Source organism: Zea mays, chromosome 6 (assembly GCF_902167145.1).
Source record: "Zea mays cultivar B73 chromosome 6, Zm-B73-REFERENCE-NAM-5.0, whole genome shotgun sequence".
In the NCBI taxonomy this organism is placed as follows: Eukaryota; Viridiplantae; Streptophyta; class Magnoliopsida; order Poales; family Poaceae; genus Zea; species Zea mays.
In genome coordinates, this window is record NC_050101.1 from 168,587,994 (window position 1) to 168,660,082 (window position 72,089).

The following is a 72,089-nucleotide window of genomic DNA, read 5'->3' on the forward strand; positions in this document are numbered from 1 at the left end:
ATTGTTAATATTCACCTGGGCTCAAAATGTCGTAGTAAAATATATAAGACGAGTTACTCTACTCTTAATATATTAGGACATTGCATAGTGATTGTCCTTATGGGATTGGACTCTTGAGTGCATTTATGTACTTCTCACTCATTCTATTTTAAAACACTTGCATCAAACTCCTACTAATAAAGGTAAAAATGTCAGGTCTCCATTTCAATCTTTTCCAAACAGGTAAGCTTTATAAGCTCCATATCCATTAACTAATATTTTTACTACAGTATTTGAGATTATATATATCATCATATCTTGTATTTGTTCATATAAAAAAGAACCATCAATATTATATTATACCAGTACCTTTAAATATATAATATCTCTTCTTTTTATATATACATACAAACGCGCGCGCAGGACGCGCATCGAGACACTAGTTATGAAAACATTATAGTCAATTACTATTTAATTCTAGACTAATTTAACACTAGAAAAAATATTCACATATCACATCAATTTAACACCAAATTAACAAAGTTCATCACTCATTAGTTCATCCAACACAGGTGTGAGCATTGTTTTTCTAACAAAGGGTTGCCCATTCATGCTAACGAGCTAGCTCGTTAACAAACCGAGTTGAGATGCTACCTCAGCTCGTGATAAATTCGAAACAAGCTGAACTGACTACGAGTCGAGCGATCTCACGAGCCACGAGTATTTTGTCTAGCCCTACTTGGGTCCCCGAACTCTCAAAACCAGCAAATCGGTGCTGGAACTTGGCGTCCATCCAAAACCATCTAAAACCGAGTTTGCTCAATCTGGATAGTGACATGACATGTCACTTTGGAGTCACTTGGTCTCCGAACTTGGCATGTATCATTTGGATCCTCGAACTTTTAGCATGCTCAATTTGAGTAAACCTGACTTTGGATGGTTTTGCATGGACCGACTAACTACATGACTCGTTTTCTTAGTTTTCTGAATTCAGGAATCCAAATGACATATCGTGCGAAGTTCGAGGACCGCTACTTCATTTTAAATTAACATGGTCTATTATTATGCATCTTTGATTGTTTATGCACTTGTACACGTTTAATAACCCTAATAAACTTGTGACTTTAATTGGTTTCATCCCAACGCTCACCACATACCTTTATCATACAACCGTACAAACATCCAAGGCACCATATGAATAAAATTAATAATAGATTGATTCCCATTAAATATGGCTGGTACTTGATGACATGATAAATAGATTGCCTACCCACTAGTAAAACACTGAAATGTTAGTACTTCAGTTCTTCATTCATGGCATTCACATACTCGCGTATATATATGAACACATGAATGTGGTTGAATAATCTTCTTAGTCATTGTGTCCATTGTATCTTTTTTATTTGCTACATATGAGGGAACCTGTTAAGGTGACAAATGACAGTGGAAGTCTAGTGGCTCAAGTTGGCATGAGATGGGATCTGTTGCGAGTATGAGGCATCATGAATGAGAGTAAGCGAAGCCAATATGGAAGGCTTGTTTGGTGCGATCTACGAGCCTCCTACTCTTGTTCATACTCAAGGAGTTGATGAAGCCCGTATAAGTGAATCCCATAGAACCACTAGTGGCACTAAAATTGAGTAAGATGTGAAGCCGACTCCAGTTCTCTCTTGTATTTGAAGTTACCGGATTTCTTCTTTCTCCCTTTTCTTTTAAAAAATTTATTTAGAGGTCAATACCAAGATCTATACCACTTTTATTTGCTACTTATGCATTAGGGTGACAACTGAGCTTTGTCTAGCATGATAAGACAACTGTGTAAGACAACTATCCATCATCGTTACTAGTCATTATCACTATTCACTGACACTATTCATCATCGTTACTATTCATCGATGATATCTATAATTACTTTTTCGTCGTCACTATTCATCGTTACTATTCATCGATCATCCGATCACTCCAAATTTCAACTACTCATCCATCATGCTGTCCAGTCCACCTAAGATCAGCCAGACTCATATTCCAGTCATACGAACTCCGGTGACTGTGATTTTCCTTCCAGTAGGGAACTTCCCATCTGGTCACCCATCCTAGGTTTCTCCAAGTTGAGCACGCTTAACTTTAAGGTTCCTTTGAACCAGGCTTCCAAACTCAGATTCCAATAATTCTTGTTTCTAAATTCTTATCAAACTATTCCCTATCCAACCATGTCATCCCTTAAGCATGGTTCATATTCCAGAAAACTCCCAAAAATACTCTTGTCCCATATTCTACCTATAACTCTCTTGTTCATACTAAGTCTGACGATTCATTCGTCACTATTCCCACCAACAGTGAACTTCAATGTGCTACACCACATACACCCAGCTATAAATACACCCAGCTACCCTCTCCCTCTCCACACACACTCCACACCCTCAGCCAAGGCAAACACCCCACCCACTCAGTTACTCCGCTCTGTCGGCTACACGCATAGTGTCACTTCGCCTCCAGTCCATCCTCCTGGTAAGCACCTCCGCTCCACCACTAGTAGTATCTCAACACCACATGACACAGATTCTACTCAAGACTCTACCCATCCATATATCGCTATTTTGACCACTATACTAAATATCTGTTAATATACTTGCTAGTTTGTATGTTTGCTTATTCATGTTGCATAGTTATCGGAGCGTTCGTGCCGTCTCGTGGAGGCCAGATCTGCAAGTCTACGCCAGGTAGTGGAGCTAGAAGCCAGTTCCGCGAGCTCCCCTTCCCCTTCGCCGGATAAGCACGACAAGCTCACTGGATCCCTTTGATGCATAAATTACCTATGCTTTTTCAACCACAACCCTTAGCCTGTTATTTTATGCATGATATGATTTTGAGACAAGTTATTATGGCCACCCAACCGCTTGCCACAATCAATCCTTGATATACTTGTTACAAATGATTTGAGAAAAGGTGTGAGTTTTCAAAAGAAAATGCTTTTCAAAATGTGTATGATGAAGGGACTCCCTGGTTTAGGGGAGGGCCTAAGGTGATGGCTCAGCCGGGTTAGGTGTGAGCAGAAGGATTGTCCTTTCGTATAAGGACTGGTTTGTCATCCTTCACTACCTGTACTCATGATAAGTACAACCACTCGAGACTGTATGGGCAGTCACTCAATCTGAACTCGTACGGTCCAAACCCCAGGGTTATGAAGGCTGGGGAGCACCAGGAGGATAAGGAGGGGGAATGTTTTGTCCGGTTTGTACATGGCGGTGGCCTGACTCCTTCCGGTATAACCGTTAAGGTAAGGACGTGCGATGAAAGAAAGAGATTCGGTTTCGGGTCTCATTGGCCATGAGATCGCAGAGCCGGACTAGTGGGTAAAGTGTACCCCTCTGCGCAGAGTTTGAAAACCTATTCGAATAGTCCGTGTCCACTAGTATGGACGAGTCTGGTGTGGTATGACAATTAGTGTTTTGTTTTCAAAAAAAGGGTGCGTTTGAGAAAAGTGGTTTTTAAAAGGTCCGACGGTTGAGCCGTGAGCTATGGTGGACGGGAACTCCAGTAGCTGTTTTTGAAAATGAAAACCAGTGGGAAACTGTTGAGATACCTGGATGGTTTAGTCCAGGGGATTTTGTTCTAATATTGAAAAAAACTTCCTGCTCCTTTGGGAGAGGATGCACTTTGAAAAATACAAAATGTTTTTTCAAAACAACCCTGCATAAAATATTGCTGTTTCTGCAAAATATCCTAAGCTCCACATATTCCATGCATTATATCTGATTTCCCCATTCCACGGGTGAAGGTGGGCTGCTGAGTACGTTTGTACTCAACCTTGCTTATTTTGTTATAAATAAATGTGACACAAATAGGATCAATCACAGGGAAGACACGAATTTAATGTGGAAAACCCCTCCAAAGTGAAGGGGAAAAAACCACGGGCGCCGGCCGGCAACTTCTCACTATTTTTGGGTGGTTACAGATCGCAGGAGATTTACAATAGAGATAGATATCTCATGCGGCTTACAAAGATATTTATAGAGGTGAAACCCTAAAACGATCCGTACCGCTAAGGGCAAGCCTCCCGGCGACGGGCCTCCGCTTCGCTCGCCAACTTGGCCGCCTTCTTCAGAATTTGGATCACAAACTCAACAAACTCCACCTTGAGACAAATTCCTTGTAGCATCATAATAGCAACCTCCACCTTAAACAAATGCATCATCATCTTGCCGGCGCCAACAGCCACTAAGGGCTAATTTATAATACCAACTAAGTTTGAGCATAGCTCAAACTTAGCAACAGAAACATGCTTCGTCATCATATCAGCTGGATTATTATCAGTACTGATCTTGCATACCTTCACCAACCCTTTATCAATGATATCACGAATGAAGTGATAACGAATATCAATATGTTTGGATTTCTCAGTAATCATCTGATCTTTGGTGAGATGAATGGCACTCTGGCTATCACAATAGATGGTAATGCAAGACTTAATTCCACATAGCTCTGAATATATACCTTTCAACCATAAGGCTTCCTTAGTAACTTCTGCAATTGCCATATACTCAGCTTCTGTGGTAGACAAAGCAACAGTATCCTGTAAACGAGCTTTCCAACTCACAGCACAATCTCCAATAGTAAAGACATAACCTGAAAGAGATCTCCTCCTGTCTAAATCACCACCATAATCTGAATCAACATAGCCAATCAGACCATCTCCAGATTTACCAAAACATAAACAAGCACTAGAAGAACCACGTAGATATTTGAAAATCCACTGAACAGCTTTCCAATGCTCTTTACCAGGATTAGACATGTATCTAGCAACAACGCTCATAGCATGAGACAAATCAGGACGAGAACAAACCATAGCATACATGAGTGACCCAACAGCACTAGAGTATGGAACTTTTGACATATATTCAAGCTCAGCATCAGTTTCAGCACACTGTTTAGCAGACAGTTTAAAATGAGGAGCCAACGGAGTACTCACAGGTTTAGTATTTTGCATGTTGAAACGACGAAGGACCTTCTCAATATAATTCTTCTGGCTCAAGTACAGCAGTCCAGACTTCCTATCCCTGACTATCTCTATGCCAAGGATTTTCTTTGCAGCACCCAGATCCTTCATATCAAATTCGCTACTAAGCTGTGCCTTTAAAGCAGTGATTTCCTTCATGCTCTTGGCAGCAATCAACATATCATCAACATATAGCAGCAAATATGTAGGTGATCCATTAACAAATTTTAGATAAACACAACTATCATATTGAGACCTCTGAAAGCCCTTAGAAAGCATAAATGAATCAAACCTCTTATACCATTGTCTGGGAGATTGTTTCAGACCATATAAGGACTTCTTCAACCTGCACACATAGTCTTCTTTTCCAGGAACAATGAACCCCTCTGGCTGGTCCATATAAATGTCCTCCTCCAAATCACCATGTAAGAAAGCAGTTTTCACATCTAACTGTTCAAGCTCATAGTCATGTACAGCAACAAGACTAAGAAAGGTACGAATTGAACTATGCTTGACAACAGGAGAATAGACATCAGAGTAATCAATTCCTGGAATCTGACTAAAACCTTTTGCAACTAGCCTTGCTTTAAAGCGCGGAGGCTCTTTTGGAGTCATACCTTCTTTTCTTTTGAAGATCCATTTGCACTTAATTGCCTTTTTACCAGAAGGCAGCCGAGCTAGTTCCCAAGTGCCATTCTTATCAAGAGACTCCATTTCTTCATGCATAGCACCCATCCACTTTTCACTATCAGTACACAATATAGCTTCTGAATAATTCAATGGTTCCTGAACATTATCAACTTCTTCAGCAACAGCTAAAGCAAAAGCAACATTGCACTCTTGAATCAGTCTTTGGGGCCGAACTATCTGCCTCCTAGTTCGGCCTTCAGCAAGAGACTGGGGATGAGACTCCACAACAGGTGATGAAATTTCAGAAACAGAATTTTCAGCAGGTTCAGCAGATGGTGGAGCATGATCATCAACATCCCCCCCGTGCTCCACCTGCACACTGATAGACTCAGAATTCTGGTTAGTAGCACTGGTAGATACAACCGAAGGAAACATAGCAGATTCATTGAACACAACGTTTCTACTAAAAAATGCCTTCTGTGTATCAGGATTCCACAATTTATATGCTTTAACACCAGATCCATAACCCAAGAAAACACACTTAATTGCTCTAGGCTCAAGTTTACCATTATCAACATGTGCATATGCAGTACAACCAAACACTCTCAACTGAGAATAATCATAGGGGGAACCAGACCAAACCTCAATTGGAGTTTTCTTATCGATAGCAGTGGATGGTGAACAATTGATCAAATGACAAGCAGTGGAAGCGGCCTCAGCCCAAAACTTGCGGCTCAAACCTGAGTTGGACAGCATACACCGAGCCTTGGAGATTATTGTTCTATTCATACGCTCTGCCACACCGTTCTGCTGAGGTGTATATGGTATAGTGTGGTGCCTCACAATGCCCTCCTTCCTGCAGAAAGAGTTAAAATCACCAGAACAAAACTCCATACCATTGTCAGTTCTCAGAACCTTCAGTTTCCTCTCAGTCTGCTTCTCAACCATAGTCTTCCAAACCTTGAAAGACTCAAAGGCATCTGATTTTTGCTTAAGAAAATAAGGCCAAACTCTGCGTGAATTATCATCAATGATAGTCAACATGTAACGAGCACCACCATGTGAAGGTATACGTGACGGCCCCCACAAATCAGCATGAACATAATCAAGAATATTTTCGGTATTGTGAACAGCAGAACTGAATTTTACCCTTTTATGCTTACCGAAAACACAGTGCTCACAGAAATCAAGAGTATCAGCATGGCAACCATCAAGAAGGCCTCTCTTGCTCAATTCTGCCAAACCAGGTGCACTCATATGGCCAAGGCGCATATGCCAAATTTTAGTAGTCTCAGAATCAGATGCAACAACAGCATTAGCAGAGCCAGAACTACCTCGAAGCACATATAAGTTTTCAGCTTTCAAATCACCTTTAATAACCACAAGAGAGCCTTTTGTTACCTTCATGACACCGTCACCGGCGGTATACTTGTAGCCCTTTGTGTCCAGAGTACTCAGAGAGATGAGGTTCCTGGACATGGATGGAACATGTCGTACTTCAGTCAATGTGCGTACAATCCCATCGAACATCTTGATCTGCACGGTGCCCATGCCAACAACAGTGCAAGGGGAATTATCACCCATCCGAAGAGTACCTCCGTTCTGCACAGCTTCATAGGTACTAAACAGAGATTTTTTTAGTGCAAACATGATATGAGCAAGCAGAATCGAGGATCCATTGGGCATCATCAGCAGCACAACCAGCAAAGGCAATAAGAACATCACCATTATCAGAATTATTTTCGGATGCAACAGAGACAGTACCTCCAGTCTTACCCTTCTCCTTGTTCCTCTTCTCCTTGTTCTGCAGTTTGTAACAGTTCTCAATTACATGGTTCGTCTTCTTGCAGTATTTGCAAAATAATTCATCGGATGGCCCCCTTGACTTGGAGCGACCCCTCTGGTTCTTCCCCTTTCCTTTGCCACCTGAGTTGGACTTTTTCTGATCAGTGCGGCCACGGACATACAAAGCTTCTCCACTCGAGCCAGCAGCATCTTCCGAGTTAACCATCTGTCTCATTTTTTCTTTCGCAGTCAAAGCTTCATACACTTCAGCCACGGTTAGAGTATCACGACTGTATAGGATGGTATCTCGAAAATTGCTAAACGATGCAGGGAGGGAACACAAGAGAAGAAGAGCTAGGTCTTCATCATCAAACTTTACCTCCATAGACGTCAGATCGGCCACGATCTCCTTAAACACCGATATGTGCGTCAGAACGGATCCTCCTTCCTGCAACTTGTGGGAGAACAACTTCATTTTGACATGCATCTTGCTGGTCAGATCCTTTGACATACAGATCGACTCCAGCTTCAACCAGAGAGCAGCGACAGTTTTCTCTGCCAGAACCTCCTGCAGAATATTGTTAGACAGATGAAGGTGAATATGTGCGAGCGCCTTACGATCCTTGCGCCTCTCCTCATCAGTCCACGTCCTGGCATCCTTGTTGCCAAATCCATCTAGGGCATCATCCAGGTCGCGATCAGATTGCGAGAGAATTGCCCGCATCTTCACCTGCCACAGCGAGAAACGCGTGTCGAGATCCAGCAGCGGAAGATCGTACTTCATTGTCGTCGACATCCGTGCGCCGGCAGGAAACCCTAGCACACCGATCACCAAACAACCAAAGCTCCGATACCACTTGTTATAAATAAATGTGACACAAATAGGATCAATCACAGGGAAGACACGAATTTAACGTGGAAAACCCCTCCAAAGTGAAGGGGAAAAAACCACGGGTGCCGGCCGGCAACTTCTCACTATTTTTGGGTGGTTACAGATCGCAGGAGATTTACAATAGAGATAGATATCTCCTGCGGCTTACAAAGATATTTATAGAGGTGAAACCCTAAAACGATCCGTACCGCTAAGGGCAAGCCTCCCGGCGACGGGCCTCCGCTTCGCTCGCCAACTTGGCCGCCTTCTTCAGAATTTGGATCACAAACTCAACATATTTGTTGTTTTTCAGAAAAGGAGATCAGGTAAGAGTTACGCCTGTTCCCAACCTTGCGTGTGGATGTTGGACTGTTGATTTGCTTCGCTGCGTATATCGAGCTGCTTCAGCCCCACTCTGATGATATGTCTCGAGTTGTGGACCAACTCTTAAAGTTGATCGCCACCTTTATAGGTTTGTCTCATTTAAGCAGATCTGAAATCATCTGATGTGTAAATGTGTTTACTAGCCTCCTGGGACTAGTAATTGTATCACATTTGAGTCCCAGAGGATTGGGGCGCTTCAGAAGGCCACTGGGGATAGCCGCATTTAATGCGCATACCTACCCCACGTAGGGCTGCAGGCGTATAATGACGGCGAGACCGCGGTCTTGTCGAAAGATTCACCATCATGATTACGCATGCGCACGTCGCCTGACAACCCCTTATGGAACACATAATACGACAGGAGCATAGACCGGCCCTCGGGCGCAAACTTCGTCTCGCCCAACGCTGAGCTCGTCCTAGGGTACAAACTCCGTCTCTCACGGCCTCGGCTACCTTCTCCCCCGTGAATCCCGCAGGAAGCCACTTCGTGGACTGTGGCGCACGTCAGGGAAGGCTCGGTCATGACCTCGGGCAGACTTCCGCCTCGCCCGAGCTCGGATTGGCCCTCGATGTCCGTAACGGAGGATGTCCCCAACTTCATCAGACACAGTGGGGCTGATGCACCTCTTAAGCAGCTTTTCCCCATACCTAACCTTGTGTCAACCACTACGATATGGGCGACCCCTCGCGAGGGGGCTTTGGAAAGTGACCTAGCCTTCGGCTTTGACCTCGGCTCTCAGTGAAAAACAAGCAGGCACAAGTCAACAACACAGTACAAGACCATACCGTCTACAGGATACGCAAGACACCCTCTCATAGTATACAGCCAACTCCCGTCCTCCAGGAAACACCCATTGAATCTATAAATAGGACAATCTACGGCCTCTCAGGGCGGCAGTCGAATACTTCACAAGTCTTCTCCTCCACTCGGTATTGGCACTTGCCTCAATCATCCCCTAGGACTTGAGATCTTTCCCTCTCACGTTGTGCTTGTAAACCCTACTGCGAGCACTTCAGTGCGAGTAATATAAGTCTCATTCCCGTCTGCTGGAAGTAAGACCTTTCCTAGCCCGAACCACGATAGACGACTTGTGTCAACTCGCATCACCATCTGGGTCTGGTGCACGCGACACTATTTCACTAGTTGGTTATGTCCATGGATCCAAACACGGGTAGTTGAGTAGCTAAAATTCGGCTTAACGAGCCATTTAGCTAATCTCTTAGAAATGCTCTTAGCTACTTTTAGCTAATAGTTAGCTAGCTAATTTCACTAGTATTTTTTAGTCAACTAAATATTAGCTCTAGTGCATTAAAACACCCCATGTATCTACTACTGTCATATTGTTCCAAATCATCGGTGGGTTGATTAAACGAATGTACATTTGTTCTTTGGGTATCGATTTCTAGGCCTTGTCATAGATAAAATAGAAGTGGAGGAGAAGAACGAAGCGAAGAAAAAGAGACATGATAGTTTCAAACTGCCGGTTGTGAATCCGAAGACTACCGAGGAATCAGAGCATGTTAGGCTGTAGTTCAAACTTCAAACTACGAGAATTTCAATGGAAGTCACAAAGCTGAAAATGCCCCACATTCCGGGCTCGTAGTAATATAGAAAATTGTTTGGATCATGTAGGATTCTTGTCTTTGTTAGGCCATTCATAGTGGAAGTTTTATTGTACGGTTTCCAAAAGTGACACATCAATATGTGAAACCGTGTATCCTCACTCTTCCAATAAAACTCTCTTCATCTCTCTCATAAATACCGTGTCATATCATCAAATAAGGTGATGTGTCATCTCATTTAATAAGAATGAAAACACGAAGAAAACTTCCACTAGGAATGGCATTAGCAAACTAGTGCAGAATCATTTTAATGTTATAGAGAAATTTTACATAACATTTTTATGTAGCTGATATTTTCTGAAAATATATATTTCATAACAGTGTATTGAAGTCGAAACATTTTACCACCTTTTTTTTGAACAAAATAGGGGGCAGGCGCTCTGTTATTTCATTATAGGATAAAGCACATAAAGTATTTACAGGATTCAGCGATAGCACTGAACAATAAAAAGAAAACAAAAAGAACACGACTAAAATAACAACAGCTATTTTTTTTGTCTTCGCTACTAGGTCCCATCCCGCGCTTTTGCTGGAACAACTAAATATTTACTTCGTACTAAAATATTAGTAGTTGTAGCTCTTAATTTTTATGTCTATAGCTCTTGATTTTTATATTTATATTTAAATGGATAATGATGGATTTAAATACATATATGAAACATATACATTAAGTATTGTATGAATGCAAAGTTAAAACAACTTTTAGTTTAAGACAAGGGAGTATCTTTGTGCGATAACTGTAGCATCAGTTCTGGTTGGTTGTGTGCTTTATTTGTTGTCGAAGACTTGGCGACGATGGTGTTCCTTCCATTTCCATATGTGTTCCATTCCATGCCGCATATTTGAAGAAATTAAGAAGTCACCAATATCCTTAATGCTGCACATTGAGTGGTTGAGGGCTAATAAGTATCGTTGATTAGACCATGCTCGGTCCTCCTCTTTGCATAATGTGGCCGGCAGTTAATTAAGTCAGAAGCTTCCGCTGTAACAACAACCAAATGAAGAATCCACGCCACATTTGCTTTCTATCTTACGTTTGCAAACTTTTGCCCAGTCGTGATCTGCGTGGGAGCCAATGAATTGTGCTCTAGAAGCTGATCTCACGGGGTACTGGCTAGACGTTTTCATTCGCGCCATTTGGTCTCGCCCTCTCTTGATCATTGAGCTGAACATTCTGTGCTGTACCTAGCTAGTTGCAGTTTGGGTCTTTTTTCACTGTTGAAAAATGCTAATTGAATTAAGAGTACTCTTAGGTCAAAGTCCTATAAGTTTTTTTTACTAATCTCCTCTCTTTATGTCAAAGCCAATTATGAGTGTCTACATCCTATTCCTCATGCAATTGCCAGCAGCGCGTATATCACTAGTTGTTGGCAATTGGCATTGGCAAAAAACGCCTAGACTCTTTGTTATTAGTCAATGCCAGCTTAGCAGCTGCCCAGCCTGCTATGCATATTTGTCTCTTTGGTTGGTGTGGTTTACACATCTGTGTACATGTTTAATTTCTTTTATTGAAACTATCAAAATATCAGCCTAATCAATTGGATCGTCCTTAGAATCCCGTGACTTTATTAGTTTGTCTGGACTAAAAATTAACTTTCACAAAAGTGAGATTTATTGCTTCGGTAAGGCCAAGGAAGAGGAGGGTGCGTACTCTGGGCTTTTTGGTTGCAAAGCTGGGGGATTTCCTTTTAAGTATTTAGGAATTCCTATGAATGTTAGAAAGCTCTCGAATGCGGACTGGGGGGTTATTGAAGAAAGGTTTGAGAAGAAACTGAGTAATTGGAAAAGTAAGCACTTGTCGGTTGGTGGTAGATTGATTTTGATTGAGTCCGTTCTTACTAGTATTGCTCTTTTTATGCTTTCATTCTTTGAAGCTCCAAGAGGGGTGCTAGAGAAGCTCAATTACTTCCGCTCTCGGTTCTTTTGGCAGGCTGATAACCACAAGAAAAAATACCGGTTGGTCAAGTGGAATATTATCTGTCAGCCTAAGGACCAAGGGGGGCTTGGGGTGAAAAATCTGGGTGTTCAGAATCAATGCCTTCTGAGCAAATGGCTTTTTAAGCTCATCAATGAGGAAGGGATGTGGCAAACTTTGTTACATCGTAAGTACTTAAAGGGCCTACCCATTGGGGCGGTGGACAGAAAACCGGGCGATTCCCAATTTTGGTCAGGTCTAATGAAAGTCAAACATAAGTTCTTGGACTTCATTAGGTTCAGGATCAATAATGGAACCAATACCAGATTTTGGGAGGACCGTTGGGTGGGCAATTTCAAGCTTAAAGATCGTTTCCCTTCCTTGTATAATTTGACTAGGAAAAAAGGGAGTTCGGTGGCTGACGTTTTCAGGTCAGTTCCGTTGAACGTTTCTTTTAGGCGCGGTTTGACGGGGGTCAACCTTGAGGCTTGGTTTAGATTGGTGTCGCTGGTGGTGACAGTTCAGGTTAATAATGCGAAGGATGTGGGTGAGTGGGATTTACACCAGAATAAGAAGTTCTCGGTTAATTCCATGTATCTGGCGCTTATGTCCAATGGTCTTATACGACAAAATAATCCTCTCTGGAAATTGAAGGTACCGCTTAAAATTAAGGTTTTTCTGTGGTATCTGGGTAGGGGGGTCATCCTTACTAAAGATAACTTGACGCGTAGGAACTGGAAGGGGAATAAGCGTTGTGTGTTTTGCTCTATGGACGAAACGATTAGACACTTGTTCTTTGAGTGTCACTTCGCTCGTTTCATTTGGAGGGCGCTGTTAGCCGCTTTCGGTTTGCCGATCCCTCGGGATATGGAGCATGTTGCTGGGAATTGGTTGATGGGTTTCAGTATACATGACAAATCCCTAATTATGACGGGGGTGGCGGCAATGGTTTGGGCTCTATGGCTTAGCAGGAATGAGGTGGTCTTTGATCACGATAACCCGAAAACTTATATGCAGGTAATCTACAGGGGAACCTACTGGTGCCGTTCCTGGGCGCCGCTTCAAAGGCATGAAGCTGCAAAGGAGAAGCTAGTCCAGGCCTGCAGACATCTGGAGACAGTGGTGATGATGGTGTTTGCGCATAATGGATGGCGTTTCTCCAATCGCATTAATCTGTAGCTTTTTGATGTATTTGAAGTCCTGCGGGGTTTCCCCTTGTTTCAGTTTCATGTGTGCTTAGCTGTGGTGTTCGTGTGGATGCTATTTATGTAGCTGTTGGCTCGGACCCTCTACGGAGGAGAAGGCCGGAACTATTTTTCCATTATCTAAAAAATCACAAAGGTTCACCACAGACCACACATATCATTTGATCCTGCAAGCACCCTCACGATATCATGTACATACAACATCAATAGTCGATCGATTCCTATTGAATACAGCTGGTACTAGATGACATGATTGTAAAATAAATTTCATGCACATTAATAAGAGTATGACATTCATGTCATTCACATACTTCGATCATATATGTGTGTGTACACATGACTGGCCGCCGAATAGGCTTCTTATTCGTCATGTTCATTGAAGTTCACTTTTATTTGCTATCTATGGGCCAAGCAGGGTGACAAGTGATGACAAAGAGCTGAAGCGTGATGAGATATGTTGTGACTTGTGAGTGCGAGGCATCCGAAATTAGAGTTAATAAAGCAAACGTTTAAGTCTTTTTTGTTAGGTTTAAGAGGGTTCTCTTTTAGGTTGTTCATGGAGCGTGAAATATGACTTCACGGACTCCACCTGCTGCAATTCAATATTGTCCTTCACAGTGAAATTGCATGTGAAACCATAACAAAAAAAAAAAAACTCCGGTCCGGCCAAAGAGGCCCTTAGCTGTAAAACTTTATCTAGGGAATAGTATATGGAAGTCAAAATTATTGAGGAAGAACATATATGATGTATCTTTGCAGTGGTTAAATTTGTAAGTGTTACCGCTCAATCCTTTCTTTTTTAAATAAAATGAATGTAGATATCAATCTTAATATCTATACCATTTGAATTTATTTGGAAATAAAATTACATGTAAAGCCAGTTTTCCTGAACTTGTGGTGCGTATCATACCATGCATGGGCCACAACAAGCAGATTATAACTCGCGTTTTTTCATACATTCACTCGCCAGGCGCAGTGCAAAAACATAGAGATAATTTAGCCTGATACCTGTTCAATCGCTCCTTATATATGTCTTGTGTTTGACATGATAGTTATATTCTTTTAAATCAACGGTGATGAGTCCATCAAACGAATCAACATTTGTTATTCAGGTATTGACTTCCTAGACATTGTCACAAACAATAAATTAACGATGTGTTCGGTTGCAGGACAGACAGGACAGAAACGTCCCATGACGTCCTCTCTTGTCCCTCCAATTTTAAGGGATAACTGAAGACAACACTGGAATAGTCCTGTACCAACTTTTAACCCTGAACCAAACAACATTATTTAAGAGATCGTTCCATCCCGTCTTGACCTATCATTGCAACCAAACACACTCTAAGAAGGCCGCGGAGGAGATCGGAGACACATATGCAAAGAAAGGAAATGAGACACGCTCTGGCTTTCGGCAACAGGCCGGCTATATGATTCACAATGTAGGAAATTGTTTGGATCACCATCACGTAGGGTTCCTTTCCTTTTCTTATTGAAAATACCTTCAAGTTGCAGTAGGGCTATAATTATTCTAACATTATTTACATTAGTATATGTCATTCTCTCACGATGCTGACATTTTTTTCTACAAAATAATTCGGCTACCGTTTCATGCCGTCCCACTGTCCTATTAACCATAAATCCATCTCCAGGGCCAGACGTCTTGACGCATGTTGAATAGACAAATTTCAGATTAAATTCTAAATATAAATCATGACCAAATCAGAAGAACTAAAGTAAAAAGTCAAATCAGATGATGCGTACTAATCAGACATATTGGTTGATGGCGCGGGCCGGAATCAGCAGGGTCGACGACGTCGAAGCAGCGAAATCAGCAGTGTCGACGAGGTCAGAAGATCACGAGCAGTGGCGTGTGGACGCTTCCCAAAAACCTTATCCACCCTCTCCCAGTGCAGGATCTCGAGGGCGAAGTGTTCCGGAGACCTGCTCTCCTGATCGTAGATGCACGTCTGCGGTCGGGATGAAGAGAACTGAAGGCAGCTCAGCTGTGAAGAGAGGCGAAAGCGGAAACTGGGATGATATGGATGCTGACTGCCAGACGCCTTTTATAGGGCCGAGACAGATAGCTATCTTCGATCTTATCCACCCGCGAAAATCTCGCGTTCAGTTTAGATTTTGTAGCGATCGGTTAGGATTATAAACTTAACAGCCAAGCAACCAAAAAATTCAAACGACAAAAGAAGTCGCGCCCCCGCAAGGCGAGGGGCTGCATTTCGGCGGACCATTCACGCGCATGTCATGCGCCCGCGCCCTTCGCCCCGACCCGGCCAAGCGAGGCGAGCGAGCGCGCGCGCGTGTGGCTCTCCACACACTCTCCTCTCATCCATGACTTGGTAAGTGAGTGTGGCTTTCATATTTAAGCTAGCCTCACTCCACTAGGACTAGCAATATGGTGCTATTGGTTCCACCATTCCCTACCCATACTCATATATGGGCTTTTGAGATTTTCCTGAGATTTAATTGAATTTCTCAATTAGGCCTAGCCCATAAATCCTAACAGCGCCGTCACTGCTACACAACCTCCTATGCTGAGGCGTCGTCACAACACCTCCTATGATGTCTTTGTGTCGTCGATGCGACCGTATGGTCTTACATCGACAACTTTGACCTCCCAAAACATCAGGGGATGTTATTGATACCGATTTCTGACGTTAGTTCAATTAAAAATAGAAAGCATGCTCACTTATAATTAGCAACCAACAAATAGATAGTTGTTGGAGCACACATGTTTTTTCTAATTGTTAGTGTTTTAGCAACTTTTCAAATCTACAATTTAGGACAAGTGCTAAATTTATATAATTATTGGAGATGCTCTTACCTATATATAGAGACCGGGAGTACGTAGTCTTGGACCACTACTAGGGATGACAGTGTGTAAGATACCAATGTGTACATAAAGCCATATCAATACCCACTAGAGAATAAATATCACATACACATACTCACTACCCATCATGGGTAAAAAATTACGCCATACTCATACCCACCATGGGTAGCGGGTACCTATACCCGCAAACATTATAGTAGACATGATCATTTGAAATACAAAAGTAAGTACCAAATAAAAAATATGATACTCCATACCTCATCAATATTAAAAGATGCTAAAATAACATACTATCTTTGTGTCAGCATGACAACCCAACATAATTTTATCACAAAGTTAACAACATTCAAAATTAAATGTCAACATAATACAAGCCCATGCACGAGCTAGACCCACATGTCATATGTTAGCGGTTTCCCATCGGGTAACGGGTATCGGGCAAGAGAGAACATATCCATACCTACCATTACTCATGGATATATTAAATGACCCAATAAAATACCTATGTGTATCAAAATTTGTCATACACTTGTCTTAATTGGGTTTTTACTCATCATATATCGGATCTAGAGTACCCATTGCCATCCATGCCACTACCATAGATCACCTTGATGTATACTATTATGTAAGGTTAATAAGGCTTCCTTTTATAACAAATTGGTGGCAATTACTGGTTTCTAAATTAAATTTGTACTCTCCTATAACCACGCTAAGTCAAATCATCTTTAATTAAGTTTCACCGATTTTATAGAAAAAGGCAACTATATCTATGACACTAAATAAACGTATTATAAAACATAATACTTCATTACGTATCTAGTGAAATGGTACTAATTTAGTGTCGTAAATATTAATGTTTTATATAAAAATTAAAGTAGGTCAAAATCAAAACATTACGAGTTAAAGGCAATATAATTCATAAAGGTTGTTTTAATTTGCGACAGAGGATGCATGCAAAATCCGGTGAATGATCAATTATTAAAGCATCTTTAAAAGACTACAAGCTAAATTTTAGCTTCTTAACAATAAAATCTCTTCAACAGACCGTACGTCTATAAAAAGCCGGCCTCTACCATTCCATTGCCCCTTCACCAGTCAACACAGCCACCTCCGCACGCAGCTTGTCCAGTTGGCGATCCACCCAAGAGAGCTAGAGGTAGCTAGCCATGGCGGACGCTACCCTAACCCTGATGCTCCAGACCATCGTCGCTATCCTGGTGTCAGGTACCAGCGAACACGATCGTAGTTCTGACAGACTCTCACCCTCTTCCTCATCCTGTGGTTCCTTTTTCTTTGCTTGATCGAGAGTCGCATGCATGCAGGTGGCGCAACGGCAGAGCTCCGGCCAGGCCAATGTACGCGAATCAACATGAGCCACAGCGGCATGCGGTGCACCCCTGGCGACGCCTGCCCGGCGATATGCGCCAGAATCAAGGGCAAAGACGGCAAGTGCAAGAACGGAGCCTGCATGTGCACCATGTGCGCGCCTTCGTCGTACCATCCAATTAAGAGCAGCAAGTGATTAATCGATCGTGTATGGCCTGGTCATGCATGTACAATAATAAGAAAGAGCAACGAGACCCATCAACATCTTTAACTCGGTTTGGCGAGGAGTCGCAGCTTCTTTCTTGGCTTGTCTGCTGAGGACTCTCCAGCTTCCATCAAAGATGACAAATCCTCAGGTCAAACAACATGTCCAGTATCAGGGAATGAATAGAGCAACTGGCTAAAATCGTATATAGGGGTGCATCGGATCCGGTATCAAACAGTGTTATCAACAGTGTTATCTATAGTATCATGTCCTCTATTTTATACGATACACCAAATATAGTCTAACTGCAAATGTGCAATAATGTCATCTACAATGTCACGTCACGCCCCCTATTTTACACGATGCACCGAATACAGCCTAAGTGCAATGGAACGATGCATGCACGGAGGACCTCAATTGTTTTGTTTGTAACAAGAAAGACGACGCACACACCCTTGCATCCAAATGTCCGCTTACTAACATGTCCAATATCTCTATATATTAGAATTTGGCTAATCTGAACATGGGTTTTCTATAAGTACTGGATTTTGAATTCGAGCTGGAAACTCCAGAGCCGGGTCCCTACTGCCCTTGACAATGTTACAGGAGGGAAATAAGCTCAATCGCTTTGCTGGTTTAGACTGGAATTAGGAAGCACTCCCTCTCATCTGACCACTCAGCAATGCACTTTGGGAATTGGGGGGCCTTATAAAAAAATAGCACTTTGGGCTAGTGTCACGACCAAGTAATTTATTGGGACTTCTGAATTTCGAGTGGGGGAAATGACAGACTATTGTTGGCACACGCGTGCTATAAATAGCGAGATATGTATAGTTGTTGTACAAGCTTGCAAGCCTCCTTCCGCTGCCCTGAGGCCTGACTCCTGAGTCCTGAGGGCGTTTAGATCGGCTTGACTGAGATTAAGAGTGAGAAGCATTAGGATCATTATTTATTAATAGCTTGCTGTATAGATTGAGGTGCTATTTGGTTGGGGCTTTTCAGCCTGTAATCAATTTACAATGCAAACTGATCTCACTGCTTTCTGTTTGGTTGCGTCTGATTGTCAAGGATCACATAGTTGGCATAGTACAATGCCCATACCGCTCGCCGTCTAGCGCATCCACTTGCACAGTCAGAAGAAAAATTCCCTATACAAACAATCACAGGCTTCGGTTACAATTTTTCAGATCACGGCGGTAACTATTCCATTGTCGCTTACTGTTGGAAGTCAAATTGAGCAGCGCGGACAGTCCGGCGCTGAGGCAGGACGGTCCGCGGTCCGGACAGTCCGCGGTGGTGGCGCGGACGGTCCGCGCGCGTGCAGAATCAGTTAGGGTTCCTAGTTTCTCGCGGGATTTGTTACCTAAAACCGCGGGATTAACTCGGGAAACAGTTGGAAACGGATCCAGACCTCCTCTTTATATAGATGAAGGGATACGGCCGATTGAACCCCCATCAATCGAACAAATTAAGTCTATTTCTCGTTTTTACCTTACGCATTAGGAATAGTTCTAGTTTAGCCTTTCAATCTCCAAATTCTCCGCCTCTCTTCGACTCTACGTCGATTAGAGGAGTCTAGGTCGGCCTGCCGAGCCTAGACAACACCTAGGATCTCTCCTCCCCGACGGGGTCCCTCCCGGGAGCGAGATCCAGGCGCCGCCGGCGACCTTCGCCACCCCCTGCGCACGCGCGGACCGTCCGGCCTGTAGGCGCGGACCGTCCGGCCGTCAGGCAGGGAACCTTTGCCCCTGCTCCAGGTCGCGGACCGTCCGCGCCAGTGCAGAGAGCACCGCCGCCGGTTCTTGTTGAGTGTTTGGCACCCGAAAAAGGTGTCAACATACTTTTTGGCGACTCCGCTGGGGAAGGTGTTTAGATCTACTAATAATCAGGCCCTCAAATTTCCGGTTCTAAAGATCACACCGATATCTCCCCGGACAATATCCTGAAGCCGGCTGTTGAAAGTCTGACGGCCGATGAGCAACAGCAATACGAAGACTACATGCGTCAAGCGAGGGAGAAATTCTTATCACAATACACGGTGGATCGCCACCAGAAAGTTGTCAAACATGGAGAGACCGACGTCGCATCTCTTCTATCTTCGCTTCAAGTCCCCAACGTAAGTAAACCCGACGACATCCAATTTATTAAACAGTATGTAGATCAGCAGCAGGATCAAATGAAACAACAGATTGTAGGGTTAGAAGAGTCAATTAGAAAATTAACGCGTACGTTGGAGAAGTCTGTTGCTCCTAGTTTTCCATCATATGAGACTAGTAACAGGATATCTATGTCTAATACATCAGCAACAAATGGGGATTTGCAGCCCCAGCCATTATATGGTATGCCGATGAACTCATATACAGGACAAGTACCACCACCGCCATCCCTGTTTGGTAGATCGGCACCCATGAACACGGTCGGACCGTCCGGCCCATATGCAGACCGTCCGGCTTGCTCTGTCGGACAATCTGGGGCCGCCCTAGGACCACCGTCGTCCCTGCTTGGTAGACCGGTGACCCTGGACGCGGTCGGACCGTCCGAGCTTCTGCCCGGACCGTCCGGCCCTTACGCGGACCGTTCGGCTTTCCCTGCCGGACAGTCTGGGCCCGCACCAGGACTACCACATGGCGTCCCGATAATGGCAAACGCAACCGGTCAGTTCGGATTTACCACCGGACAAGCTGGATACGCATACGCAAAACCTGTTGTTGCACACCATGCACCAAATTATTACACACCACAGCAGCAGTATGTTTCGCCATCTACATATTTAAACCATAATGCACCATACAATCACAGACCGATCAACATTATCGATCGGTCACGGCAAGAAGGTCGGTATACTAATGCCCGACCAAATGATCCTTACAGCCCAGGATCCGGTGGTCTGCCACCGGGTGCAATGGAAAAAATTAGGGAAGAGATGACTGAACTATTTCGAGATAAGTTCGGAGTTAGTGTAGCCAGAGTAGGGCAATCATACCAAAAGCCGTATAATCACCGGTTTGACACTGTCCCATATCCACAAGGGGCAAGGATACCAGAATTTTCTAAGTTTTCTGGTGAGAATGGGAGAAGCACACATGAACACATAGGCCAGTTCCTAGCACACCTAGGCGAATTGGCCGATGGAGAAGCATTTCGTGTTCGGTTATTTTCTTTATCCCTTACTAGTACCGCTGTTGCATGGTACGCCGCCCTGCCTCCTAATTCCATTAATTCCTGGAATGAGTTAGAAAGTAAATTTCATGAACATTTCTTTACCGGGGAATATGAATTAGGGCTAGCTGACTTAGCTTCAGTTCGACAAGGACGCGAAGAATCGGTTAATGATTATATCCGGAGGTTCCGGGACACTAGAAACCGATGCTTTCGGATCCATGTCGCAGACAAAGAGCTAGCAGGGTTAGCTTTTAATGGGTTGCTATCCTACTTAAGAGACAAATTAGATGGGACCCAGTTCTTTTCGATAGCCCAGCTACATCAGCGGGCTTTAGCCTGTGAAAGCCGATTTAAAGAGACATCAAAATCGGCCGCCCGTACTATACATCTAATAGAGCGTGATAGTTCAGATGATGAATCCGCAGATGTATATACCGCTGAGTTTATTTGGCCAACAAAGGCCAAATCTTCAGCATGTTCTTCCTTACAGCCGGTTCAAAAGAATCGGCAAGAAGAGATTAAATTTACCTTTAATGTTGCCAAATGCGATAATATATTTGATGAGCTACTTAAAAATGGCAACATTAAATTAACTCATACTATCCCTCCTATAGATGAATTAAAGAGACGTGCTTATTGTAAGTGGCATAATTCTTTTTCTCATGCCACCAATGACTGTAATGTTTTTCGTCGACAGGTACAATCGGCCATAAATGAGGGCCGATTGGCTTTTCAGGAAATGCAAGTGGACACACAACCATTTCCTGTTAATACAATAGATATCGCATGCAAAAAGATCTTAGTTCGGCCCGAAATGGCCGATAAAAGCAAAAGCAAAGACATCATCATTGACGATCCTCGCACGTCAAATATATCGCAAAAGGAGATTGCTCGAAAGGCTCCGGACGATAAGGCTAAAAAGTCTGGAGGCACCGGGGGGCAGGCACAATTAATGAGCCAAGCACGACAGCCTGGCCTGAGCATCACAGACGGTGTGACACCTACGTGCGGACAGTCCGGTGCACAGACAGACGGTTCGGCTAACTCTGCCGGACAATCCGCCTATGGCCAAAGGCGTCAGCCTCCACACAAAGCCTTAAAAGGGAAAGAGACGCAACGGCAAAGCACATATGGTCGGTTGATCAAAACTGACTCTACCTTTGATCAGTTACTCCCCAAGAATACTAGCAAGAAGACCGTTCTACATGATCGATCAACGAAGAAACATCGGTCACCTGCTAAAACAAAACGGGTAAACAAAACGGCTCGAAAGGCGACACAACAAGCATCGCCTATTCATCCTATGAGACCAAGGTACTTTCCACCCGTTTGCTCATCGTCGGTATATTATCCTGTTCAAACATGGAATGGTACGATGATGAATCCATGGTATATGTATAATCCCTTTGTCTATCCAGGCTGGGGGGCACCTCCATTCTATTCCTATTGATCCATTGATCAAACGGTCATGGCCGAGAAAGATACAATCTGAAACGGCCTTTATACATTGGTGCTTTATTGAATGAGCTCCATATTGAAAAGCCGGTGACTTACATCAGGCTTAGTTCATATGCTTTTGGTTCGTCAACCTTCACCAAAAGGCAGGGGGGCATATGTTGGAAGTCAAATTGAGCAGCGCGGACAGTCCGGCGCTGAGGCCGGACGGTCCGCGGTCCGGACAGTCCGCGGTGGTGGCGCGGACGGTCCGCGCGCGCGCAGAGTCAGTTAGGGTTCCTAGTTTCTCGCGGGATTTGTTACCTAAAACCGCGGGATTAACTCGGGAAACAGTTGGAAACGGATCCAGACCTCCCCCTTTATATAGATGAAGGGCTACGGCCGATTGAACCCCCATCAATCAAACAAATCAAGTCTATTTCTCGTTTTTACCTTACGCATTAGGAATAGTTCTAATCTAGTTCTAGTTTAGCCTTTCAATCTCCAAATTCTCCGCCTCTCTTCGACTCTACGTCGATTAGAGGAGTCTAGGTCGGCCTGCCGAGCCTAGACAACACCTAGGATCTCTCCTCCCCGACGGGGTCCCTCCCGGGAGCGAGATCCAGGCGCCGCCGGCGACCTTCGCCACCCCCTGCGCACGCGCGGGCCGTCCGGCCTGTAGGCGCGGACCGTCCGGCCGTCAGGCAGGGAACCTTTGCCCCTGCTCCAGATCGCGGACCGTCCGGTCCCTGGTCGCGGACCGTCCGCGCCAGTGCAGAGAGCACCGCCGCCGGTTCTTGTTGAGTATTTGGCACCCGAAAAAGGTGTCAACACTTACATTCGCAGAGTACTAACCAAACAACACCTGAGGGCTTGTTTGGGACAAAGGGTAATGGAGGGGATTGAGGGGGCTATAATCCCTCACTATTCAAAATTAAGTAGTAGGGGATTGTAGCCCCCTCAATCCACTCCATTACCTTTGATCCCAAACAAGCCCTGAGTGTTTACATGAGCACTATTGTTCCATTAGAACGAGATCCTTTGTGGCTCATTCCCCTATAGTTGTCACCTATAGGTATTTCTACAAGTTGAACTAATGTTCATTAGGTCTATCTAACAATGACAAAAGCAACCTGAAGTGGACTATATATAGTGGAATCGAACTAATTGTATGTTACATTTGACCAAATTTATAAGTGCAGACATCTACCTTTTATGTTATTCGAGTTAAACATGTGTGTCGAGTATGTGAGTATAAAGGTAGACGTAGGGTTGCTAATAGATCACGATCTAAATGTTTTTTTACAATAAGTTAGGACCCACCATAAGAGAGTTACCATAAAGGGACTGATACGACGTGAACCACCGCCTCCCTAGTTTCCTCAGGGAAGCGACGACGGAAGGGAGGAGGTCCCTCCGCGCTGCTAGCACGCTTCGAGCCATCTCCTTCGTCCCCGACACGGCGGTGCCCTACAGCTGCAATTCTCTCCGCAAGAGCCTGCCACTTCTGCATCTCAAGGCGTCTGGCCAGGAGGAGGAGATGCGGGAGTGCTTCGTGCACACGCTGGAAGAGGAGTTGCAGAGCTCTACGTGGATCTACCGCGCGTGAGACAGGAGGTACTTTGGTGATTATGTTCTTCGTCAGCACCATCGTGTTGTCACTTAATTTTGAGATTTTGGGAACTTGCCACCGGGGCGCGAAGCCAGGGGGTGGGCGGGCCTTGCCCCCTAACCCTCCACATATAATATGAAATATAAAATTTCTTTGGTCAAAATAAATTTCTATATCTAAGTAATTTTTTTTTTGCATGTTTGAAGCATCAAATTCATTGCTAATAATAAATTTGATAAATTTTAGTCTAAAGTTGTCACAGGATATAGTTATTGTCGTGTGACGAATTTACTGTTTCACCTTGAGTATACAATCATTTAGAGTCAAATAAAATGGAGGTGCTTAAAACAAATGTCTTGGAATCAGATATAACCCTCTTGAGGGAGCTCGAATCGGCTCAGTCTCCTCTTTATCGAAACACTAATGGAGTGTTTGGTTTGAGGAATGATATACTCCATCATCTTCTCACTCATCATTTTTTTGTTTGGTTTGTGTAATGGAGTGAGTTAATCCATCATCACCTCATTCCTCATAGTTAGTTGTTTAGTACTAATATGTGGAATGGAGTCATCCCACCAAATTTGAGGAATAGACCCATGATGCACCACTTCATTTTGGATAGAGTGATTCATCAAACCAAACACCTCATAAGACTCTGTCTCAATCTTTCTCCTCCCAAAACCCTATACCTCCAAATAGATCTCACACCAGTAAGATTGTTGGTCATCTTATCTTAGGGGAAAACCTCATAGATCTTTCGCGAGCATGGTTAAACCCAATCGACTCCTGTTATCTATGTGAAGAAGCAACAGCGGGGCATGCACTACACGACGGTTCACTTGCAGCGACCTATGGTTGGTTGCTAAAGCGGCTTTTAGCGACCTACAGTTGGTCGCTAAAAACTTTTAGCGACCCATAAGGATGGTCGCTGTAGGTGCCGTCGCTAAAGGCTTTAGCGACCGACATCTTTTTAGCGACCGACCGTCCGTTGCTAATATTATATATTTAGCGACTAACCGTGGGTTGCTGTACTACAGATTTAGCAACCAACCGTAAGTCGTCATACTATATATTTAGCAACCAACAGAAAGTCGCCCTTGTTACAGTTGTTATTAATAATAATATACATTTAATTAAGCACCACAAATCACAAAGACATACACAGTTAATCAGTATATCACAGTCATAGATCCATCACATAAACACAAAAGCACCACAATTATATGTTCACAAAAGCATCACAATTATAATATCATTCACAATTAGATCATTTACAGATAGCTAGATCATTCACAAAAGCTCCAGAGATGATCAGTCACAAAAGCACCACAGCGACATCACTCCAGCTTGAAGCAGTTCAAAAGCCCACAACTACATCACTAATGTTTCATATCACTCCAGCTATTGTTCAAAAGCCCACAACTACATCACTCTAGCTGCTCCAGAGCTGATCAGTCACAAAAGCACCAAAGCTACACTAATGCTTCAAGCAGTTCAAAAGCCTTCAGACAACCACTCCAGCTTCTTGTATCCTCCTGTTTTAAGGTACAAGCTTTCTTTGTACAGAACACCCTAGAAAAAAGTACATCAAATTAGTATATTGTTGCTACATTTGCAAATAAAAATACAGTTTTGATGCCTTTACCTCCACTAGACGGTGTTGCAGCCTTATGCACCAACTTCAGCTGGTGCAATCAAGGTTAATCATCATTAAGTTGATGGCTCATATAAATCTAAATATAAACAAGATAAGATATAGAATATTACTTTCTTGTACGGCCATGCAACTGACATCATGTAAGCATCAGCCATAGTTTCCACATTGGCACAAGGGCGAGGCAAAACTGTATCTCGTTTTAGCACACAAGTTACAATAACTTCACAATATTGCCTTCCAAGGATCTGGCCTCCAACTGTGGTGCTTGGTTTAGTTGAAACAATTGTCCCTTTAGCCACAGGCAAATCAGATCTCAACATAGCATACAATATGGCATCTTTTCCAACCTGGTGCAAATGATTAAGAATAATTTACTTCAATGTTTTTGAGGGTTTATGAAAATAAAGGTTAGAAAATGTATGAAATGAATGAGAGCATTACAAGATCATCATGTTTAGAGTGTGAAGCTTCAGCAAAGTGCCTTGTAGATCTTGGTGAGTTTGCACCTTGCATCTGATGAAATATTTGATCATCCTCATCATCTAATTCCTCATCTTCAGAAGCACAATATTCTTCATTGTCTTCCTCATCCTCAGCAGCAAACTTGTTCCTCAGCACCTTAAGAAACACAATTTCATAGCATAGTACAAGGAATATAGAAAATTAGGATAAAGCATCATGAATGAAAATATTGAATACCTTATGTTCAAATGAAGTAGAGCCGCGATGTGACATGGGCTCTTCACTTGCCCGGTCTGGTTGAGCCCTTTGCTCAATTTGAGTCTGTAGCTCAAGTACACGCTCTTCTAAAGCAGCCTTCTCACTTTGAACCTTTGTACGAGCAAGAATCTCCATTTGTAGTCTTGTTGCAGTATAAGACTTCAACTCTGGAGTGCCAATATCTTGAGGAGTAGGGCCTAAACCCAAAACACGAACATATCCTTTTGGCTCTTTCGCTCCACAAACAACATAGAATGCATCACCCTCTTGAACTGACCGGTCCTTTAACTCTGGATATACTCCAAGAACATCATTAAGTTGGTCCTATAGAGAATTAAAGATGATTCACATCATAAAAGGTAATTCAGATAGAAATGTATATTGTACTAAAAATTAACAACAAAGCCTTACAATTATTGGTTTTGCCTGTTCTGTAGGAACACCATTTTTTCTTGTATGGGTTTGGATAAAGTTTTCATCTCTTCGTGGAGGACGTCCTAGTTTCACAGCCTGCAAACATACTTTTCTGTCAGTTTCAGAAAGGGAAAAAATGTAACATGTAAGTTCATTGAAAACCAAGGTTATATAGGTAAGGCAAAAATGGTTATACAGGTAAGGCAAAAATGGTTTCTGTCAGTTCCCATTATGCAGATCAGGTACATAACCTCCAAACACCATTTGATTTAGGCTTTACGGGAGGAACTTGCTACCGCAGAGCGTAGGGCTGAAGAAGAGCGCATTTCTCATAACGCCACAAAGATGGTAATTTGTCAAAGTTTAGTCTCTTAGGCACTTTATATTCTCCGTAGTTTTTTCTTCTATTATTTTCTAGTCACTTGCTGTTGCAATACAGGCAGCTGTTGAGAGAGAAGTAGAACTAGAACATCGAGCTGTTGAGGCATCAAATGCTCTAGCTAGAATCCAGGTAATTTTGCAAGGTATAACTATCATCATGATCTATATTGCAAGGATGTTAAAGTCATGTGGATAAATTTTTGGATGCAAATCAGAAACTAGCACATTGATGCTAAGCAAGCAGCACATCAGCACAAGCAGCACATGTAGCAATCTATTTTGTGTCTAAAATGTATCACTGTTGCCCATGCTTTCAAACTGGACAATAGAGCTTATATCGAATGTGGAGCAGCAGGATGTAATCATGAATAGAGATAGTAAAATACAAAGAACATTACCAAATCATATTTTGAACATGCATAGCTCACACTGCCGGCTGTATGGTGCATCTTTAGCTTTTGTCGATTTATTTTAGCTTTTTCTGAGCGATCCTAAAAATAGAATAAAAAATATGTGTTATAGGATTGAAGTATGGTTGCTTTATTAGAACTAAAGTGTAGAGCTTACCCGAAATTCAGAAGACATCCAATAGTTGTACATAGAGTGCCAATCATCATCATTAACCCTCTTATCAGGACATTCTGGAATTTCTTTTAGACAATTCAGGATTGAAGTATCGTTGCTTTATGGATGCTTTAAATTGCTTCCACTTCTTTCCAGCTGTGCGCATCACCCAGTTTAAGGCAGCAGCATCTACATCATAATATGTCTTTATATCCTCCCACAACTCATACTTCTTGTTTATATCAACAAGCCTCCAGTCCGTGGTAGCAATAGACAATTTCTTTCTAACTTGACACCCAATAGCACTTGAAAGTTGTCTAGCACTTATACCAATAGGCTGACCTCGATCATTGAGTAAAATTTTGATTTTTGGCATTTCAGGTGACCTTGAGAATATTCCCTCCATCTTAGTTATGCCCCTTGCAGGCCTCTTTTTTGTAGCATTGATTGGATCATCCTTGGAAACTTCAACTTAAGCAAATGAAAAGCACATATTGGTAACTATTAAAAGAAGTTGCATGTACTAAATGATATACATGATATATAAATATGAGGATTATGAGTCATCACCATTGTCAGTGAGAAAATCTCCCACCGTCTGCAAATCAGCAATCGCTATAGTTGAGTTCAAGAATTATCAACCCAATCACACTTGAAAAGCACAATATTTCCTTTATGGTGGTAGTTGAGTTCAAGAATTTCTTTTATGATACCATAAAAGATGTTTTTCCCTATAGTATGGTTGTCATCATTTCCTCTTTCGAAATGAGTTGTCTCAGCAGCTAACGCTACCCCACTACTTTAGACAGACCTATTCTCATCATATGACTGTGTACGAAAGTTGAATCCATTTATTGAGTAGCTGTTATACTGATGTGCAATCATCATTGGTCCCTTAGCTAAAATTTTGATCTCTTCTGAGGCCTCCTCACATGTTTCCTCAACCTGTGGTACCAATACTATTGTTAAAGTGAAAGACTTTATGAGATTGTAAATTCACTTCTCCTTTTATACTTACATGTAACCTGAACCACTCATGGAAGGTTTTATGTTGCATGTGGTTGATCTCACGTTGATTTCGAACACCAATTGAGGAGAGGTATTGAGCATGTTTGCTGAAATGGCCAACATGAATTTTCTTTGAAGTATGGTATTGAGCAAAACGAAGAGTAAATAATCACACGATACTCGCTGAGTTAGATAGCTTACTTTAAATATGTTTCTATGTTGGAATAGTTGAAAAGGACATATCTATGTGCTTGAAGCCATGTCTTGTGATCTAAATTGACTACACACTTTCCAGCCAATGTTCGACCAATTTTGTGAAAGAATGGAGTTGTAACACAAATTTGTGTTGGTAAGTGATTTCTAACTCTATGGTTGAAGTGGGTCTCATCTTGTAAATACTGAGAACAAAGCGTGAGAGCCTCATCAAACAAAGAACCCTCCATAATTGATCCTTCCGGGTGACTTTTTGTACGCACATAGCCCTTGCATTTTTTTAGAAACCTATACATGTAAACAACAACACTCCTCATGTTATTGAAAAATTATATCGTTATTTGTTTGCTATGTAATATACCAAAGAAAATTACCTCTCCACCGGCCACATGCTTCGAAAATGGATTGGGCCTGCCACTCTTGCTTGGGTAGGAAGATGTACCATCAAATGTACATTAATGGTAAAAATGATGGAGGGAAAATAATCTCTAAAAGGCTCAAGATTTCAGCTATCTCAGATTCTAACCTTTGCATGTCACTTATTCGAATAACAAGGGAGTACAATTTTCTAAAGAACGTGCTTAAACGAATCAGCACAGCACTAACTTCTTAAGGGAGAACTCTCCGGACAGCAAGTGGCAGTAAATCTTGTAGAAGAATGTGGTTGCCATGAGTATTAAGATTAACTATCTTTTTTTCATTGACAAGAACATTATGTCGTATATCAGCGGCATATCCATCAGGAAACTTGACCCCTTTTAATATTTGACAAAACAATTTCTTCTCAACAGAGCTCATTGAGTAGGGTGCAGGAGGCAAATAAAATTGATTAGCTTCTAGTTCAATAGGATGAAGGTCGCTTCTAATACCTAAAGCTTGAAGATCCAAGCGAGCATTCAGATTATCCTTAGATTTTCCAGCAATGTCCAACAAAGTATTAATTATATTGTCACACACATTCTTCTCTATGTGCATGACATCAAAATTATATCAAATTTTCAAGTCCTTCCAATATGGAAGAGTGAACCAAATAGGTCTCCTTTTCAAAAAGACAATGGTTTCCCATCCTTGCGTTTCTGATTCCTTATTGGCTTACCTGATGGCTTCTTGCCATAAATTGTTTTCAAATTTTTTGTACAATCCAAAATTTCCTCTCTTGAAAGAGGAGTAGGTGCTGGCCTCAACTCACTTTCACCAAATGAATCAACATCAGACCTAAATGGGTGGTTTGGATGTAAGAACCTACGATGTCCCATGTAGCAAGACTTGCTACCATTTCCAAGTCTGAGAGAACAAATCAATGAGTGGCAATCAGGACACGCCGCTTCACCAGAGGTGACAAATCCGGATACACTGCCTAGACCAGGGAAATCAGTGATGGTCCAAATTATTGCAACACACAACTGAAAGTATTCACCCTTTGAGGCATCATAGGTCTTCACACCATTAACAAACATATCAAGCAGATCAAAGACAAGGGGCTGAAAATAAACGTCCATATCACTACCCACAGAAGATCGACTAGGAATTAAGACAGATAAGATAAAATTTGAATCCTTCATGCACATCGATGGTGGAAAGTTGAGTGGAATCAATATGCCAGGCCAAATACTATAACTAACATTCATTGTCCTATATGGATTGAAACCATCTGTAGCAAATGCTAGGCGGATATTACGACTATCCATAGCAAATTCTGGATACTTTTGATCAATATCTTTCCACAAGGGTGAATCGGCAGGATGCCTAAGCAAACCATCTTTTACTCTGTGTTCATCATGCCACCTTGTGAGACTTGCAAATTTAGAAGAAACAAACAATCTTTGGAGTCTTTTTTTAATAGGGAAATAACGAAGCACCTTCCTAGGAACTTTGTACTCACGTTTCCCATCTAGACTCTTCTTTTCTGATTTCCAACGTGAGACACTACATACCGAGCATGAATCAAGTTTTTTATGCTCCTTCCAAAATAGAATGCATTCATTTTCACATGCATGAATTGTAGTGTACCCGACTCCTACAGATTTGACCACTTTCTTTGCTTCATGAAAGTTTCTAGGAAGTGTTGAACCCTTAGGAAGTGCATCAACAAGTAAATCTACCAACAAATCAAAACTTCTATCTGTCCATCCTCCAAGAAGTTTGATGTGAAGCAAACGAACTAGGAAATGTAGCTTTGAGTAGTTTTGACAACCCGGATATAATCCTTGACTATTGTCTTCTACTAGCTTACGAATGGCTATTGTGTCTTCATTAGGTTCCTCAAAAGACCCATCATCCTCCATATCCCCTCCATCATCTAAACCACAAGCTAAATCCTTTAACAACTCAGATATTGCATCATCTTCTGTAGGATGCTCGCTAAACTCATCATCATTGTTACCATGATTCACAAAAGAGGACGAAGCTTCTCCATGTAAGGTCCATGTTGTGTACCCTTTTAGAAAACCATCACATATCAAGTGTTCTCGCACTTCACCGGCCTCTCTCCAAAACGAGTTAACACACTTCTTGCAAGGGCATAGTATCTTGTTTCCTATTGCTGAATGTCTAAATGCAAAAGCTAGAAAACCATTCACCCCTTGTTTATAAACCTTTGTCTCCCTACATACAGTTCCTATGTTACATATCAATATAACTATAGAAAAACATAAGAGTTGCTATGAAAAGTTGCTTTGTACCTAGCCTCACTTGTGATCCATGATTTATCCATACTCTTTATGTAGGATTTATCCATACCTAGGTGTGCCTGCACAACCTTCACTAACTCAGGCTAACACGACCGTAGTATATGATGCGTTCTGCAAGAGCTAGCAAAGCAATGAGGGCAGCACTTATGTACCATTAACCTGCCCTTCCACTAGCTGATCGATCGACCCTCACACAATCCAATAGTAACAGAAATTTATAATAATTTAACATTCCAACAACCTCAAATAATAATTTTAGCACCAAACAATAATGTGCCTAGTGTGGGTAGCAAACAAAAAAAGCAACGTGTCTAGTGTGGGCAGCAAACAAAAAAAAGGTCTCCACTCTCCATGAGATTAAGACCAAATGATGGCAAAAGCACTAACCTGGACTGGACCGCTAGGAGCTGGCCGTAGAACTGTAGAAGTAGTGTGATGTGTGCCTAGGCGGCCTGGTGGACGGCAGCAAGCCTGCAGGAAGCAACTTCCTGGGCCCTGTGCGGACGGCCAGACGCGGACTGCGGAGGCACGGAGGCGCGGACAGCGCCCGAGGGAGAAGCGGGGCAGGGCGGGGTGGCACGGGGCGGCGCACTCAGGTCGGAGCTGAGGGGCGGAGTGGCGGACCGGCGGATCCAGAGTCCAGACACGGGCCTCGGTCGCCCTGTGTCCTCGCTGCTTCCGGGATCTGCTGGAGCAGTGGAGCACTGGAGCCTAGCGGCTAGGGTTAGGAGGAGTCGAGGTCTCTGGATTTGTTGCTCCCTGGATGCCGGATAGAAGAGGTTGGGACTGGGAGCCTGGGTCCTGGGACGCTGGGTCACGGACTCTAGTCCCCGACGACATCTATAGCGACCAACCATAAGTTGTTAAAGTTCTAGACTTTTAGCGACCAACCGACCGTTGCTACAAAAGGATTTAGCGACTGACCGTCGGTCCCTAACCTTTAGCAACCAACAATTGGTACCTAATAAGGGTCGCTAAAGATCAACCATCGTGTAGTGATGGGCCACCATGGAAATACTTGGGGATCTAGGCGTAGAGGTACACGCGAAAATGTATGGTGAAGGGTGGGTGAGGAAGCTCCATCCAAACAGAAAGATGATCTTGAAGTATCTGAAGATTCGAAAAAAATTGGAGATGGAGAGAATCACCATAAAAAAACAACCTTCTTCGTGCGAACAACACCAACAATCATCTTATGTGAAAAGGGTTTGGAAAGGTGTTAGGCAATCTACAGGAGGTGAAGGTCGCAAGGATTTTCCAATCATAAAAGAGTGCCTACCATGGAACTTTGGTCCAGAACTATGCACTATAAAAGTTGAGGATTAGAGTTTTTTCTTTATCGATTAAACAATTGATAACAAAATGATTAATGAGAGGTCTAGCTCTGCTATTATCAAAGTTGTCCAAGGGAGTGTTGGGGAAAAGCAAATTGAACAAGAATTTGTGAATATGATAGGAAAGAATGTGTGGAGGTGGTATGCTAGTAGCTAGATGGATTGGGGAAAACAAGTTTCTGATGAGATTTCCCGACCCCTAAGATGATAAGTGACCTAGGTTACTTTAGACCTTTGGGCATGAGGACTACTAAAGCTCATATCACTATAGATCCTTGGTCTCCTGTGTGAACGCAAAATGATGTCCCATTCCCACATGAAAACTCGCACTAACCCACATGAAAACTCGCACTAACCATCATTGGCTTTTGGTGCCCTTTGATGTGTGTTCGTTGGCTACTTGCCCTCATGCTTCTCCGTTGTGCTTGTATATGTAGCTCAATTCCTAAGCAGACGAGAGAATCTCTAGACTCTGAGTTCAATTTACAACTTGTACGAGGAGAAAGAGACATTAAGCTGTTTAGGTGGTTTATATATGGGATAGATCCAGTCGCTCGAGTGCCTTGTTGCTCACTTCCTCAGCAGCAGTAAGTTCTTGGATAAATTCTTTAGGGTGGGTGGGTGTGTGCTTAACTAAATATTTTAAGGTATCCGAGGAAACACGGTAAGGGCTACTTTAGGAACACTGTTTTCCAAGTGATTCCAATTTTCCCAAGGAAAACGAACTAATTTCTCTTGGGAAAATTGGAATCCCTTGGGAAAACGGTGTTCCCAAACTAGCCCTAAAACTATAATAAAGTGCTCCCGAGTATTTTTATAAAGACAGATTTTGCTATTGAAACATTGAAAAAAATGTGATATTGACAAAAAAATATTGGCTCTGGTTCATCACACCGTAGAGGCTCAAAATTATTTGGTATCATTTAGAAACATAGGTATTCGTCGTGCGATATCTTATTTAAGATAATCATAATAGCTATTTTACTGTTCTTTTATTTAGTTTCTTAAATTGTGGTGACAACCTAGTATTTAACGTTTTCATATGAACTAAATATATGCAGTAAGTTAACTCTTACTAATTCTAATATATGTTTTATTTACATTACAAATGAAAAAAAGAATATCTAGCCTATACTGCCATAGTAGTGTCATGTTTGTCTAAGGGTCATAAACACTGTAGAGATGGCCAAACCTAGCTCTTGTGTATATTATACACATCGATATTTAAATAGTCCTACCAATTCATGATGAGTAAGAGGGTATTTGGTTTCCATGGCTAAAGTTTAGCCCATACACTGGATATTTAATATCAATTACAAGTATTAAATATTTTATAATTATAAAACTAATTACATATATGAATACTAAACGCTGAGACAAATATGGACGAATCATGGGCTAATTAGATTTTATAAGTTCATCTTGTCTTTTACTCCTCATAACTTCATTAGTGTAATTAAATTTCTAAGTATACTATATTTAGTATTTCTCACTAGGACCTAAAAACATTTGATATGAGTGGGACTAAAATGTAGTAGATTTATCCCAACACCCCCTAAGTAGTCCTTTGCTCGCTTTTGAAAGGAAGAAAGGAGTTATTCTCCTCCATCACCCTCCGTCCTTGACAACTACATCCCATTATCCCCAATTAACTCTTATATATCTCATGATACTTATGGTACATGCGGCATTGATTGGTGCTCGGGGGTCTCTCTAACTTAGGTATCGTTTGGTTCACGAAATGTATTAAATAGTTGCATTGGCTTCTACATCTATAAGCTTGTGAAAAATCCAAGATTGCCTCTCTTGTTTCCTTGATTCTTGAGCTACAAGAAGAAAAGTGAGGAAGATAAGGAAGGGGGCAACGAAGACGTCGACAAAGGACACTAACAAATAATCTAGGTAAACGTTCAGCATTTTCAGTTGAGAATGGGATGCGTTTGGAACTCTCGTGTTGCACGTTCAGGGTGACGAGTTGTTCATACCGGTCATCTGAACTCACATGCATCATCAAATCTTGTTATCGATCAACCTAACACCCTTGCATTGGTACCCAAGAACACGATGAGCATATTGAACACAACGAGGTACCGGTACCACGTCCATGTTTGTTTTTAAGAATAATGAGATCGTCTGAGGAGAAAATGAAGTTGGAAATTCATTAAGCTGCCTGTTTTCGTTGCCCTCTATCTCTTTAAGAATATGTCTCTTTAAGAATAATAGATAAAAAATAGCTAATTTAAATTTTACTAGATCAGGCGGCGCCCCTTCGGGCGCCCTATCCAGCACAAGGTAAACATCGTACATACATGGATCAAAATGATTGTATCCCAAGGAACCTGCGGATTACTGCTAGCAAATACAACCGCTATGTGCCTATGCTCCTAACAGCATATTATATATGGGATGCAACGTATTCCCTCCGTTCTAACGTTCTAAAATAGTATTCGTTTTAAAGTGTTAGTGGATTCATATAATATTTGATGTATATGTATTATATGTATCTAAATTTATTGTTATCCATTTGAATATGGACCAAAAAAACGCTAAAACGAACTATACAATGGCACAGAGAGAGTAGTAATTGATAGTCATGCACCGGACATTTGACTCCGCCATGCATATGCCAGTAGTGTTCAGTAGGAGAGAACAAAATGTGAGGTGAGACACAAGCAAGAGGAGGGACTGGACGGGTACACAGTAGCAGCATGGCAATTCTGAGCAGCACTAAAAGCAATAGGCAATGCATGTACCGGCAGTGTTCAACATGAGAGGAAAACAATGTAAGGTGAGGCGGGAGCAAGAAGAGGAGGGACTTGACGGACACACAACAACAGCATGGTAATTCCCAGCAGCATTGAAAGCAACAGGCCCTGTAATTCATTTGTTGATGCCAGCACCCATGATTAAAGGAGGATTATACATGTCATTTGATTGACTATATGATCTGATCTATTTTTAAAAAAAAATTGATGTCAAACAACTGAACAGCTTGCAGCCAATGGCAGTTCCTATGACAGTTGGATTAACCTTATATTTGTTGCTACATGATGGTCCTATCATTTATATGAGCAATTCCATGTTGCCTTCTTACTTGTGATTGTCATTTTGAAATGCGAACAAAAAAATGGAAATATCTTCCTGAACTCTGGTTTACCATCAGGTGTGAGTTTATCTAAACAACATAATTTTGAGCAACAAATTAATTGATTCTTAGTAGATTCGGTGGCACATCGGGCAAGTGTAAGCCATCAACCTTGTTTTTACTAAAAGTACACCTACTACATCAGTAGTAATAAACCTCTAATTTAGTATCAGTAAAGCCTGTACAGTTTACTAAATTATCATGTATAGTTGATATGGTGAGAGCTGGCTCACTAAGACATCAGGGACCATTTTTCTTTAGGATTCAGGAATAGAAGAATTGACAAATAATTGTGATACCAAAAGGCGAGTGGATACGATGGTTCTAGAATCTCATCTCGAATTCTGTTGCTGGAGTTCTCGTGAACTTTTCAAGTAAACCATAAGTTGTTGGCTAGCAAAGAAGAAATCAGCTTTACAGTCCTCTTGCTCAATTTTTCAATCGCATCTTTATCTCCATTGCAACAACATGTTTCTTATTGTGACTGGCGAACAACAGGTAACTAAATACTCTGTAGTATTCAAGACACTGGTATATTACTGTTAGAGTTGGAACTTGTTTACAATTACAAGTTACTACCCATTGCAACGAATCACTTGCATACAATAGCTTGCAGCTGAAGAATCCCCTTAATTACCAGTAAGGAGCACTGCATGAATCTAGGACCGGGAGAAGCAACCACTGCATTTCGTCAAACAACTGGCGCGCGCCATCACTGAGCAAGCAGATGGTACGACTAAATTGGCCAACAGATTGTGAAGCAAAATTCAACATAGCAGACAATAATAAAATCACCTGCTCAAACCTATAATTCATTACAATGATAATTATGAGGAACAAATATCGAATACAGGCTATATCAGACATATGCATCGTGTACACACAAAATACTGAACCATCACTAACCACAATTTCTTCAACCATGAAAAACTATGATCGGCTATAGCTAAAAGGCAGTCAAGTAAATTTTGCTAAACTGATTGTGAAGAATATGCCGGTTAGTAGGTTGATGGCAGAGGTAGTTTGTTTTAGTAGCGCTGGCCAAATAATCGAAGTAGTTTGTTTCAGTTGGGATAACATGAAAAATGATTTAGACACAGATCAAAAGTAAAGGAAAACAAAAAATATGTCTAGAATCATCCAACACTACATCGGAAGGGATCAGCTACAAATGAAATCACCTTATCTAGACCGGGATTGCTCTAGAGAAACCGAGCTACAGATGATGCCTTATTCTCTACCAATTTATATGACTATATATATTCAATCCCTTTAGTCGGTTTATGATTAAACTGTAAAAGGTTTGGGTGAAGGTGTCAGCTACAAACTTAAACAATCAAGAAACAATGTGATATTTCAGTTCTGAATTGGTTAAGAAAACTGTAGGCATCCCACCTCTGAGATTGCAGTTTCCATGTTTTGAGTTTTGGTTCTCTCAAACTGATCTTGACCATCCTCTTGACTCTCTGTTTCATCAGTTGTCACTCTCCTCGAAGCATCCTCTTCATGAGATTCAACAATGCTCCCTTGCTTTAAGAAATATCTTTGAAGTTGCTCCCAATCAGGCGATGACTTTAGAATACTCACCAAGCATAGCAATCCAAAATCTTCATGTGCAATTAACAATAAACAAGATATTATAAAGGAGGCCATAGTAACCTGAATCGTAGTAACCTAAAGAGAGGAGCCTTTTACAGAAACTGTCTCAGACGACAAATGTTTGTGAACCATATATCAGTCTACCAGTGAAGATTTGAGGACTATAGCGATCATTCGATAATGATTGTCTAAGAGCTGGCATCTGGCAAAGCTATCTTCAGTTCTGTACTGGCTGGGTTTTGAAGCCTAGAAAATAAGGAGAAAACAAGGTTGCTCTCAATCCCAATTTATCATATATTATATCAACCAAGCATCTGGTGTTCTAGAGTTTACACCAATTTTTTAGAACCCCTCTACACTGGACCTTTAATAAGTGCAAACTGAAATCATTTGGGAGATGGGGATCTCACTAACCAGGATGTTGTGCTCCTCCTCCCGTGCTTCAGGACCAAGACCCTGCTCCTCCTCCACTGACTTGACACCAATCCCCTGCAGGGCAGACCAAATCATAGCACCAAATCAATTACAGGTGGACGCCAAACTAACCATCAAGCTTCTCGATTTTCTGGTCAAAATTGCCAAGAAATATAAGCAAGAACCCAATTGATGTTGTTGGCTATGCACAAGGGAAAAGAGGCGCCTTCGATGCACTCACCCTTGGGACCATAGCACGCGGCAGCGCTCGGCGGAGTCGCAGATAGGCTAGCCCTCCGCATCCGCTTTTGCGCGATGGGGGAGTCGCAGATAGGCTCGTCCACGCTCTCCATCATCTCTCCGTACTCCTCCGCCTCCATCAGCATCACCGTCGGCGCCACCACAGGGGCTTGCGCGAGCTCCCACCCTCTTGTTCTTGCACTGGCCCGTTCTATTCTAGACCAAGACAAGTAAGGAGACGCATGCGCGAGGGGCGGCAGTAGCAGCGTCGGGCAGAGGAGGAAGATGGCAGGGTGGGGGAGAGGCACCAACTGCGACTGTGCGAGGAGGACGACCCTGGGACTGGGTGGTGACATGAGGATGAAGACGAGGCGTGGAGAGGAAGACGATGGAGTGGCGCGCGGATTGAGAGGGCGGCAGCTCCATGGGGGACCGCAATCAGCGGCGAGACACGAGCGTGGCGGCGAGGTCGTGAGGAGAAGGCAGCGCACGGCGGGAAGGAGGCGGCGAGGTCAAGAGGATGGGAGGGAAGTGGGCAGCGGGCAAGAGAGGAGACACTCAGAGCTTGATTGAAGAAAAATTCGGGTCCAATCTACGTGTCACACGCGGACAGGCTCTCGTCCGCGGAAACGCGGAGAAGGCCTCAAATCTCAGCGTCTTTTAAGACTTTAGATAAGCAATCGACAAAAAATAGCTGATTTTCATCGGTCAATAGAGACAGAAAAAAAACTAGATGGTTTTCATTGGCTCAGCTTTGTTAGAAAAATATGTCATAAAAAGAATCGAAATCATTGGCACCTGTAAAATTCGTAGTATTAGTGGCGTGCAGTACGCACACTGCATCTAACAAGGAGAAATGCAACCAGCTCATCGGTACGGTGTAAGACCAGCCCAAATTAAGTGGCAAAGTAGCACAAAATACACGACCAGATAGATCGACATAAGTAACAAATGACGACACAATTATAAATTTATATAACAATGTAAAGACATGTGGCTGCTTCATCGTCGTCCCTCAAATTAAAAGAGGAATAATCAAACCACTTTATTATTACAAGAATCATGCAATAACGACGGCCGAAACGAATTTACATGACAAAATTCGACTGCTATATATGTAGCTTACTTGCTCCTGTAGTCAAGGCCGGGTGCTCGGACCTGGAGCATTCCTCCTCCGCCGGCTCTGTCCTCGATCACGAATGGCATGTGCGTCCCAAACACCCTGTCCCAGACGACGAAGAAGAGCTGAGAGAAGTTGTACTGGCCGCCACGCAGCTGGTGGTGCACGTCGTGGTACGCCGCGCTGTTCCAGAGGCCCAGGCGATCCCAGCAGGGCAGCAGCGACAGGCCGCAGTGGTTGTCGACGACCTTGACGGTGCAGAGCGAGAAGAAGAAGACGGAGGCCCGCGGCGACATGCCGGACACCAGGAAGGCCGCCGTGCCGCCGACGGTGTCCGCGACGAAGCCCTCGAGCGGGTGCCCGTACAGCGCGCCGAAGGCGTAGGGCACCACGAGGCGGTGGTGCCACGAGTGCAGGTTCCGGTAGAGGAACCTGCTGGCGTGCATGGTCCGGTGGCACGCGTACTGCCACACGTCGAAGAAGACCATGGCCACCAAGATCTGGCAGGCTAGCTTCAGGTACGACGATGCTTCGGTCGTCGTACTGCTGGTGCTCCTCCCTCCTGTGAGCTGTACGCATGCATGCATGCATGGTGCGGATGTATATATAGATTAGTATATTTATACACACATAATCATGCAATAATAATACTAGCTAGTACGTACACTACTCCTACCTTGAACACCATGGCAACGATGGTAACCTGCACGAGCTGCTGCTTGAGGACGTTGCCGATGACCTGTCGTTTCGACACATAGTTCTTGCTATCTTCATGGGCGCTTGGGTGCAGCCTGTATCTGTCCATATACATGGACTGGCCTAGCACTACGTGCAGGCCACAATACGCCCAGTACACCAGGATAGGCACAACGACGGCCAGACCCTCATCAGAGAGTAGTAGTTGCTCCATTAATATTTGACGGATTTGTTGGATCGTCGATCGATCGATGAATGTGTTAGCTAGCTAGCTGTGTGGTCGATCGTAGCTAGCTAGGTACGGTGCTGTTGTTGCTGTGAGTTGTGTGGTGTACTACTGCGTCGATCTTACCACGTATATATATACACTCTCCTGACTTTTACAAGTCGTACCAAGCAGCTGCTAGGACGACGACTAATAAGAGCTAGCTATTTTAGTTTGCAGTCAAGACTTGGTCCGTATATGCATGCGGTTCTGTGGTACGTAGACTTCTCTCTGTTGCTCAGAGGTGTGCACTGTGCCGATATCTACTACTGAAAATTAATTTTCTATACGTACTTTCACTCTGTTACGTGTCTTGACTTTTATACGTACGTACGTACGTACCGGCTAGCAGGCAGGCAGGACTAACAATTTGCAGTTGCAGCTAGCCTGCAGAGTTCCGGTTGCATTGCTCAGTTGTGCACTGTGTGTCGATATGATCTAGCTTTTACAACTGAAATGTCGTCGTTTCGCCGTGTTGGACTAAGTAACAATTGCCAAGCCAGCCAGCCAAGCTAGACTTGGTCCGTACATATATACATGCCTAGTATCTTCAGGTATAGCCTGGACTGTCTAACTCTGGGCTCTTGGGCTCCATCGATCACATCCTTCACGTACGTTGCAGCCGTGCACATACGAAGAAGCAGCCTCTACTGCTACACGCCTACACACAACAGTAGTGCCGCGCGTGCTGGGTGTGATGAGGGATATTATTAATTAGCGCTAGATTGAGCTACAAAACGACTGTGATAACGGAATATCAGTGTCGACTGTTACTGTTATAAAACTTGCGCCCCATTACAACAGTAAAATGACATAGTTCTGATGGCTATGTTATGTTCGACGGCCTCTTAAGCGACCGTTGGATATAATGTTATATCCGACGGCCTGAGACAGTTGTCGGACATAACATCCTACGTCCGACGGTTGTCACGGTTGTCAGACGGACATAAGTGATTTTAGCCCTGTCAGCACCCGGCCGCGCCGTTTTATTCCATTCTTCTTCCACGAACCCACGCCCGTGCCATCATCTTCTGTTAGAGAAGCCGTCGGACATAAGCTATATCTGACGGCCGCCGTCGGAAATAAAACTATTTCCGACCCTTTACGGCCGAGGGACAGGTACCGTCGGACATAAGCCTTCGGCCGTCAGAAATAGCTTATTTCCGACGACTTATGGCGCTTATCTTCGACGACTTTAGCCGTCGAAAATGCCATATTTTACTGTAGTGCACGGATTAATTACGATCCAAATGTTTCTTCATTGCTCGTTGGAGCTCTTAATTAATTTTATCTCAAAAATAAATAGAGATAGAAGCCGAGCTGATCCTTTCGTAGAACAAATTTAAACTCTCCACATACATCTTTTATTCGAAGAATATCTATGAACAGAGAGCCACACTCAAAATATGCCGCCCCCATAGTGATTCTCTACTAATTTAAAGCGAGAGTTACTCCCTTTATACACTCCTCCACGCTTGCTACCAGAGTTTCCCACGCGCTCACGAAATATAAAAAAAGGCGGATCCACTAGATTCGAAGCATGGTCTCTAGAAAAAAAAACTTGTCCCTAACCACTATAGCTTATATTTGTTTGTGTCATAAAGGAAACCATATAAGATATAATATATAATCATAGATTGTTTATCTCGGTAAAGAGAGAGACACTGGTCCGTCCGTACGCGCCCACACAGCCTAGCTAGTGTGACTTATCAATCTCTCTCACTACCGGAGTCGCGGACACTCGACAAAGTCTATTTTACACTCGGCAAATATTTTATCGGCAAAGGGATCTTTATCAAGTACTTTTTTCGGACACTCGCCAAAGACTTTGCCGAGCATCGAAAAGCACTCGGCAAAGAAAAACACTCGGCAAATTAAGAATCGAAAAAATAAAAAATAGCAAAACATTTTTTTTAAAATTATAGGAACAACTCTCTAACCTTATCTATTACCTTACCTATTGCCCTATCATTTTCACTATTATTTTGAATCAAAGTTATATGTTTTGTGAATTGTGAGATTCAAACTCGCGACCTCTCTCTCGCGCATACCCTCCTATACCACTTGTCGGGGACCATAATTAGGGGTACCCTCAAGACTCCTAATTCTCAGCTGGTAACCCCCATCAGCATAAAGCTGCAAAGGCCTGATGGGTGCGATTAAGTCAGGGATCAGTCCATTCAAGCGACTCGATCATGCCTCGCCCGAGCCTAGCCTCGGACAAGGGCAGCCGACCCCGGAGGAATTCCGTCTCGCCCGAGGCCCCCCTCCAACGGCGGACACATCTCTGGCTCGCCCGAGGCCCTGCCTTCGCTAAGAAGCAACCCTGACTAAATCGCCGCACCAACCGACCGAATCGCAGGAGCATTTAACGCAAAGGTGGCCTGACACCTTTATCCTGACGCACGCCCCCCGGCAGAGCCAAAGTGACCGCCGTCACTTCGCCGCTCCACTGACCGGCCTGACAAAAGGACAGCGTCGCCTGCGCCACTCCGACTGCAGTGCCGCTTGACAGAGTGAGACTAACAGGCAGTCAGGCCCAGCCAAAGGCACCATAGGAAGCTCCGCTCCGCCCGACCCAGGGCTCGGACTCGGGCTAGGTCCCGGAAGACGGCGAACTCCGCTCCGCCCGACCCAAGGGCTCGGACTCGGGCTAGGTCCCGAAAGACGGCGAACTCTGCTCCGCCCGACCCAGGGCTCGGACTCGGGCTAAGTCCCGGAAGACGGCGAACTCCACTCCGCCCGACCCTAGGGCTCGGACTCGGGCTCAGCCCCAGAAGACGACGAACTCCGCTCCGCCCGACCCAAGGGCTCGGACTCGGGCTCCGCCCCAGAAGACGACGAACTCCGCTCCGCCCGACCCAGGGCTCGGGCTCGGACTCGGGCTCAGCCCCGGAAGACGACGAACTCCGCTTCGCCCGACCCAGGGCTCGGACTCCGCCCTGGCCTCTGCCGAACGACCTCCGCCTCGCCCGACCCAGGGGCTCGGGCTCAGCCTCGGCCATGGAAGACAGACTCGACCTCGGCTTCGGAGGAGCCTCCACGTCGCCCAACCTAGGGTGCAGGCCAGCCACGTCAACAGGAAGCGCCATCATCACCCTACCCCGAGCTGACTCGGGCCGCAGAGAACAAGACCGGTGTCCCATCTGGCTAGCTCCGCCAGATAGGCAATGATGGCGCCCCGCATGCTCTGTGACGACAGCGGCTCTCAGCTCTCTTACGGAAGCAGGAGGACGTCAGCAAGGACTCAACCGCTCCGACAGCTGTCCCTCCGCCAGGCTCCGTCGCTCCTCCGACGGCCACGACATCACACCAGCTGGGTGCCAAGATCTCTCCGGCTGCCACATCGGCATGTACTTAGGGCGCTAGCTCTCCCCCGCTAGACATGTAGCACTCTGCTACACCCCCATTGTACACCTGGATCCTCTCCTTACGCCTATAAAAGGAAGGACCAGGGCCCTCTTAGAGAGGGTTGGCCGCGCGGGGACGAGGACGAGACAGGCGCTCGCGTGAGGCCGCTCGCTCCCTCTCCTGCGTGGACGCTTGTAACCCCCTACTGCAAGCGCACCCGACCTGGGCGCGGGACGAACACGAAGGCCGCGGGATTTCCACCTCTCTCACGCCCATCTCCGGCCACGTCACTTCCCCCCTTCGCGCTCGGCCTCGCGTCGACCCATCTGGGCTGGGGCACGCGGCGACATTCACTCATCGGCTTAGGGACCCCCCCGGTCTCGAAACGCCGACAGTTGGCGCGCCAGGTAGGGGCCTGCTGCGTGTTGACGAATAGCTTCCCGTCAAGCTCCAGATGGGCAGTCTCCAGCAACCTCTCCGACCCGGGACGGTGCTCCGTTTCGGGAGTCTTGAGTTCATGTCCTTCGACGGCAGCTACGACATGATACTCCTTCCACCGCCGCGCGACAACGACAATGGCGGCCGACAGCCCGCCCGCCGGCGGCGGAATCGACGACGTCTTCCCCGCGTGGTAGAAGAACAACATTCGAGCTCACCCCGTCCTCTCCCCCGCCAACGGAGGAGGAGGCGGGGCAACCAAGGCCAAGCGGGAGGCCGCGCCTCGTCGGCTGTCGAGCGAGTCGGCGTCCCCAGCGCCCCAACGGGGGGTGCGTCGGGCGTCGACCTCGCGTTTGAGACGAAGGCGAGCGCCGTCTCCCCGCGACACGCCAATCCCGAGCAAGCGGACGACGCCAGTGCGCTCGCGGAGAGCTTGCAGGACGTCGCCCTCGTACCTGAGACGGCGGCGCAATCAGTCCCCGACGTGACTATGTCGCTGCTCGTCGACCGAAAGGTACCGACCGATTCCCATCCTACGTCATTTGGACTCAGCCTCAACCCGCCTAGCGACCTTGCTTTGGCGGGCGCTCTCGTAGAGGCGAGTACAAACCCTCTGGGGTTTCGCATGCGGTCGCCTTGGGACCGGCTGACGGACGTCTCGACCTACGGGCCCTCTGGGTCCGAGGAAGATGACGACCCCAACATCTGTTGGGATTTCTCTAGATTTGGCAACCCCAGTGCCATGCGGGACTTCATGACCGCATGTGACTACTGCCTCTCTGACTGTTCCGACGGTAGCCGCAGCCTCGACGACGAGGACTGCGGCCCAAGCCACGAATGTTTCCACGTCGATCTAGGGGATCCCTCCGAAGGCAATCATCTCGGCATGCTGCAGGACGGTGATCTCCCTAGGCCGGTGCCTCGCGCTAACATCCCGCGGGAGCTAGCTGTGGTCCCCGTTCCGGCGGGGGGTCACGACCCACAGCTCGAGCAAGTCCGCGGGGCGCAGGCCAGGCTCGACGAGGGAGCAGGAGCGCTTGAGCCGATCCACCGGGACGTCGGGCAGGCATGGGCGGGCCAACCCCCGGCCGGAGAAATACGTCACCTGCCCCAGGGTCTCCAGCACCGCGTCGCCGACGACGTCAGGGTCAGGCCGCCACCCGCATCCAGTGGGGTCGGTCAGAACCTGGCTGCAGCAGCGATGCTTCTCCGCAAGATGCCGGAGCCATCAACCACCGAGGGTCGGCGAATCCAGGGAGAGCTCAAGGATCTCCTGGAAGGCGCTATGGTCCGACGGGCCGAGAGCTCTGCCTCCCGAAGGCAGGGATACCCCTCGGAACCTCATGCCGCGACTTCCCGACTCATGCGGGAAGCCTCGGTCTACACCAGGCGCACGCGCAACACCGCGCCTGCGGCCCCGGGACACCTCGGCAACGAGCACCATCATCGCGACCGTTGGGCCCACCTCGACGAGAGGGTGCGCCGAGGTTACCACCCCAGGCGTGGGGGACGCTACGACAGCGGGGAGGATCGGAGTCCCTCGCCCGAACCACCCGGTCCGCAGGCCTTCAGCCGGGCCATCCGACGGGCACCGTTCCCGACCCGGTTCCGACCCCCGACTACTATCACAAAGTACTCGGGGGAAACGAGACCGGAACTGTGGCTCGCGGACTACCGCCTGGCCTGCCAACTGGGTGGAACGGACGACGATAACCTCATCGTCCGCAACCTCCCCCTGTTCCTCTCTGACACCGCTCGCGCCTGGTTGGAGCACCTGCCTCCGGGGCAGATCTCCAACTGGGATGACCTGGTCCAAGCCTTCACCGGCAATTTCCAGGGCACGTACGTGCGCCCCGGGAATTCCTGGGACCTCCGAAGCTGCCGGCAGCAGCCGGGAGAGTCTCTCTGGGACTACATCCGGCGATTCTCGAAGCAGCGCACCGAGCTGCCCAACATCACCGACTCGGATGTCATCGGCGCGTTCCTTGCCGGCACCACCTGCCGCGACCTGGTGAGTAAGTTGGGTCGCAAGACCCCCACCAGGGCGAGCGAGCTGATGGACATCGCCATCAAGTTCGCCTCTGGCCAGGAGGCGGTCGAGGCTATCTTCCGAAAGGACAAGCAGCCCCAGGGCCGCCCATCGGAAGATGCTCCCGAGGCGTCAACTCCGCGCGGCGCCAAGAAGAAAGGCAAGAAGGAGTCGCAAGCGAAACGCGACGCCGCCGACGCGGACCTTGTCGCCGCCGCCGAGTACAAGAACCCTCGGAAGCCCCCCGGAGGTGCCAACCTCTTCGACAAGATGCTCAAGGAGCCGTGCCCCTATCATCAGGGGCCCGTCAAGCACACCCTTGAGGAGTGCGTCATGCTTCGGCGCCACTTCCATAGGGCCGGGCCACCCGCGGAGGGTGGCAGGGCCCGCGACGACGACAAGAAGGAAGATCACCAAGCAGGAGAGTTCCCCGAGGTCCGCGACTGCTTCATGATCTACGGTGGGCATGCGGCGAATGCCTCGGCTCGGCATCGCAATCAAGAGCGCCGGGAGGTCTGCTCGGTGAAGGTGGCGGCGCCAGTCTACCTAGACTGGTCCGACAAGCCCGTCACCTTCGACCAAGCTGACCACCCCGACCACGTGCCGAGCCCGGGGAAATACCCGCTCGTCGTCGACCCCGTCGTCGGCGACGTCAGGCTCACCAAGGTCCTTATGGACGGGGGCAGCAGCCTCAACATCATCTACGCCGAGACCCTCAGGCTCCTACGCGTCGATCTGTCCTCCGTCCGAGCAGGCGCTGCGCCTTTCCACGGGATCATTCCCGGGAAGCGCGTCCAGCCCCTCGGACGACTCGACCTTCCTGTCTGCTTCGGAACACCCTCCAACTTCCGAAGGGAGACTCTGACGTTCGAGGTGGTCGGGTTCCGAGGAACCTACCACGCGGTACTAGGGAGGCCATGCTACGCGAAGTTCATGGCCGTCCCCAACTACACCTACCTGAAGCTCAAGATGCCGGGCCCCAACGGGGTCATCACCGTCGGCCCCACGTACAAACACGCGTTCGAATGCGATGTGGAGTGCGTGGAGTACGCCGAGGCCCTCATCGCCGACCTGGAAAGCCTCTCCAAAGAGGTGCCAGACGTGAAGCGCCATGCCGGCAACTTCAAGCCAGTGGAGACGGTCAAGGCCGTCCCTCTCGACCCCAGTGGCGACACCTCCAAGCAGATCCGGATCGGTTCCGGGCTCGACCCCAAATAGGAAGCAGTGCTTGTCGACTTTCTCCACGCAAACGCCGACGTCTTTGCGTGGAGTCCCTCGGACATGCCCGGCATACCGAGGGATGTCGCCGAGCACTCGCTGGATATCCGGGCCGGAGCCCGACCCGTCAAGCAGCCTCTGCGCCGATTCGACGAGGAGAAGCGCAGAGTGATAGGCGAGGAGTTCCACAAGCTAACGGCAGCCGGGTTCATCAAAGAGGTATTACATCCCGAATGGCTTGCCAACCCTGTGCTTGTGAGAAAGAAAGGGGGGGAATGGCGGATGTGTGTAGACTACACTGGTCTCAACAAAGCATGTCCGAAGGTTCCCTACCCTCTGCCTCGAATCGATCAAATCGTGGATTCCACTGCTGGGTGCGAAACCCTGTCTTTCCTCGACGCCTACTCAGGGTATCACCAAATCAAGATGAAAGAGTCCGACCAGCTCGCGACTTCTTTCATCACGCCCTTCGGCATGTACTGCTATGTCACCATGCCGTTCGGTTTGAGGAATGCGGGCGCGACGTATGAGCGGTGCATGAACCATGTGTTCGGCGAACACATCGGTCGCACGGTCGAGGCCTACGTCGATGACATCGTAGTCAAGACAAGGAAAGCTTCCGACCTCCTCTCCGACCTTGAAGTGACATTCCGATGTCTCAAAACGAAAGGCGTCAAGCTCAATCCCGAGAAGTGTGTCTTCGGGGTGCCCCGGGGCATGCTCTTGGGGTTCATCGTCTCTGAGCGGGGCATCGAAGCCAACCCGGAGAAGATCGCAGCCATCACCAGCATGGGGCCCATCAAGGACTTAAAAGGCGTACAGAGGGTCATGGGATGTCTCGCGGCCCTGAGCCGCTTCATCTCACGCCTCGGCGAAAGAGGCCTGCCTCTATACCGCCTCTTAAGGAAGGCCAAGTGCTTCGCTTGGACCCCTGAGGCCGAGGAAGCTCTCGGGAACCTGAAGGCGCTCCTCACAAAGGCGCCTATCTTGGTGCCTCTAGCTGACGGAGAAGCCTTCTTGGTCTACGTCGCCGCGACCACTCAGGTGGTTAGCGCCGCGATTGTGGTCGAGAGGCAAGAAGAGGGGCATGCATTGCCCGTTCAGAGGCCAGTTTACTTCGTCAGCGAGGTACTGTCCGAGACCAAGATCCGCTACCCACAAGTTCAGAAGTTGCTGTATGCAGTGATCCTGACGAGGCGGAAGTTGCGACACTACTTCGAGTCTCATCCGGTAACTGTGGTGTCATCCTTCCCCCTGGGGAAGATCATCCAGTGCCGAGAGGCCTCGGGCAGGATTGCAAAGTGGGCGGTGGAAATCATGGGCGAGACAACCTCGTTCGCCCCTCGGAAGGCCATCAAGTCCCAGGTCTTGGCGGACTTCGTAGCTGAATGGCCCGACACCCAGCTACCGACGGCTCCGATCCAACCGGAGCTCTGGACCATGTTTTTCGACGGGTCGCTGATGAAGACGGGAGCCAGCGTGGGCCTACTCTTCATCTCGCCCCTCGGGAAACACCTACGCTATGTGCTACGCCTCCATTTCCCGGCGTCCAACAATGTGGCTGAGTACGAGGCTCTGGTCAACGGGTTGCGGATCGCCATCGAGCTAGGGGTCAGGCGCCTCGACGCCCGCGGTGACTCGCAGCTCGTCATCGACCAAGTCATGAAGAACTCCCACTACCGCGACCCGAAGATGGAGGCCTACTGCGATGAGGTTCGGCGCCTGGAAGACAAGTTCTATGGGCTCGAGCTTAACCACATCGCTCGGCGCTACAACGAGACTGCGGACGAGCTGGCAAAAATAGCCTCGGGGCGAACAACGGTTCCCCCGGACGTCTTCTCCCGGGATCTGCATCAACCCTCCGTCAAGATCGACGACTCGCCCGAGCCTGAGGCGCCCTCGGTCCAGCCCGAGGTACCCTCGGCACAGCCCAAGGCGCCCTCAGCTCGGCCCGAGGCGCCCTCGGTTCAGCCTGAGGTACCCTCGGCCTCCGAGGGCGAGGCACTACGCATCGAGGAGGAGCGGAGCGGGGCCACGCCTGATCAAAATTGGCAGACCCCGTACCTGCAATATCTCCGCCAAGGAGAGCTACCCCTCGACTGAGCCGAGGCTCGACGGGTAGCGCGACGCGTCAAGACGTTCGTCTTGCTGGGCGATGAGAAGGAGCTCTACCACCGCAGCCCCTCGGGCATCCTCCAGCGATGCATCTCCATCGCCGAAGGTCAGGAACTCCTGCAAGAGATACACTTGGGGGCTTGCGGCCATCACGCAGCGCCTCAAGCCCTTGTCGGGAATGCTTTCCGGCAAGGCTTCTACTGGCCAACGGCGGTGGTTGACGCCACTAGAATTGTCCGCACCTGCGAAGGGTGTCAATTATATGCGAAGCAGACCCACCTGCCCGCTCAGGCTCTGCAGACGATACCCATCACCTGGCCCTTTGCTGTGTGGGGTCTGGACCTCGTCGGCCCCTTGCAGAAGGCGCCCGGGGGCTACACGCACCTGCTGGTCACCATCGACAAATTCTCCAAGTGGGTCGAGGTCCGACCTCTGAACAGCATCAGGTCCGAGCAGGCGGTGACGTTCTTCACCAACATCATCCATCGCTTCGGGGTCCCGAACTCCATCATCACCGACAACGGTACCCAGTTCACCGGCAGAAAATTCTTGGACTTCTGCGAGGATCACCACATCCGGGTGGACTGGGCCGCCGTGGCTCATCCCATGTCGAATGGGCAAGTAGAGCGTGCCAACGGCATGATTCTACAAGGGCTCAAGCCTCGGATTTACAACGACCTCAACAAGTTCGGCAAGCGATGGATGAAGGAACTCCCCTCGGTGGTCTGGAGCCTGAGGACAACGCCGAGCCGGGCCACGGGTTTCACGCCGTTCTTCCTGGTCTACGGGGCCGAGGCCGTCTTGCCCACTGACCTAGAATACGGCTCCCCGAGGACGAGGGCCTACAGCGATCAAAGCAACCAAGCTAGCCAAGAAGACTCGCTGGACCAGCTGGAAGAGGCTCGGGACAAGGCCTTACTACACTCGGCGCGGTACCAGCAGTCCCTGCGACGCTACCACGCCCGAGGGGTCCGGCCCCGAGACCTCCAGGTGGGCGACCTGGTGCTTCGGCTGCGGCAAGACGCCCGAGGGAGGCACAAGCTCACGCCCCCCTGGGAGGGGCCATTCGTCATCGCCAAAGTTCTGAAGCCCGGAACGTACAAGCTGGCCAACAGTCAAGGCGAGGTCTACGGCAACGCTTGGAACATCCAACAGCTACGTCGCTTCTACCCTTAAGATGTTTTCAAGTTGTTCATATACCTCGCACCCACGCAAAGTTTAGTCATCAAGGAAGGGTCGGCCTCGCCTCGGCAAAGCTCGACCCTCCCTCGAGGGCTAAAAGGGGGGGAACCCCCTCTGCGTTGAAATTTTCCTCGAAAAAAGATCTATTCTGCCAAAATATCTTTCGTGCTTTCTGACTACTTCGAAAAGTGGATCCTGAAAACGACGGAGTACACATAAGCAGCCAAGGCTGACCGAGCCGAGGGACTCCTACGCCTCCGGGATACGGATACCTCACTCATCACCTTCTGCGATAAGTAACTCGCGTTCGGATAAAGCGATTCCGCGGACCGAACAAGTCTTCACGTTCGGAAGCTCTTCTGCCGAAGCGATCCTTCGAGCCTTCTCGACTGAGTCGGTGACAGGGCCTCATGGACGGGTGAAAGGGCGCGTAAGCGGCAAGGCCGACCGAGCCGAGGGACTCCCACGCCTCCGGGATACGGATACCTCACTCATCACCTTCCGCGAGAAGCAACTCTCGCTCGCACAAACATCCCTGTTACCGACAAAAAAGTCCAGATACTCGAAACAAGAGGAAAGGAGACGCAGCTTTACAACACAGCGAGGGTGTGTATTCTGGCCTCGGCGGCTGGAGAAGGCACACGCTACAAGACACTCTGATCCTGCAGGCTCGGGTCTTGACGCTGGAAGGGGGCAGTAGCACCCTCGGCATCGACGACACCTTCAGCGAGGTCCGACCTAGCCTCGGACGGCGACACGGTCCAGGGATCCCCACTCTGGAGGACGACGTCGTCGTCACGCCCGGACAATCGCTGCTAGGGACTTCTCCGGGAATCCGGCCCGAGCAGGCGGCTCGGCCGGTTACCCCTGGGGCCTCGGCCAACCGTCTTCCAAGGGCGCCAGCCCGACCCGAGGCCTCGGCTGATCGACTCTGGCGTCGATCCCGCTAACAGACAACCCGGCTAGGCTCCGGCCAACCAGGTTTCATTTTCGAGCCAACTCCGCCTCTGTTCATGCTGATATCGCTACCCCTAGCCTCGGCTCGTCGAAGAGCGGCCAAGGGGTCCCTTTAACTAAGCTAGAGGAGCCTCAGACAACAAGGCTGACCGATCCGAGGGACTCCTATGCCTTCGGGATACCGATACCTCACTCGTCACCTTGACACGGGGCGACTCATGCTTGGTGAAGCGGTTCAGATAATCAACAGGCGAGTCTTAGTGCTCGAAAATGAGGAAAAAACATGGCTCCGTGCCAAAATTACATACATGTTCAGGCCTCGACAGCCATAATGAACAAAAACACTGGCATCCAAAGTGCCATTACAAACGGAACTCCGGTTCCCCCTCCGCAGGTACGAACAACCCCACTCGATAGGGGTGGGCCTGCGGAGCAACAGAAGACCGACGAATGGCGCGACGTCACCCGCTCCAGCAGCGGCGACGACGACGACTTCTGCTCCGGGGGGCCGAACAGCGGCAGCACTGACCTCAGGGCGGATGCTGCTGCCAGGAGGCCCCCGCCCATGCCCAAACTCGTGAGGCAAGGACGGGCAGAAGGCCGTAGAGTTGGAGGTCGGTCCGTGGCCGGCCTTGGCTATCTCGCTGGCGGAAGAACCTCTTCCAACTGCCGTGGCAGACGCCGGCGCCGCGAGCGGCTCCGAAGCCACTCGCGTCCGAGAGCCAGGCACGGTGCAGCTGCCGGCGCCACGGACGACAACCGCCCTTCCCTCCGATCACTGAGTGAAGGAGCGGGCCGCCGCCCACGCAGGGGCCGACCCCAACTCGGCACACTCCCCTCCCCAGCCCTGGTGATGAAAATCCTTGAGGCTGAGGGAGGGGCAGAGGCCGCATCCCGGCTCGCTTTCCCCCACCATCAAGCTGGAGGTCACCATCTTGGGTGACCGCCGGTGGAGGGGTGCAGCCGGGCTGCATGATGAAAATCCTTGAAGCCGAACGATGGCTGAAAGGTACCAACTCCGCCGGAGTTGCGTTCCTCCAACGATGAGGCGAAAAGACGGCGGGTATCCCCCATCCGGGGGCTTGGAAGGTGGAAAAACACGGTGCATAAGGGAGCGCGAAGACATGGTCGCCTTTCGAAGGGGGTCACCCTCCTTTTAAAGGCAACTCTCCCTACTTGCGCCCCCAACCGTCACGGGCTGAGTCTTCTCCAACACGCTCCAAGGCCCTCCCCTACGGCGCGGGGGCTGGGTCCCGCACGTCATGCAAACTGGCTCAGAGCAGAGGAAGCCAAACCGCCACGCGTGGTGCACACAACCGCCCAGCGGTTACAAGTGACCCTCCACTTTTGCCCAGACCAACGGGCGAAAGAGGCGGGCAGCCATGCAGGCGGCATGCAACCGCGCCAAGTGGACGCGCTTCTCCGACTCCCGACACGCCAGCATGGAGGCCCAGGCCCACGCGTCACGCAACCGGCGCGCCGGATGCTGCATGCAAGCAACTGCACCGCCACTTGCGCCACCACCGCGCCTCCTGGATTGCGGAACCAATACCGCGACTCGAGGCGACCCAGCACACGACCCAGCAGCGCCAGCCGGACGCGGCGGTCAATACGGCCAAAAGTGGGCCGGCAGTAATGACGGTGGCAGGCGGGCGGGAGCAGCGGTCACGTCGTCAGCCTAGCTCACGTCCCATCCGAGGGGCAGCAAGAGAACCCCCTCTCACGGCGTGAAGACAACGCGCCCGTGATTCGTTCCTCGAACGGCTCGCGCACGCGCGACAGCCGCCCCGCCAACCACTCGCCCCGTCGCATTAACTCCGCGGCGGGACAGGCGGCACCTATGACAAGAGAAGCGGGCGACGCTTCGCCTTCACCGTAATAACCGCGCTAAAAAAGGTACGCCACGTCGTTCGATTTCGTATCCTTTTCCTTTTTTCCTCTTTCTCTATCTCTTGCAACAGGGACCGGGAAAGGGGGATACCCCGAAAAAGATCCTTCCCCGTGAAGGAACCAGGCTCTGAGCCTCCTTACTGATCAGAGGTTCGAAGGCTGGCCCCCCGAAGGGTTTCAACAGCCGCCTCAGATCGCGTGGGCCCTACACCCACTACTGGTCAGGGGTTCGAAGGTCAGCCCCCCGAAGGGTTCCACGGCCGCCTCAGGCTACTCGGCCTCCACGCCCATTACTGATCAGGGGTTCGAAGGCTGGCCCCCGAAGGGTTCACAGCCGCCTCAGACGCCGAGCGAGGGATGACCAGGGGTACGTTCGATACATAACCAAGGCTTGGGCTGCGCTCCCGAGGTACCCTAGGACATTTCCGAGACCAGCGGGAGCGATCTTGTAACGGAATCCCATCGGAGGGAGGCATCGAGCCCTTAGACCCCGTCGCCAGGGGACCGGGTCCGGCAGATCACCCGCAGGTACTTTTGGGCGTGCCTCTGGGCCCCTAGCCGACCCCTAACGAACGGGGCACGGACGTCCACTCGGATTACCCGCTTGCTGCTCACCGGAGACACCATGTTCGGCGCCCATCGAGGGCAACATGGCGCTTTCCCCCCCTCCTCCTTGCGGAAAGGCGACGCATGGGCGTATGTAAAAAAGCCGAGTCTGTCCCTGATCGCCCTCTCGCCCTCTGCAGAGGCTCGGGGGCTGCTCTCGCAAACCCGGCTCCGGCCGAACCGTTGACAGCGTCAACATACCAGCCCGAGAACTTGGGCCCCGACCGTACACCCGGGCTACGGCCAGTTCGCATGAGGGAACAACCAGACCAGCCGAAGCATTACGCAAGGCATTAAGACCTCGAAGGAGTGAAACCACTCCTCCGAGGCCTCGGGGGCTACACCCGGCGGGTGCGCTCGTGCGCACCCACTGGAACAAAATGCAACCGAGAAAGGCTGGTCCCCTTGCAAAAAAGTGCGACGAAAGCCTCCAAGCGAGTGCTAACACTCCCTTCGAGGCTCGGGGGCTACTGTCGGGGACCATAATTAGGGGTACCCTCAAGACTCCTAATTTTCAGCTGGTAACCCCCATCAGCATAAAGCTGCAAAGGCCTGATGGGTGCGATTAAGTCAGGGATCAGTCCATTCGAGCGACTTGATCATGCCTCGCCCGAGCCTAGCCTCGGACAAGGGCAGCCGACCCCGGAGGAATTCTGTGTCGCCCGAGGCCTTCCTCCAACGGCGGACACATCTCTGGCTCGCCCGAGGCCCTGCCTTCGCTAAGAAGCAACCCTGACTAAATCGCCGCACCAACCGACCGAATCGCAGGAGCATTTAACGCAAAGGTGGTCTGACACTTTATCCTGACGCACGCCCCCCGGCAGAGCCGAAGTGATCGCCGTCACTTCGCCGCTCCACTGACCGGCCTGACAAAAGGACAGCGCCGCCTGCGCCACTCCGACTGCAGTGCCGCTTGACAGAGTGAGACTGACAGGCAGTCAGGCCCAGCCAAAGGCACCATAGGAAGCTCCGCTCCGCCCGACCCAGGGCTCGGACTCGGGCTAGGTCCCGGAAGATGGCGAACTCCGCTCCGCCCGACCCAAGGGATCGGACTCGGGCTAGGTCCCGGAAGACGGCGAACTCCGCTCCGCCCGACCGAGGGCTCGGACTCGGGCTAAGTCCCGGAAGACGGCAAACTCCGCTCCGCCCGACCCTAGGGCTCGGACTCGGGCTCAGCCCCAGAAGACGACGAACTCCGCTCCGCCCGACCCAAGGGCTCGGACTCGGGCTCTGCCCCAGAAGACGACTGAAAGGGAATTAGGCTTACACCTAGTCCCTAATTAATTTTGGTGGTTGAATTGCCCAACACAAACAATTGGACTAACTAGTTTGCCCAAGTGTATAGATTACACAGGTGTAAAAGGTTCACACTCAGCCAATAAAAAGACCAAGTTTTGGATTCAACAAAAGAGCAAAGTGGGAACCGAAGGCCCTCTGGTCTGGGAGCACCGGACTGTCCGGTGTACACCGGACAGTGTCCGGTGCGCCACCGGACAGTGTCCGGTGCACCAGAGGACTACAACGCCAACTCGCCACCTTCGGGAATTTCCAGAGGCGACTCCGCTATAATTCACCGGACTGTCCGGTGTACACCGGACAGTGTCTGGTGCGCCAAAGGTGCTCGGCCTCAGGAACTCGCCAGCTTCGGGAAACTCCAACGGCTAGTCCGCTATAATTCACCGGACTGTCCGGTGTGCACCGGACTGTCCGGTGCGACTCCGGAGCAACGGTCGTCTCCGCGCCAACGGCTCTCTGCCGCGCATTTAATGCGCGCTCTGCGCGCGCAGATGTCAGGCGCGCCCATTCCGGCACACCGGACAAGGAACAGTAGATGTCCGGTGTGCACCGGACACTCAGGCGGGCCCACAAGTCAGAAGCTTCAACGGTCGAATCCAACGGCAGTGATGACGTGGCAGGGGGCACCGGACTGTCCGGTGTGCACCGGACTGTCCGGTGCGCCATCGAACAGACAGAACTCCCAACGGCCACATTTGGTGGTTGGGGCTATAAATACCCCAACCACCCCACCATTCATTGCATCCAAGTTTTCCACTTTCCAACTACTACAAGAGCTCTAGCATTCAATTCTAGACACACTAAAGAGATCAAATCCTCTCCAAACTCCACACAACGCCCTAGTGATTAGTGAGAGTGATTTGCTTGTGTTCTTTCGAGCTCTTGCGCTTGGATTGCTTTCTTCTTTCTTGATCCGTTCTTTGCAATCAAACACACTTGTAATTGAGGCAAGAGACACCAATCTTGTGGTGGTCCTTGCGGGAACTTTGTGTTCCAAGTGATTGAGAAGAGAAAGCTCACTCGATCCATGGATCGTGTGAGAGAGGGAAGGGTTGAAAGAGACCCGGCCTTTGTGGCCTCCTCAACGGGGAGTAGGTTTGCAAGAACCAAACCTCGGTAAAACAAATCTCCGTGTCTCACTTGCTTATTCGCTTGGGATTTGTTTTTGCGCCCTCTCTCGCGGACTCATTTCTTTATTACTAACGCTAACCCAGCTTGTAGTTGTGTTTATATTTGTAAATTTCAGTTTCGCCCTATTCACCCCCCCTCTAGGCGACTATCAATTGGTATCAGAGCCCGGTGCTTCATTAGAGCCTAACCGCTCGAAGTGATGTCGGGAGATCACGCCAAGAAGGAGATGGAGACCGGCGAAAAGCCCACTACAAGCCAAGGGAGCACTTCATCGGAAGAGTCCCGCACCAAGAAGAAGGAGAAGAAGAAGATCTCCTCCAACAAAGGGAAGGAGAAGAAATCTTCTTCTCATCACAAAGAGAAGAAAGAAAAATCTTCTTCCCACAAGCCGCATCGGAGTAGGGACAAGCAAAAGAGGATGAGGAAAGTGGTCTACTACGAGACCGACACTTCATCAACATCGACCTCCGACTCCGACGCGCCCTCCGTAACTTCTAAATGCCAAGAGCGTAAGAAGTTTAGTAAGATCCCCCTACATTACCCTCGCATTTCTAAACATGCACCTTTACTTTCCGTCCCATTAGGCAAACCACCAACTTTTGATGGTGAAGATTATGCTAGGTGGAGTGATTTAATGCGATTTCATCTAACCTCACTCCACAAAAGTATATGGGATGTTGTTGAGTTTGGTGCACAGGTACCATCCGTAGGGGACAAAGATTATGATGATGATGAGGTGGCCCAAATCGAGCACTTCAACTCTCAAGCAACAACAATACTCCTCGCCTCTTTAAGTAGAGAGGAGTATAACAAAGTTCAAGGGTTGAAGAGCGCCAAAGAAGTTTGGGATGTGCTCAAAACCGCGCACGAGGGAGACGAGCTCACAAAGATCACCAAGCGGGAAACGATCGAGGGGGAGCTCGGTCGATTCCGGCTTCGCAAAGGGGAGGAGCCACAACACATGTACAACCGGCTCAAGACCTTGGTGAACCAAGTGCGCAACCTCGGGAGCGTAAAGTGGGATGACCACGAAATGGTTAAGGTTATTCTAAGATCTCTCATTTTCCTTAACCCCACTCAAGTTCAATTAATTCGTGGTAATCCTAGATATACTAAAATGACCCCCGAGGAAGTTATCGGGAATTTTGTAAGTTTTGAGTGCATGATCGAAGGCTCGAGAAAGATCAACGAGCTTGACGAACCCACCACATCCGAAGCTCAACCCGTCGCATTCAAGGCGACGGAAGAAAAGAAGGAGGAGGCTACACCAAGTCGACAACCAATAGACGCCTCCAAGCTCGACAATGAGGAAATGGCGCTCGTCATCAAGAGCTTCCGCCAAATCCTCAAGCAAAGGAAGGGGAAAGACTACAAGCCCCGCTCCAAGAAGGTTTGCTACAAATGTGGTAAGCCCGGTCATTTTATTGCTAAATGTCCTATATCAAGTGACAGTGACCGAGGCGACGACAAGAAGGAGAGAAGAAAGGAGAAGAAGAGGTACTACAAGAAGAAGGGCGGCGATGCCCATGTTTGTCGGGAATGGGATTCCGACGAAAGCTCAAGCGACTCCTCCGACGACGAGGACGCCGCCAACATCGCCGTCACCAAGGGACTTCTCTTCCCCAACGTCGGCCACAAGTGCCTCATGGCAAAAGACGGCAAACGGAAGAAGGTTAAATCTAACTCCTCCACTAAATATGAATCTTCTAGTGATGATAATGCTAGTGATGAGGAGGATAGTTTGCGTTCCCTTTTTGCCAACCTTAACATAGCACAAAAGGAAAAATTAAATGAATTAGTTAGTGCTATTCATGAAAAGGATGACCTTTTGGATTCCCAAGAGGATTGTCTAATAAAAGAAAACAAGAAACATGTTAAGGTTAAAAAGGCTTATGCTCTAGAAATTGAGAAATGTGAAAAACTATCTAGTGAGCTAAGCACTTGCCATGAGATGATTGACAACCTTAAACATGAAAATGCTAGTTTAAATGCTAAGGTTGATTCACATGTTTGCAATGTTTCAATTCCCAATCCTAGAGATGATAATGATGATTTGCTTGCTAGGATTGAAGAATTAAACACTTCTCTTGCTAGCCTTAGAGTAGAAAATGAAAATTCAATTGCTAAGGCTAAACAACTAGATGTTTGCAATGCTACCATTTCCAATCTTAGTGATAAAAATGATATTCTTCATGCTAAGATTGTTGAACTTAATTCTTGCAAACCCTCTACATCTATTGTTGAGCATGTATCTATTTGTACTAGATGTAGAGATGTTGATGTTAATGCTATTCATGATCATATGGCTTTAATTAAACAACAAAATGATCATATAGCAAAACTAGATGCTAAAATTGCCGAGCACAACTTAGAAAATGAGAAATTTAAATTTGCTCGTAGCATGCTTTATAATGGGAGACACCCGGGCATCAAGGATGGCATTGGCTTCCAAAGGGGAGACAATGTCAAACTTAGTGCCCCTCCTAAAAGATTGTCCAACTTTGTTAAGGGCAAGGCTCCCATGCCTCAGGATAACGAGGGTTACATTTTATACCCTGCCGGTTATCCCGAGAGCAAAATTAGGAGAATTCATTCTAGGAAGTCTCACTCTGGCCCTAATCATGCTTTTATGTATAAAGGTGAGACATCTAGTTCTAGGCAACCAACCCATGCCAAGTTGCCTAGAAAGAAAACTCCTAGTGCATCAAATGATCATGATATTTCATTTAAAACCTTTGATGCATCTTATGTTTTAACTAACAAATCCGGCAAGGTAGTTGCCAAATATGTTGGGGGCAAGCACAAGGGGTCAAAAACTTGTGTTTGGGTACCCAAAGTTCTTGTGTCTAATGCCAAAGGACCCAAAACCATTTGGGTACCTAAAGTCAAGAACTAAACTTGTTTTGTAGGTTTATGCATCCGGGGGCTCAAGTTGGATACTCGACAGCGGGTGCACAAACCACATGACAGGGGAGAAAAAGATGTTCTCCTCCTATGAGAAAAACCAAGATCCCCAATGAGCGATCACATTCGGGGATGGAAATCAAGGTTTGGTCAAAGGTTTGGGTAAAATTGCTATATCTCCTGACCATTCCATTTCCAATGTTTTTCTTGTTGATTCTTTAGATTACAACTTGCTTTCTGTTTCCCAATTATGTCAAATGGGCTACAACTGTCTATTTACTGATGTAGGTGTCACTGTCTTTAGAAGAAGTGATGATTCAATAGCATTTAAGGGTGTGTTAGAGGGTCAGCTATACTTAGTAGATTTTGAAAGAGCTGAACTCGACACATGCTTAATTGCTAAGACTAACATGGGTTGGCTCTGGCATCGCCGACTAGCCCATGTTGGGATGAAGAATCTTCACAAGCTTCTAAAGGGAGAACACATTTTAGGACTAACAAATGTTCATTTTGAGAAAGACAGGATTTGTAGCGCATGCCAAGCAGGGAAGCAAGTTGGCTCTCATCATCCACATAAGAACATAATGACGACTGACAGGCCACTAGAGCTCCTACACATGGATCTTTTCGGCCCGATCGCTTACATAAGCATCGGCGGGAGTAAGTACTGTCTAGTTATTGTGGATGATTATTCTCGCTTCACTTGGGTATTCTTTTTGCAGGAAAAATCTCAAACCCAGGAAACCTTAAAGGGATTCTTGAGACGGGCTCAAAATGAGTTCGGCTTAAGGATCAAGAAAATTAGAAGCGACAACGGGACGAAGTTCAAGAACTCTCAAATTGAAGGCTTTCTTGAGGAGGAGGGCATCAAGCATGAGTTCTCTTCTCCCTACACTCCACAACAAAATGGTGTAGTGGAGAGGAAGAATAGAACTCTATTGGACATGGCAAGGACTATGCTTGATGAGTACAAGACTTCGGATCGGTTTTGGGCCGAGGCGGTCAACACCGCTTGCTACGCCATCAACCGGTTATATCTACACCGAATCCTCAAGAAGACATCATACGAACTCCTAACCGGTAAAAAGCCCAATATTTCATATTTTAGAGTCTTTGGTAGCAAATGCTTTATACTTGTTAAAAGAGGTAGAAAATCTAAATTTGCTCCTAAAACTGTAGAAGGCTTTTTACTAGGATATGATTCAAACACAAGGGCATATAGGGTCTTTAACAAGTCCACTGGACTAGTTGAAGTCTCATGTGACGTTGTGTTTGATGAGACTAACGGCTCTCAAGTAGAGCAAGTTGATCTTGATGAGATAGGTGAAGAAGAGGTTCCATGCATAGCACTAAGGAACATGTCCATTGGGGATGTGTGTCCTAAGGAATCCAAAGAGCCTCCAAATGCACAAGATCAACCTTCCTCCTCCACGCAAGCATCTCCACCAACTCAAAATGAGGATGAAGCTCAAGTTGATGAAGAAGAAGATCAATCAAACGAGCCCCCTCAAGATGACGCCCTAGATCAAGGGGGAGATGCAAATGATCAAGACAAGGAGGATGAAGAGCAAAGACCGCCACACCCAAGAGTCCACCAAGCAATCCAACGAGATCACCCCGTCGACACCATCCTCGGCGACATTCATAAGGGGGTAACTACTCGATCTCGTGTTGCTCATTTTTGTGAACATTACTCCTTTGTTTCCTCTATTGAGCCACACAGGGTAGAGGAAGCACTTCAAGATTCGGATTGGGTGGTGGCGATGCAAGAGGAGCTCAACAACTTTACTAGAAATGAGGTATGGCATTTAGTTCCACGTCCTAATCAAAATGTTGTAGGAACCAAATGGGTCTTCCGCAACAAGCAAGATGAGCATGGTGTGGTGACAAGGAACAAAGCTCGACTAGTGGCCAAGGGATACTCCCAAGTCGAAGGTTTGGATTTCGGTGAAACCTATGCACCCGTAGCTAGGCTTGAGTCAATTCGCATATTATTAGCCTATGCTACTTACCATGGCTTTAAGCTTTATCAAATGGACGTGAAAAGTGCTTTCCTCAATGGACCCATCAAGGAAGAGGTCTATGTTGAGCAACCTCCCGGCTTTGAAGACAGTGAGTATCCTAACCATGTTTATAAGCTCTCTAAGGCGCTTTATGGGCTCAAGCAAGCCCCAAGAGCATGGTATGAATGCCTTAGAGATTTCCTTATTGCAAATGGCTTCAAAGTCGGCAAGGCCGATCCTACACTCTTTACTAAAACTCTTGAAAATGACTTGTTTGTATGCCAAATTTATGTTGATGATATTATATTTGGGTCTACTAACGAGTCTACATGTGAAGAGTTTAGTAGGATCATGACACAGAAATTCGAGATGTCTATGATGGGGGAGTTGAAGTATTTTCTAGGATTCCAAGTCAAACAACTCCAAGAAGGCACCTTCATTAGCCAAACAAAGTACACTCAAGACATTCTAACCAAGTTTGGGATGAAGGATGCCAAACCCATCAAGACACCCATGGGAACTAATGGGCATCTCGACCTCGACACGGGAGGTAAGTCCGTGGATCAAAAGGTATACCGGTCGATGATAGGCTCATTACTTTATCTTTGTGCATCTCGACCGGATATTATGCTTTCCGTATGTATGTGTGCAAGATTCCAAGCCGACCCTAAGGAAACTCACCTTACGGTCGTGAAACGAATCTTGAGATATTTGGCTTATACTCCTAAGTTTGGGCTTTGGTATCCTAGGGGATCCACATTTGATTTAATTGGTTATTCGGATGTCGATTGTGCGGGGTGCAAAATCAATAGGAAGAGCACATCGGGGACTTGCCAGTTCTTGGGAAGATCCTTGGTGTCTTGGGCTTCAAAGAAGCAAAATTCGGTCGCTCTTTCCACCGCCGAAGCCGAGTATATTGCCGCAGGTCATTGTTGCGCGCAATTGCTTTGGATGAGGCAAACCCTGCGGGACTACGGTTACAAATTAACCAAAGTTCCCTTGCTATGTGATAATGAGAGTGCAATCAAAATGGCCGACAATCCTGTCGAGCATAGCCGCACTAAGCACATAGCCATTCGGTATCACTTTTTAAGGGATCACCAACAAAAGGGAGATATCGAGATTTCTTATATTAATACTAAAGATCAATTAGCCGATATCTTTACCAAGCCTCTTGATGAACAATCTTTTAACAAACTTAGGCATGAGCTCAATATTCTTGATTCTAGGAACTTCTTTTGTTAAATTACACACATTGCTCATTTGTATACCTTTGATCATGTCTCTTCTATATGCTATGACTAATGTGTTTTCAAGTCTATTTCAAATCAAGTCATAGGTATATTGAAAGAGAATTGGAGTCTTCGGCGAAGACAAAGGCTTCCACTACGTAACTCATACTTCGCCATCACTTCAAGCATGAGCATCAAGCAAAAGGACCGGATTTCGTCCTTGGGGGAGAAATGAGCCCAAGGCAAAAGGACCGGACTTCGTCTTTGGTATAATCTTAACTCATTTGTTTATGACCAAAGAGGAAGATAGCACTTCAAGGGCTCTAAGAATTCCGTTTTTGGCGATTCATGCCAAAAAGGGGGAGAAAGTATGAGCCCAAAGCAAAAGGACCGCACCACCACCAATTTCAAAACTTCGTGTTTCCAAAGTATTTTATCTATTGGTATCCTATTGTGTTCAAAAGGGGGAGAAAATAATATTTCAAAATAATTTATCAAAACCCTCTTGAACACTAAGAGGTGGATCTCATTTAGGGGGAGTTTTGTTTAGTCAAAGGAAAAGCATTTGAAACAGGGGGAGAAAATTTCAAATCTTGAAAAGGCTTTGCAAACTCTTACTTTACCTCTGACTATTTGCAAAAGAGCTTTGAAAAAGATTTACAAAAAAAATTTGCAAAACAAAACTCGTGGTGCAAGCGTGGTCCAAAATGGTATATAAGAAAGAAACAATCCTTGCATATCTTGTAAGTATTTATATTGGCTCAATTCCAAGCAACATTTACACTTACATTATGCAAACTAGTTCAATTATGCACTTCTATATTTGCTTTGGTGGGGGAGATTGAAAGGGAATTAGGCTTACACCTAGTCCCTAATTAATTTTGGTGGTTGAATTGCCCAACACAAACAATTGGACTAACTAGTTTGCCCAAGTGTATAGATTACACAGGTGTAAAAGGTTCACACTCAGCCAATAAAAAGACCAAGTTTTGGATTCAACAAAAGAGCAAAGTGGGAACCGAAGGCCCTCTGGTCTGGGAGCACCGGACTGTCCGGTGTACGCCGGACAGTGTCCGGTGCGCCACCGGACAGTGTCCGGTGCACCAGAGGACTACAACGCCAACTCGCCACCTTCGGGAATTTCTAGAGGCGACTCCGCTATAATTCACCGGACTGTCCGGTGTACACCGGACAGTGTCCGGTGCGCCAAAGGTGCTCGGCCTCAGGAACTCGCCAGCTTCGGGAAACTCCAACGGCTAGTCCGCTATAATTCACCGGACTGTCCGGTGTGCACCGGACTGTCCGGTGCGACTCCGGAGCAACGGTCGTCTCCGCGCCAACGGCTCTCTGCCGCGCATTTAATGCGCGCTCTGCGCGCGCAGATGTCAGGCGCGCCCATTCCGGCACACCGGACAAGGAACAGTAGATGTCCGGTGTGCACCGGACACTCAGGCGGGCCCACAAGTCAGAAGCTTCAACGGTCGAATCCAACGGCAGTGATGACGTGGCAGGGGGCACCGAACTGTCCGGTGTGCACCGGACTGTCCGGTGCGCCATCGAACAGACAGAACTCCCAACGGCCACATTTGGTGGTTGGGGCTATAAATACCCCAACCACCCCACCATTCATTGCATCCAAGTTTTCCACTTCCCAACTACTACAAGAGCTCTAGCATTCAATTCTAGACACACTAAAGAGATCAAATCCTCTCCAAACTCCACACAACGCCCTAGTGATTAGTGAGAGTGATTTGCTTGTGTTCTTTCGAGCTCTTGCGCTTGGATTGCTTTCTTCTTTCTTGATCCGTTCTTTGCAATCAAACACACTTGTAATTGAGGCAAGAGACACCAATCTTGTGGTGGTCCTTGTGGGAACTTTGTGTTCCAAGTGATTGAGAAGAGAAAGCTCACTCGATCCGTGGATCGTGTGAGAGAGGGAAGGGTTGAAAGAGACCCGGCCTTTGTGGCCTCCTCAACGGGGAGTAGGTTTGCAAGAACCGAACCTCGGTAAAACAAATCTCCGTGTCTCACTTGCTTATTCGCTTGGGATTTGTTTTTGCGCCCTCTCTCGCGGACTCATTTCTTTATTACTAACGCTAACCCGGCTTGTAGTTGTGTTTATATTTGTAAATTTCAGTTTCGCCCTATTCACCCCCCCTCTAGGCGACTATCAACGACGAACTCCGCTCCGCCCGACCCAGGGCTCGCACTCGGGCTCAGCCCCGGAAGACGACGAACTCCGCTTCGCCCGACCCAGGGCTCGGACTCCGCCCTGGCCTCTGCCGAACGACCTCCGCCTCGCCCGACCCAGGGGCTCGGGCTCGGCCTCGGTCATGGAAGACAGATTCGACCTCGGCTTCGGAGGAGCCTCCACGTTGCCCAATCTAGGGCGCAGGCCAGCCACGTCAACAGGAAGCGCCATCATCACCCTACCCCGAGCTGACTCGGGCCGCAGAGAACAAGACCGGTGTCCCATCTGGCTAGCTCCGCCAGATAGGCAATGATGGCGCCCCGCATGCTCTGTGACGACGGCGGCTCTCAGCTCTCTTACGGAAGCAGGAGGACGTCAGCAAGGACTCAACCGCTCCGACAGCTGTCCCTCCGCCAGGCTCCGTCGCTCCTCCGACGGCCACGACATCACACCAGCTGGGTGCCAAGATCTCTCCGGCTGCCACATCGGCATGTACTTAGGGCGCTAGCTCTCCCCCGCTAGACACGTAGCACTCTGCTACACCCCCATTGTACACCTGGATCCTCTCCTTACGCCTATAAAAGGAAGGACCAGGGCCCTCTTAGAGAGGGTTGGCCGCGCGGGGACGAGGACGAGACAGGCGCTTGCGTGAGGCCGCTCGCTCCCTCTCCTGCGTGGACGCTTGTAACCCCCTACTGCAAGCGCACCCGACCTGGGCGCGGGACGAACACGAAGGCCGCGGGATTTCCACCTCTCTCACGCCCATCTCCGGCCACCTCACTTCCCCCCTTCGCGCTCGGCCTCGCGTCGACCCATCTGGGTTGGGGCACGCGGCGACATTCACTCGTCGGCTTAGGGACCCCCCGGTCTCGAAACGCCGACACCACTACACTACTACACTAATTATGTCTATATTACGTTTTCATTCCCCATGTACTATAATAAACCGAGAGTAATTTGATTATTTAAGGCACTAAATGAGTTGATTTGAAAATGTGACCAACTATAAAGTTGCATAACTTTTTGAGATCTACAAGTTTTATTTTAATAGTTTCTACATCCGAGTCAGTTTACAAAATTTAAAAACTTCACACGAATTTTTCAATGATAAGATGATTTCAAATAAAAATGTTGTCAATTACAAAGTTTCATTACATTTCAAGACCTACAACTTTTATTTTGGTGGTTTTTCCATCCGAGATAGTTTGAAAAATTTAAAATTCAAACATAGTTTTGCATAACAAGATGATTTTAAACCAAAACATTGTCAACTATAAAGTTTCATAACTCTTCAATACCTACAACTTTCATGTTGGTGGTTTTTTCTGTCGAGATCGTTTTCAAAATTCAAATTTTAAATTTTTAAAATTCAGACGTAGTTTTCGTTGACAATATGACTTCAAATGAAAAAGTTGTATACTACAAACTTCTATAACTTCTCAAGATTTATAAAGTTTATTTTGGTCGTTTGGTCATTTGTTCATCTCACATGCTGGTTCTAACAATATGTACAAATTCTATACATCTCTCTCGTAGTTTCATAAACTACGAGAGAGATAGGTTCTATGAACAAATTTATTTTTATTTTGTCATACGAAAAAATGTTCAATATATAAATTGTACATCATGATGAGTTATACAAATTTGTAGTTGAAATTTTTTCCATTTGAATTAATTTACTGCTTTAAAATGTGATTTTAAATTGTCTTTGCCTAGTGTTGGAAAAAAACACTCGGCGAAAAGCTCTTTGCCGAGTGTTGTATTTGTGAACTCTTTGTCGAGTGTTAAAAATAAAACACTCGGCAAAGAGCTTTTTCGCCGAGGGTTTTTTGCGTGGCACTCAGCAAAGAGCTTATTTGCCAAGTGTCCGAAAAAAACACTCGGCAAAGAATTTGGTACTCGGCAAAGAGCCAAATTCCGGTAGTGGATCTCCCATGCTCTTGCACACGTGAAATCCACTAAGGTGCGCTAGAGAAGAATATACGTGAGCTTGTTATACTACTGTAGTATATTTGTAGACTTCGATATTAACATTGGTCTAGTAGGATAAAGGTTGTACTCACTTTTCTAAAATATAGTGTTTGTTTCATATATTTAATTTTATTTTAACTTCTTTGTTCTTGTGTATTTTATGTACTCTAAAACTTTTTCCCTATGCAATAAAATATATACAAAAATATGTTTAGGCTCGTGCAAATTGAATTGTTTTGCATGCCCTTTCACTACCGGAATCGGATGCTTTGCTGAGTGTCTGAAGCACTCGGCAAATCCTGAAAAACACTCGGCAAAGTCTTTGACGAGTGTCGCACTCGGCAAAGAGGGCTCGGTGAACAGTACATCAGTAAATGCTTATTTGCCGAATACTTTTTCTCGGCCGAGTGTCAGGCGGTACTCGGCAAAAAAAGCAGACATCATGGCGCCAGGGTGACAGAGATGGCGTCTTTGCCGAGTGCCTGCGTACCTGCACTCGGCAAAGGATCCAGCAGCGGGTCCCTTTGTTAGGTTCTTTGTCGAGTGCTCTGTGCGGCACTCGACAAAGTGGACCTCTTTGCCGAGTGCCAAGGCCACAGCACTCGGCAAAGAAGCTATATCGGTGCCTAGGTATTGGTTCTTTACCGAATGCTATGGCCATGACACTCGGCAAAGTGACTAGTACACACCTTGTTTATTAGTTTTTTCTATTCTATCCAAACAAACAAAAGATACATCACATATATCATCACATATATACATCACAAATATCATCACAGACATAAATATTCAACACAAACATTAATATCCAAGTTCTCAACACAAACATAAGTATCAACACTAGTTCTGAAGTATCAACACATAAGTCTTAAACTCTGACATAAGTATTCAACACAAGTTCTGAAGTCTCAACACTAAGAACATAACTCTCATCGAGTTGGGCGATTGGACTGGTGCTGCGATGGGCTGGGCACTTCATTAGGATTGTTGGATGCCGCCCCAGATTGGCCCTGCACAGAGAAGAGATTGCATGTGTTATACCAGATGCATTACCAACATCTAACTACAATTTTGATACTCACAGGTGTATGGAACAGAGCAGGGTCAACTGTAGGGAACAATAGAGGTGGCGGAGCGAAACCCTGTGCGACGCCAAGGCTCTGCATGTATTGGAACATCTCCGCCATCCTCTGCTGATCTGCTAGGCGAGCATGATGCTCGAAGTTTTCGGTCCGCTCCTGAAATCGGTCGTAACTTGTGCTAAATAGCATGGATATCATTTTTGCATGCATAGTTTTCCAAGTTTCAAGTGACTTGCAGTTCAAATGTGAATTTTCCAAAGAAATTCAAATAAACGAACTAAATCCAGTTGTTATAGAAAACACTGTTATAATTGTCCCAAAATGGTACATGTAGGTCTACATAGTGTAGTAACATACTACAAAAAGTTTGGTTGAGAAAAGAAAAAAAATATACTTTGTCGATTGTGCAGAAATGACACTCGGCACAGCTTGCTCTGCCGAGTGTCAGCTGGTTGACACTCGACAAAGAAGTCTCTTTGTCGAGTGCCAATGCTCGGCACTCGACAAAAGTTAACGTCCGTCAGCTGTAGACGGCTGTTGACGGTTCTTCGCCGAGCACCTCTTTTGCCGAGTGTTTGCTCGGCAACGATATCTTTACCGAGTGTATTTCTGTGTCGAAAGTCATGCTCTCGGTAAACGCGTTCGTTACCGAGAGCAGGACTTCGTCGAGTACCCAACAAAAAACACTCGGTAAATCGCCGAGTACTCGGCAAAGCCACGGATTCCGGCAGTGTTTGTTGCCTGAGAGAGTGAGCGAGACGTATGGAGACAGCAAGCAGCGTTGTCTTAGGAGTGTTGATACGCAAGGTTTATCTCCAGTAGATTTCTCACCGTTATTTCTTACTTTAAACTCTATTCTATATATAATCTATAATACTAAATAATATTTTATACGGATATGTGTATATATTATCTACTGACCATAACGTAAAGGACGATGCCAGCGTGGAAACGAGATGCTCTTTTTCCGCATCTTTAACTGCGCTCAGCTGAAAACATGACAGTTGATTGCGGGCACTTATTTTATAACGTAGTAACCAATATTGTCACACTAGATTTTTGTATTGATAGCTATACCAACGAATTTTACTGTTATGAAATTTTATGAAACTCTCTATCTCTCTTTTCATTATTAATCTGTTAATTCATCAAATTTAATAAAGTATTATAGTATTGAATACAGATAAAACATAAATAAATCTTTCCCTAAAGCTAATCTTAAGGTTTGATCTCGTCCGTATCATGCACCTCGTCCTCGCGGATTCGCGGACCAGTCAGTCCTGTCCGGCCGGCGCTCCGCTTCCGTCCGCATGGGCTAGCCGGACAAGTCCCCACGCTAGCGCTTCTCGCTGGTTCCGTCCGACGCTATCTAGCTCATAGTCATAGGTCACCTCCGATAAAATCAAGTGATGGATTCATAGAAAAGAGTGATAAATACACAAGACCAACATTAACATATAACAACGACCACTAATAGACAGCATGGATGGCTTGTAGTAGTTGTGAAATTATTTACATTATTTAAATCTACTATTACAAAAATAATTTATAGACGTGGTCAAATTCAGTTTTTAGGAGCGGTTGTAAAAAAACAGTATTATGGCTTCGCTCATAAGAACAGTTCATTCTAGTGGTAGGTCATAATAAGCCGGCTCTAAAAGAGAATTTTGTGAGAACGGTTATGTTAAACAACCCAATACTGAAAATAAAAATACATCCTTAGAGGCACCGGTATTGTTAACAATAACAAAGGTTTGTATCCTAAAAAAGTTGACGTGGAGGCTAGAGTTAATAGAATATATGGATAACTGTTTTTCATGTACTCGATCCTATTTGAGGCTAAAACTTTAGAAATATGTTATCCTTTCAAGTTTTATTTTATTGCCTCTTGCTATATGAACTTCGGTCTTTTTCTTTCTCTCCTCTTATTACTATTGCGCATTAGGATCCCACTAAGTACTGGTGTCTCTAGAGGTCTTTATTAAACATGTATAGACCATCTCAACTGATGTTAAAAAAACTTTTCTTTAATTAGTGTTATCCCTGACCCATCACGTATATCATCATTACAGACTTGATCACTTTTTATATGGCCACAATTCCAACAAAACATGTGAATATTCGTAGGCTAATAATGAAGAATAAAAATAAAAAATATAGAGAAAATAAAAAAGAACATCATATGGTACAATTTAAACAACTTAAAATATGATGTAGAACATGCCACGCGTTCTTAACACTGCCGATGAAAAAAGTGCATAATACATCATAATAAAATGATAAAAGAAATAGAAATAAAAAAATAAACAAAAAACATCACATGGATATTACTTGAACCACCTAAAATATATCATATAATATCTCACAAGTACTATATAAATACTCGAACATAATCATGGGACATCTCACTTATACTATATAAACACTAAAAACATATCGTAGAACATCATATGTATACTACATAGACATTATATGTATCTAATAAAGTTATAGTAATTAAAATAGAAAAAACTACATAATAGATAAAAACAAACAAGAAAAAATGAAATATGCGAAGGAAAAAGTCAAGTAAAAGTGGAAATAAAATGAATATTCTGAAGGATAAATAAAATAAAATAAGAGTTAAATGTAAATAAGTGGAAAGAAAATAAAATATACTATGAAACACAAACAATAAACGTAATAAAAACCACAATGAATATAATATGGATACTTTTAGGTGAACCTTAAATATACTATAGAACATCTCATGAGTAATACCCAAAGATAATAATGGAACAACTTATTCGTGCTATGTGAACATCACAAATTACATAATAAAACATCACATACATACTAGGTAAAGGTCACAATAAGACATATCTTGAAACATGAGTGTGAACATAAGAAAAAACAAAATTTAAATGAAAAAAATAAAAATAGGAATAAAAGGAAGATAAAGAAGATAAGGATAAATGACAAGAAGAATAAAAAAACCACATATAAAATAAAACACTAAGGGCTAGTTTAGTAACCCTATTTTTTCATGGGATTCTTCTTAAAAAATGAACTAATTTTTCTTAAAAAATGAAAATACTTTTAAAAAATGGTGTTGGCAAACTAGCCTAAAAGAAATAAAAAAACGGAAGAGAAGAAAACGAGAAGCATGCATTGGATGGGTCGTGCCTGCTTTGGCTAGGTCGAAGCGAGCATCCGCACGTACTAGGCCGAGAAAAGACTGCGTGTTTCTATTTGGCCCATGAAGAAGCAGCCCAACCCTAACGGACGCGTAGAACATGTGGTTCGACCGTTCCAGTACGTTTTCCGTCCCACTAGTTGGACCAGAAGATTCAGAGATTCGGGCGTGTCTAATGCGCTGACCAGACAACACACGTTTCGCATCGCCTTTTATAAAGTATCAAGAACATATCTTGGTCCAAGCTAGCCTCGACATGTATGCTGTGTGCAGAGATAGATTGGAGCATTGTAGTCGCCCGTGTAGGAGAAGCTTGCCAGTTTCTTAGAAATCTAGGCGATGGCGGCAGACGGGGCACCTCAAAATGAGAACAGTAGTGGCGCGGCATGCCCCTTTGTTGCCTGAGAATGGGACGCATGGGAAAGCAAGCTGCACCGGCATATATGGCAGTTGAGGCGGCTAATGTCTACTGCACCCGTGTTTTTCGGCTTTTTGCAGCTTCTGTTCACTAAAAGCTGTTGTGGACTGTCAAACGTTTAGCTTTTCAGTCAGCTTCTGTAAAATTTGTTTGGATAAAAACCACTAAATATCAACATAAACATATAATCGGTTGAGTCGTTGTAATAACAGGAATCCGTCACTTTCTAAATTATGAGTCATATGGACAACTTTATCTTACTCTACACGTAATTCTACTGATACTCAGATTCTCCTCACAGCCAGATCCTCAGAAAAGCTAGTTAAAAAAAACTGAACCAAACAGTCCATGTCTGTCCAATCAATCCTAGTGGCTTTGCACAGAAGACCTAACTTTTTATTTTTGTCTGGCTCCCCGTGCTCCGCTGCGCCGTTGCCCAATGCAGACGCGACTTCTATGTATCTGTTG

General features: G+C 46.5%; 3 protein-coding genes across 3 annotated transcripts; all 3 read right to left on the reverse strand.

Moving 5' to 3' along the window:
* Positions 1-25,384: 25,384 nt before the first annotated feature.
* LOC103630566 (uncharacterized) lies at positions 25,385-26,262 on the reverse strand. Its single transcript, XM_020539222.3, has 4 exons — positions 26,071-26,262; positions 25,740-25,976; positions 25,618-25,657; positions 25,385-25,544 (listed from the first exon to the last, which is right to left on the reverse strand). Exons 1-4 carry the CDS (start codon positions 26,140-26,142, stop codon positions 25,513-25,515), a joined length of 381 nt encoding a protein of 126 aa, XP_020394811.1. The 5' UTR covers positions 26,143-26,262; the 3' UTR covers positions 25,385-25,512.
* A 15-nt stretch (positions 26,263-26,277) lies between these two features.
* On the reverse strand, positions 26,278-27,089 carry LOC109940580 (uncharacterized). Its single transcript, XM_020540156.1, has 3 exons — positions 27,060-27,089; positions 26,761-26,979; positions 26,278-26,673 (listed from the first exon to the last, which is right to left on the reverse strand). The coding sequence occupies exons 1-3, from the start codon at positions 27,087-27,089 to the stop codon at positions 26,293-26,295; spliced, it is 630 nt and encodes a 209-aa protein (XP_020395745.1). The 3' UTR covers positions 26,278-26,292.
* Positions 27,090-39,303: 12,214 nt separating this feature from the next.
* Positions 39,304-40,482, reverse strand: LOC100273604 (Sphinganine C4-monooxygenase 1). The gene is made up of 2 exons (NM_001148020.2): positions 40,148-40,482; positions 39,304-40,040 (listed from the first exon to the last, which is right to left on the reverse strand). Exons 1-2 carry the CDS (start codon positions 40,379-40,381, stop codon positions 39,474-39,476), a joined length of 801 nt encoding a protein of 266 aa, NP_001141492.1. The 5' UTR covers positions 40,382-40,482; the 3' UTR covers positions 39,304-39,473.
* Between the last annotated feature and the right edge of the window lie 31,607 nt (positions 40,483-72,089).

What these genes read in the sequence shown, in the direction of transcription:
- LOC103630566 (XM_020539222.3), bottom strand. Translation starts at nt 26,142, where the DNA reads ATGCAAGGTGCAAACTCACCAAGATCTACAAGGCACTTTGCTGAAGCT. An exon ending in ACTCTAAACATGATGATCTT is followed by an intron (nt 25,977 to 26,070) that starts GTAATGCTCTCA and finishes CATTTGCACCAG; the next exon opens with GTTGGAAAAGATGCCATATT. An exon ending in TTGCATGGCCGTACAAGAAA is followed by an intron (nt 25,658 to 25,739) that starts GTAATATTCTAT and finishes TGATTGCACCAG; the next exon opens with CTGAAGTTGGTGCATAAGGC.
- LOC109940580 (XM_020540156.1), bottom strand. Translation starts at nt 27,089, where the DNA reads ATGCGCTCTTCTTCAGCCCTACGCTCTGCG. An exon ending in CTTCAGCCCTACGCTCTGCG is followed by an intron (nt 26,980 to 27,059) that starts GTAGCAAGTTCC and finishes GGGAACTGACAG; the next exon opens with AAACCATTTTTGCCTTACCT. An exon ending in AACAGGCAAAACCAATAATT is followed by an intron (nt 26,674 to 26,760) that starts GTAAGGCTTTGT and finishes AATTCTCTATAG; the next exon opens with GACCAACTTAATGATGTTCT.
- LOC100273604 (NM_001148020.2), bottom strand. Translation starts at nt 40,381, where the DNA reads ATGGAGCAACTACTACTCTCTGATGAGGGTCTGGCCGTCGTTGTGCCT. An exon ending in TCGTTGCCATGGTGTTCAAG is followed by an intron (nt 40,041 to 40,147) that starts GTAGGAGTAGTG and finishes GCATGCGTACAG; the next exon opens with CTCACAGGAGGGAGGAGCAC.